General features: G+C 32.1%; 4 protein-coding genes across 6 annotated transcripts in view; 2 read left to right on the forward strand and 2 right to left on the reverse strand.

Moving 5' to 3' along the window:
- Positions 1 to 6,785: 6,785 nt before the first annotated feature.
- On the reverse strand, positions 6,786 to 21,698 carry LOC148301864 (E3 ubiquitin-protein ligase RNF126-B-like). The gene is made up of 6 exons (XM_088272584.1): positions 21,481 to 21,698; positions 19,017 to 19,181; positions 13,289 to 13,341; positions 11,471 to 11,793; positions 10,709 to 10,861; positions 6,786 to 10,084 (listed from the first exon to the last, which is right to left on the reverse strand). The coding sequence occupies exons 1-6, from the start codon at positions 21,565 to 21,567 to the stop codon at positions 9,756 to 9,758; spliced, it is 1,110 nt and encodes a 369-aa protein (XP_088128710.1). The 5' UTR covers positions 21,568 to 21,698; the 3' UTR covers positions 6,786 to 9,755.
- A 209-nt stretch (positions 21,699 to 21,907) lies between these two features.
- Positions 21,908 to 27,038, forward strand: LOC148301865 (uncharacterized). 2 transcript variants are annotated; one of them, XM_088272586.1, is made up of 4 exons: positions 21,908 to 22,203; positions 22,376 to 22,607; positions 25,230 to 25,448; positions 26,253 to 27,038. In XM_088272586.1, exons 2-4 carry the CDS (start codon positions 22,383 to 22,385, stop codon positions 26,985 to 26,987), a joined length of 1,179 nt encoding a protein of 392 aa, XP_088128712.1. In that variant the 5' UTR covers positions 21,908 to 22,203; positions 22,376 to 22,382; the 3' UTR covers positions 26,988 to 27,038. The 2 variants fall into 2 exon arrangements, with proteins under 2 accessions (XP_088128712.1, XP_088128711.1); XM_088272585.1 differs by having other exon boundaries at positions 21,908 to 22,079.
- Positions 27,039 to 28,266: 1,228 nt separating this feature from the next.
- Positions 28,267 to 36,305, forward strand: RpS6 (ribosomal protein S6). Its single transcript, XM_088272587.1, has 6 exons — positions 28,267 to 28,313; positions 28,596 to 28,800; positions 32,162 to 32,307; positions 33,813 to 33,974; positions 35,257 to 35,403; positions 36,151 to 36,305. Exons 1-6 carry the CDS (start codon positions 28,308 to 28,310, stop codon positions 36,241 to 36,243), a joined length of 759 nt encoding a protein of 252 aa, XP_088128713.1. The 5' UTR covers positions 28,267 to 28,307; the 3' UTR covers positions 36,244 to 36,305.
- Positions 36,306 to 69,154: 32,849 nt separating this feature from the next.
- The window catches only part of LOC148301867 (protein amalgam-like), a 100,092-nt gene continuing 97,157 nt past the window's right edge, over positions 69,155 to 72,089 (reverse strand). For both annotated transcript variants that reach the window (XM_088272583.1, XM_088272582.1), the window contains 2 exons: positions 70,205 to 70,362; positions 69,155 to 69,333 (listed from right to left, as the gene is read on the reverse strand). In XM_088272583.1, coding sequence (XP_088128709.1) covers positions 69,197 to 69,333; positions 70,205 to 70,362 — 295 coding nt within the window. In that variant the 3' untranslated portion in view covers positions 69,155 to 69,196. The remainder of the gene's footprint in view (positions 69,334 to 70,204; positions 70,363 to 72,089) is intronic.

Here is a 72,089-nt window from a genome sequence, read left to right on the forward strand (position 1 = left end):
CAAAACGTAAAATGTTCAGGAGGGCCATTTAAGTCACCTTTGCTTGGCAAGAAAATAAACATCAATGCAGTTAGTCATTTTTAACAAGTCAATATATTATACTTACAAGTTTAAAATCCTTTGGGGTTTTTTCAGGGCAATATTAAGATATCAAATAGTCAATGATCACGTTTTTGTAAAAATATGCACTTGGTTATTTCTCCTGTATGACTACGATATTATTATATTATTTGCATTTCAGCCTTTATTAAAATATGAAGGATACAAGGAAAAAGGTTTGTTCATATTATAGTTGGTACCTTCACATATACTCGTATGTTACATATTTGTAAAAATGCCGGAAACATGTTTTTAAAAAAATATGAAAAAATTATGGGGAAATGTTTAAAAAAAAAATTTTTATGGGACCTTTATTTTTCCATTTTTCAATTAATAACTTGCAGTCCTTTATTTTTTGATTTTCTGGAAACTTCTCTAAATTTAGACACCTTACGCTGGGAGGGAATCTTCTTTGCTTTATTTTTAGATTTTCAAAAACTTTCAATACTTTAATTTTCTTTCGTCGACAGGGGAAGATTTCACCTTACATTAAAAAAAAGGAAAATAAACAACGTCGGGTAGAAAACTACAGATTAATATCCAGAACCAAAAATTATTTTTAAAAAAATGGGTAGGTCGACTAAGCATTGATAGATTTCGATTGGAACAAAAAAAAATTTAATGTTTTTTGCAGATACTTTGTGGCACATTTTATAAACTTTATAAAATAAAACAACTTTGTTTTAACCACTTTTTAAAACATTGAAATACTCATAGTTAGGTTATAACTGTTTATTAACACTGTTTTTGTAGAAAAACTTTTTCTACCAAACCAGTGTTGCCTTGGTCGTTAACCATTTAAGTAAACCATAGTGTTTTTTTAAATAAAAATGTTTTCACTTGTCGACGCAACCAATGAAATAAATTGCAATAATTAAGTACTCTGTGACACAATCTCCTAAGACAACCACGAAAAACACACTGATGCCTAAGTTGAAAATTCGATTCTCAGCGCTATAGCGGTTAAATACAGCGTTTCAGGTAACAGTCAAGGGTGATATTAGATAAAAATTAGAGTGAAAGATCACTTTCAATTACAATTTTCCTCCTACGAATGTCAGTCAAGAAATTTTGACTATTTTTTTCTTGCCTAGTAACGAATTTGCAGTAAGGTAGATGGACCATTGTATGAGTATGGGTACACTACCTTATATTGGACCATTGTTAAGTATGGGTACACTACATTGTATGAGTTTGGGTATACTGCCTTTTCTGTTTCCGGGAATTTCCAATTTTTTTAAATAAATATTATAGTAGTATAGTACCTGGGAAGGTACTACATATACGACACACTTCATCATATATGTGATCACTTAAACTAGCCTAAGCCTTAATTTATTAAATAAAAATGTTGTGCCTATCCAAACGAAAGGGATTTACACTGAATATTGTAGTTAGGAAATAATACAATTCATATTTTCATGTATAATTGAATTTTTTTATATTGTCTATTTTTTGATACCCATTAAGAGGCTATTGAAATATTTGATTCGCAAATATTAACAATTTTAAATTTAGGATTTTTTACGGAGTGTGTGGAAGTTTTTGGTAAGGGAATGTAATTAATTATGAGTATTTTAATGTTTTAGAATTTAATAAACCCTGATGATCTTGTCGAAACCGGTAGGTTAAAGTGTACTAATAATAATTAAGTGGTTAAAACAAAGTTGTTTAATTTTATAAAGTTTATAAAATGTGCCACATAGTATCTGCGAAAAACATTCAAGAAATTAATAATTTTGTTGACATTGTTTGGCTTTGCATTTTGTAATTTTAAAATCATTTTGGAATCTTAAGGAAGTTTTATTTTTTATTTTATATACATGGGAATGTAATCCTTTCCTACTTTTAGCTCCTTCACTTATAATTTTTAGCAACCTATCAAAAATAGCTGTATCCCATTTTCAAAGGTCCAAGAATATGAAGAGCGGGATTGATCACCTCCCCTTCATATAATTGATGATAAAGTCAACGCATTGTTGATTACATTGATTCCTAGGTGCAGATAGGGGTCAGAAAAAGATTAAATATAACACACAGGTCATTTTAAATATTATATTTTATAACATAAAAATATTTTACAGGTCAGTTTCCATACATATACATATTTTAAAATTTCAAAAGGGGATAATTAAAAAAAAATACAGTAGTAAAGTTGAAAGATATATAAAACAATTAGTTGACTGGAATGATTTTTGAAGATTTCAAGTAAATGAATGTACAATGAAGGTCAAAAAACATTGATAAACATAAGCATGTATCTATGTAAATGATTTGTTTGCCATCCATTGATGCTACATATGTTACAATAGGCCTATACGTATGTGGTATTACAACCTATATTTTTTAACTTTTAAGGTGTTCTGTAGATAAGCGATTCTCAACCTTTTTAGTGTCGTTACCCTCTGAAAAGCCAAAAAAATAAGTAATAAAAAAAACCTTGCATCTCCCTTAATATATTTTATTACAAGGTTATATATGCAGCGTTTTATTTTTTACATTAATAAAATGATTTTTTGTATACGGGTCTAATTTTTGAACAGATTGCGACCTTCCAGGGCCGTGACCCTTAAATCGAGAAATGATATAACGACATTAGGTTGAAAATGACATAGAATAGAATATTTGAATCAAATTAAATATCTTATAAATGGCATTAAAATTTTTGTTCTTATATTTTTTAATTACAAAAAAAAACACTACCGCACAATCAACGTGCGTAATTTGAACGAATGAGCATTTGAACTTGTAAAATAAGGAAAGGTAATTAAAATAGTGAAAAGAAAAAAAAACTTGTGATGAATTTAGTGTAGAAAAAATTCAGAGAATTTTTTTCCTAGGAAACTGATCCAAAAGGAAACTTTGCCAAAAAAATCATTAAATATGTATCATATGCAATATATTTAATGAAATAATTTTGTAGAAAAATCTACATATTTTTTTTTAAATATTGTATTATAATGTTAAATAATAAATATACGTATCACATATTATTCATGATGATTTTTAAAATACAAAATAATATCCTTTATATTATGCATGCTAAAGATAATAGAAAGAAAATAATAATGAAAATAATACATTTTGTCCACTGTCGAGTACACCCCTGGCCCGGGATTCCACATGGAAGTTATTGCTTTAACTATGTAGTGTAGATAAGTTAAACTTTACATGTACTTGGTAAAAAAAACATACAATTGATAACTTTTACTCTCTAACAATACCCATTAAAAACAGAAACAGTTTAAAAAAATGCCAAAAACATAGAAATAAAAAATGTAAAGTAAATAATAATGATAATAATTTATATAGTACTATTTTTGTAAAATACTACATCAAGGGCGCTTCACTGTGATTGGATTGGGGAAAAGGAAATAGTAAAAATGATTTACTAAACAAATGCATTATTATTTTTTATTTTTTAAGTTAAAGTTATCCACACAGCGAAGTTAAAACGCCAACTTCCATATGTAATCAATGCCTGGCGTCTAGCGTTATTGGTGTTAAGTCTATGTTTTCAGAATGAGATGTTAAATTTGACATGTAATGAAAGCATGAAAGAAAAAAATATTAAAAACTATAAATTGTTTCATTTAAAAAAACATTTTAATAAAAAAACTTATTTTATATACCGGTGTTGTGATCAAGAGAGTTGATTTTAAGTTACGATAAATTGTGTTCATAGAAAATAAAATGTATACTTACAAATATATCAACCCCTTTCCAAAATACGGCTGACGAATATTACTTATTTTTACGATGAAAACAAGTACTTACGATTCTTGGCAGGTTTAAGGCGTTTGTCCACTACACGGAATTACACAGAATTTTACCGTCCGGCACTTCAGTTATCATTTTTAAATGACGATTTGCTTGGATTGGCTTGTGCTTTTGTCCATCTTTCTTCGGATCGGTGCGTGAACACGTTACGCGTAAATTCGATCACGCTAAACGGTTGTAGTCACTTTCATTTTTCAAAACCGGACTGCCGGACGGTCAAATTCCGGGTAGTGGACAATCGCCCTTAGACTAGAGCACACATAGGGTCACTGTCATCGTCATTACTTGTAAATAGGAAAACCACAGGAAATTAATTCCAGTTTACTAGTAATTTACCGACCATTACGAATGTCTCAAAAAGTATGTATTTTGGAAGTATATTACGATATCAACATAAAAGTAACAATAACAATATTCAAGTATCTGTTGAACTACACATGTTTTCTCGCAAATGACACATAATGTGAACCGAAACTCTCTGGTTTAAAAGGATTCTGATACACGGAAGTTCAAACTAATATGTTTCCTATCAGTTGAGAATAACATACTCGATAGTTAAGTTTTGACTCCGGACTTTTGTCTCAAATCGAAGCGCGGGGTTTGTAATTACAACAAATTTTAAGTAACTGAACTATACCGCAAAACACTCAACGATTCTGCTAACACCATTAAACAATTTACTTGAAAACATGATAATATAATATATAAAAAGTGGCAAAACAGTTGGCTAAAATTATCCAAAATTACAAATTTGTTTATAGGAAATTCAGTAATGGATTTAGCCATATTTACTACATACTTGTAAAAATACTAGTAACGCATGCCTTAGTATAAACAGCTAAATTTTATTCAGGTTTTGCGGATAAATTAACCTCATGGTTAGCAAGTTCTTGCAAACTAAACTGTATGAATCTACAAGCATTTTACACAATTTTTTTAGATAAATAAACAATTTATATAAAAATGTAAACTAAACCAATTACATAATGCGATTGAATATAATAAAACTGATGGCAGATTTTAGTAATCTTCAAGCAATAGTTATATCAAAAGAAATAAGGATTTTATTGATATTTCAATTGTCATGTCGGTATTACAGAAATTTTATAAAAACTTTTTTTTTTAGAAGTCTACAGATGTCACTACTAGTCCTATTTCAATAAATTTGACAGCGCATGAATTGTAAGCGCGAAAAAAACATCCGTATTCTTTTGGGATTGATATAGTTTGGAAAATAAAGATGTCCATACTTTCTGGGAGGTTTGCTGAAATATGTTTTTTCAACTGTTTTTTATTGAAAATTTTCCAAAATTCAACAAAATCGACCACAACACCTTGTATACCAAATCCATTAGCATCAGTATCAAATCCTACGTTACACAACTCAAAGCAATAACCAAAAATATTTTAAATAACATTTCTTTATTACTAAAAAAAGAATAACAAATTATGTATATTTTATGAATTAAAAAAAAAAAACAAAATTTGATTACATGAATGGAAGTAACAAGAAATGGAGGGTATAATTGTTTCTTCATATAAATTGATGAAGTCTACACGTGGAACTATGCAATCAACTTTACTCTAAAATTCCTAACAAATCCTGAATAATTATATTATATACATACATTTTTAGAACTATAGCAGCGAAATGAGATAACAATATATTCAAAGAATTTTTAAAATTGTAATAAAGGTATGAATATCACATTGTTTCCAAATAAGCAATAGACTATTTGGGTATGGAAACATAGGATGTGTTAGCTAAACCACTAACAATATTTGCTGAGAAATCCAGTACGGTACATACAATACAATTGGTTGCAGTGCCTCACATTGCACCGACCCCAACTAGAATGAAAATTTGAAGAAATTTGAAATACTAATTCAAAATGAAACATCAAACTTCAAATTGGTGTTATCCTCTTTTTGAAAATGCAAAATCTATCCATTTGTTCGCCGTGTACATATTTTTTTTAGCATGTATTACAATCAATAAGATTTTCAATGTTTCCATGAACGTTGCTCATTAATACGAGAAATTGTAGTTATTGGTGTTTGCGATTTTTAAATGATGTTAAACATTGTGGCGGTGAATATTTGGCCAGTTCAATCAATACGTAGACTGATGTACTTAAATGAAATGAACTTTACTTGGAAGTTCAAGTCTGGGTCCCCTTCAAAGCCCATTTCGCATGTTCATCTCCTTAAGGGAATCCATTAGACCATCCATAAGACCATTCCTGAGATTAAGGCAAATGCGACGAAAGAGCTGAAAAACATTACAAAGGAAGCGTTCCAGGACTGTTTCCAAAAGTGGAAGCACCGTTGGGATGTGTGTTAGTCCGGGAGGTAAATACATTGAAAAGGACCCAGACATATCGTAGTCATACAGGAGAAAGTGACCAAGTGCATTGTTTTACAAAAACGTGATCATTGACTATTTGATATTTTACTAGCTAATATTGCCCTGAAAAACATCCCAAAGGTTTTTAAACTTGTAAGTATAATATATTGACTTGGTAAAAATGACTAACTGCATTGATGTTTATTTTCTTGCCAAAGCAAAAGTGACTTAAATGGCCCTCCTGAACATTTTACGTTTTGGTAGTTGGTCACATTCTCCTGTACGACTACGATATAGCTTCTAAATAAAGTACATTTTGTTTTATGACGTCAGTCTACGCATTAATTGGTGAATTGGCCACGTATTTAGCGCCATTTTTACAAATATATTTGCTATGGTACACAATTGTTTATTTTGTTTCAAATTCGCATTTTCCAGACTTCCTACATTTTGGTCTTTATGTATTTAACTATTCACACAATGACACTTGATTTTTGTGTTCCTCTTTTTTTAAGATTTCCTGCAATTTCCACAATGGCGGTCATAATGAGAGCAGTGATTTTTTTTCTTTGGTGACCTGACAAAAGAGTACAATATCTCGTAATCAATCTTAGGATAGAATATGGCATTTATTTTCATATCCACATATATTATTTCAATTACACACACACGTCACGGAAATTTTATACATTTCTTATTTCTCTTTCTCTTGAAAAACAAAAAAAAAATGAAGTTTTACTGTTATGAATCATAAATTTTATGGCATTTACAGCTTTTGAACTAATGTTCCAAAAATAGGAGACTTTGATTGCATCATGTGCTATTTTCATCTGAAAAAGAAATGCAAGACCTCAAAATATGTAATTAAACAATTTAAGAAACATAATCTAAATAAAAATAATTTACAATCTGTATACATACATTGATAATAAATAATTTACGAAAGGATACGGGATATTTCCATGTTATGAAAAAGAAGACTCTCAAAAAAGGTCTCAACATTTTTTTTTCAAACGAAGGTGTTACAACTCACAAAGTGTTTTTTACTGAAACAACAAATTTCCATGGGCAAAATAATAATATGAAATATGTTTGCCTTTTTCTTAATGTTTATATTATTTCTGTTATTCATTGTTTCAGCATTCACTTTGTGGTAGGACATGATTATATTATAAATAAAACACTTGTTTTTTACCACTTCCGTATTATATTCAAACATGCAGTTATTTTTGTTTATATTCCGAAGCTAGTTGTAACAATATAATACTCAAGTAGTAAAAAAACACTAAAGCTGGTCTCTGAAGCGTAGGAGTGATCACCTTGCCTTCATATAAGTAACAATCAAGATAACACTGCATCAATACGATACAGTGCCCTATGCACCATTGGGTGCGGATAAGGTTAGAGAGAGAGTAAAAAAACAAGTGTTTTATTTATAATTTGGTTTCGTTTCTGTTTAAATTTACCGATACTAGTTCACCTGTTAACCTTCACAGTTGACCTTTATTGCTAGTGGAAAAGCTTTAGTATATTAACAAAGAAGTAATATTAAACGACTTAACTGAAACTTACGATAACATTACATAATCCAATTTAACACTATTCAGTAGCAGTTAGCGGCTTTATTATGATTAGAAGAGTATATCGGCCAATAACATAGAAGAAACAGCGTCCAACCTCTCAATTTGGCTATAGACCCTCACCGCGCTAATATACATGCATATCGATAATATAAATCTGATTTTATATTAAACCTAGAATAGACCACCGGGAATATACGCACTCGCCTTCAGTATTATACAAATTTCAACATACCCGGAACAAAACCTAATTCCGTAATAGTTTGAGTTCTCAACACATTCCCATTTATACAGCGACTAAATTTACTCTGTCACATAATTTACATCCGGTTTAAGACTCCAAATTATAAATTGCGAGCTCTTAATTTATACCTGTCCTCGCTTTATGCCGTTTCTAGAAATTTTGTCTTTTTGAGCCCTTCAAAGAGTCACTTGTTTGGATAAAGCGCAAATTCATTCCGACCGAATATGTGACAAATCATCATAATCCACGTCAGTTGAGATGTTGTTACGTATTTATATATCGTATAATAAATATAATATATCGCTCACTCCTTTCAAGAACGTCATAAATCAAAAAACTTGATTTTTCAGGAGAACGTTTTTAAAGTTTAAAAATACAATACAATGTATTAAAAATAAATATCAAGCCACTTACTGAACTTTTTACTGTGCAACAGATCTTTTTAGGTAAAACTTGAAGGGTTTTTCTCCATTTGAAAAATATTTAGTATATTTAAAAAAATGATTAAACAATACCTTTTCTTCAAAATGCAAAAACAACACTTTCTGCCCTGTAGCGGGTAAATATTAAGTTAAAAATATGCCGCTTTTGCTGGGATATAGTACATTTTCTGGGCATTCCGAAAACACGCACAACTGAAAATTGACGAATTTTGGTTTATGACGTTCTTGAACGGAGTGAGCGATATGTAGTAAGTATTTTACATTAAAAAAAATTGGGTTGTGATGATGAAATCAAAAAGTAAGGGCGTCGTGCACTACACGGAATTTTACCGTCTGGCACTTCAGTTAGCGTGATAAAACGATGATTGGCTTGCGCTTTTGTCCATTTTTCTTCGGATCGGTGGTCTTGACCGGTGCGTGAACGCGTTGCGCGTAAATTTGATCACGCTAAACTGTGGTAGTCGCTTTTATTTTTCAAAACCAGACTGCTGGATGGTAAAATTCCGTGTAGTACACAAGACCCCTAACCATCATTTTGAATTTAGTCACAGTCTTAAGTTCTCGCATTTTAATTGATTAACAATAATTGAACAAGATATTAAATATGAACTGTCCAGTTCTCACATACCGTTGCCATTAATTTAAATTGTGATTTAAAAAAAACAGTTGTAATTTAAAATACTTTTAAGTAAAATAAACTTTTGACTTTGCTGTTAAGGTGAGCAACAAGCGAAACATGAGAACTGGGCACAAAACACATCATTTTCAAGAATTGCTCATTAAAATTTAATGACTGTATAACCGTATTGAAGGTTACCCATTCAATTGCATCACTCGGCAGGAAATATTCCACCTCCCCACAAACTAAACATCCCGGAAATAATGGAATTTGATTTCAAAAGCCGCAAAAGTTTGTCAACAAACGAGCGCGCGCCGAACAAAAATTGGCCTCTGCGCACAATTAGCCAAGAGAATATAAAAGATATAATATTTTACAATGTTCCTGCAGAGACAAGCAGAGGATAAGTTTGTCAACAAACTAGCGCGCTTCTCAACAAAAATTGACCTCCGCGCACAGTTAGATTAATATATAATAGATATATTATTTTACAATGTTCCTGCAGAGACAAGCAAAGGGTAAGTTTGTCAACAAACTAGCGCGCTTCTCAACAAAAATTGACCTCCGCGCACAATTAGATTAGAATATAACAGATATAATATTTTACAATGTTCCCGCAGAGACGAGCATAGGGTGGATGAGATTAGTCGAATTCTAGGTCCAGGTCGTAGTTGGAAGGGGGGGGAGGTCTCGGGCGCTGCTCCTGCGGGTTTGTGGAGGTCGCGGGCGGCGAAGAGATGGAGCGCAGCAGCGACAGGACCCCGGCCATGGGCCGGATCCTCGCGCCGGGCTCCACGCTGGTGGACCAGGAGATGGAGGGGCCCGACGGGGACGCAGAGGTCACGGGGGCCGCGGCGGGGGTCGGGGGGGCGGCGGGGCCCGCGGGACCGGGGGCCGCCGTCGTGGCCGTCGAAGATTGGGGGAATGGAACGCCGCACGCTCGGAATAAGAAAGACAGGCCGGGTAATGCAGCTGGAAATAACGAAAAGAAAGAAAGATTCATTAGTAATGTTAGTATATAAACATTGACCGAGATTTTAGTCAACTGGTTTGAGATGTACCACCGCTTAAAAATATTTCAAATAAAAATGACAATGCAAATGTAAAAGAAACTAAAAAGTTTTCTTTTCAAGATATCTTTTTTTTTTGGACATCTTTTTACTGTTAATATATAATTATAAATACATTAAATATTTATAGCTATAACTTTGTGTCGTGTCATTTTTAGTATTTAACTTTTTTCAAAAACAATACATTACTATTCATACACTTACAACTACAAAAAATGTAGTAACTACACAAAATGTGATGTAATTTTATGGACCTGGGGAGGGCTTTTAGTACATTTTGTTCTGCGATCCTTAGTGCATGTTAGTCTTCGGGTCAACTAAAAACACATGCGATTAATATGTGTGAATAGTGCTATGGTAGTGACGTGTAGTATTCTTTGCATGCTGGAATAGTGATTGTTCTGACGAAGAGAACGAAAAAATGTCTCAAAACCGGTAGACTAAAATCTCATTGAGTGGAAAATTAAATGTTGTGAGTGGAAATTTTGAAGCTAGCTAATATTGTACATGTAAAATTGAAGTATACCGAGGTCTGCTGTGGGAGTGGCGGCTGGAGGGCGCGTGCTCGGGGGCGCCAAGCTCTTCCTGCATATGGGGCACGTGGCGTGCAGGGCCAGCCAGGGGGCGATGCAGCCCTGGTGGTAAAGGTGCCCGCAAGACAGCTCGCGGACTTTCTCATCTGAAATTATTCAAATTTTCTCCATTCAGGCAAATGTCACTCACTGACAATTGTTGAATCCCAGGTGTGGGACCATTTTTATTTTAATCTATCGGGAACAGGAAGGATAAATTAGTGTGGGCCAATCAGGAACTTCTTAATTTGAAAGCTCATCTTTTCTCCGCTCCAGACTCAGTCCACTCGAGATCCCGATTCATGACGTTTTATTATATTTATTTTTTAATATCATTATCATCCTATTTTTATTATTAGTATCCATGTCTTTATAAGCGCCCTTAAGGTAGTATTTTAAGAAAATGGCGGTATACAAATTATGCATATTGTCATCATTATTTGCTCATTGCTGGGAGAAAACCACGTAAAACTCCTCAGGAGAAGCCGGACTGTTGACTGTCATTAACAGGCCTTCCGCTCCACTAGAATGCGGTTTACATTTGGTGTCTAAGTTTGGTTTGTGATACAAATGTCCTTTACTATTTTTATCATGTATGATATCACATTATGAACTAACACGGATCTGATGTCGGATAGGTCCTCAGCCAGGCTTCAGTTGTTGCCTTTGAAAGCTGAAATGGTGGCAGAGTATCAGTATCAACAGGTGGGGAGTACCTTTGATGAAGGCCTCCCAGCAGACGGAACACTGCATGCACTGCTGCTCCTGCTGCAGCGTTACGGCCACCTCGGGTAGGCCGGCGATGGCCTCGGCCGGCAGTGGCGGCGGCCCCTCGGACTCCACCTGCCACAGCAGCTGGGAGACCACCCCGTCCAGGCCCTCGCCCGTGAGCAGCAGGTCCACGGGCGCGCCGCCCAGCAGCAGCAGCGGGGATGCGCCGCCGCCCGCCGCCGCGCTGCCGCTCGCCACCACGCCCGTCAGCTGCTGCATCAGCTGCAGGAAGCGCGACTCGGGCGCGCCGTCCGCCATGCTCAGCGGGCTGCAACCAGACGTGCCATTTTAAATTCCAATTCATCTTAACCAGTCAACTGCCAAGAGCGTCTTAAGACGCATAATTTTCTGTGATCGGAGTACCGCTCATACAAAAATTACGTCTTAAGACGCGCCGATTTAAATGGGCTTTTAGTAAAGAAAATCAATTATTTAACCGGTTAACTGCCAAGAGCGTCTTAAGACGCATAATTTTCTGTGATCGGAGCGCCGCTCATACAAAAATTACGTCTTAAGACGCGCAATTTTAAATGGGCTTTTAGTAAAGAAAATCAATTATTTAAAATGTACAAATATATTGAACGCATAGTGACATCCATTGAGAATATCTTTGCATACTTAGAATTGAAACAGAATTTGTTTTTACCACTTTAAACGTAAATTAAAGAGAGCTTTGTCATCGGAACAACTAATGGCGCCAGGGTTGTCCAATAATCCTGAGTCACCTGCCGTCACTGCCGAATCTGATGACAGTGATTTTAGTGTCGATTCTGATGATTTTTAATTTTTTTAAATCAAAGTGTGTGTGTGTGTATACTTTTAATATTAAACTAACATAAACAATTACTTTTGACATATAATTTAGTTTTCATATTTTCTATGACAAATTTTGTGACAACCCTGCACCATGAACAATTAATTTTATGATTATGGATAAATGACTGAACGACTGGCGCGCTCTTCATTTATTTGGCAAGTTTTATAAATAAATGTTAATACACTTTTAATAACAATTTGTTTAGAAGGTTTTATTTTTGTTGTAAAATTCGCGGCGTGCTGGGTACCAACGAACATGTACCTGCCGGCAGTTAACCGGTTAAAACTCGGGAGCAATACTTGACATCAGTATCATTATTGTCAAAGGTTGGGATTGACCGGAGAATTTCGTTGTAACGTAATGTCGTTCGCGGCGAGCATCCTACTTCGGATGGAGCACTCGGAATGCTGTACTGACTAGACGAATGCTCGCATCGTAACATTTTACGTTATGATGAAATAACTCCGGTCAGTCCCCACATTAAGGGTTTAAAAACGTATGATGCTCGGCAGGCTGTAAGGAGACATTTCGATTCATCTAAAAATTCAGGTTAAAAGTTAGGAACAAAACTCATGAAGGTGATGTGAGTATCATTATCGTCAATTATTTTTCATAATGTTATGTATTTTTCAAAATGCAGCAAAGAATAATTCTTCTTCTAACCTTTATCTGGACCCAATAGTGCTCAGGTCATTGCATCGTATTGACAGTGTTATCTAGATCGTTACATACATGAAGGCAAGGCGATCACTACTCCGCTTCAGGTACCAGTCCAGGGTAATATTGAATAAATATTACAGTGGAAAATCACTTATATTTATTTGAACTCCCCTGGGAATCGAACCCGGGACATCTAGCACGGTAGCCAAGCATACTGATCATTACAATAAGGAGGTGGACAATATATAAATATATAAAATATGTAATATATACATAAATAGTTTACCTTATTTCATTATTATACATAACGAAACTTAAATCCTGTCCAGTTGGATTTTCCTGGAAGAAAAAAAAAACATGATTTATCAATGTGAATAAACATTTGATTTATTGATTGGTATTAAAAAAAAAATGTATACACACTAACTGCATTTAGGATATGCATGGCAGTGGATGTATACATGTGTGGAGATAAATAATGCAGATTTTCATAAAAAAAAAAAGATTTAACCACCGCATTTGAACGAGCAGTGTTTGCATATGACGTATGTGTCGTATCGTACCACTGCTCGCGTGTTTCCACTTGTTTGCGTTATACAAGATAAACAACCCAACTGAGTTCGCCAGTTGCCACTTGACGCTCGTAGAGGTTTACGCAAATCTTTTCTTCTGTTTTAAATTATATTGTTTGCGGGAAACGCTTAAAAGTGCCTTTTACATGCTGTTGGTAGAGAGTGGGAAACGCTTATAAGCGTTCTATTTGCTTACATTTTGGTAGAGCGCGAGCGACGCCATAAAACATAGTAAAGATCAGAATTGTGTTAGCGGTTACACGTGATAAGTATAGACTGTCGGAGTATTTTCAGGGTCAAGGTTGATGAAAAAACTGCCCGATAACAATGTGTTAAAAATTTTTTTTTTTTTTAATTAAATTTATTTTACTTGATAATTTTTTATTCATGGAAACTCTTTGAATATAAAATAGAAATACCTGATATTTCTTGGTTCAATTTTTGTGAAAAAAAACACAAGCTAGAAGTGGTTAGAAACTTTAATTTATGATTAATAAGATTTTTTGAAAGACAAATGTAATTTGAAATTTCTCTCAACTAATAAAAAAAAAATCAATCACTAATTTGTTTCATTGCAACAAAAATACAGGTAAACTGATTTCGATCTCGATGTTCAGTTGATATAGGGTCAGAATAAATAGAGTGTAAAAGGCTAATTTAATTTTGGTATTTGAAATGTCAAAATCAAGGCAAATTATCAATTCAAAGTTATCAAATTAATAGGCAAATTATCAATTCAAAGTTATCAAATCGTTGGTAGGCTGTTAACAATACGACACATGTTAGAATAAGATACAATAACTAACTACGTATAGCACTGTTAATTGAAGTTGCAAAATATAACCTTTTGTCTTATTGGGACATTTTTATTTTATTAACAAGGTCAAGGGATCTTGCATCCCTTATATCACTGCGACCATATTAGGTCTAGTGTGACCTCCCTCTGTTACATAGCTCACTCTCAAGACCTACGTGAGTCATGTAGCTCACGACCTGTCTTGGTGGTAAGAGCTTCACCTTCTCGGAGTCCAGTAGTGGTCCTCCGAGGATGTGACTTCGTTTGCGAGAGAGTGCGTCACAGTTATAGAGAATGCGGATTGGTATTGGGACATTAGCAACACAATTAATGATGGATAATTAATTAGTAAGGGCTATAAAGTTGCATCAAAAGTATTACGGATATTAACCTTTCCCTTACGGTGCTAAAAAAAACGCGTGTTCCGGTGTTGGGTAGTCACAACACAATAAAAAATTTGCGATTTTAAACCGGAAAAATACGGACATTCATAGCTAATCCCCTTAATTAATTATAAATGAAGTCAAAAATTATAACAACAAGCATAGATCTACTTTAGTTGCAAGCCCAAGAGCTACTGCCGACTGCCGCTAGCCAGAGGAAAAAAACACGACTGAGAACATTGAGCTTTGAGCTCCTCGCACTTGCACAGTGCAAGTATGCAAGAGTGAGATGCGAATATAGTGTCGCGCTTCCCGCACACTCTTCCCGCCCTTTTTATACGCAAATTTGTTTCTGATATTCACAAAATACCTCCGATGTACCTGATACATTCTGATTATTTTTCAAATCAATGCGTAACTATGTTATGGAGGAATGCCTAAAATCTTAGCTTTATATTTATTATATTTATAGAGATATTGACGGTTATTAGAAGCAATGTGTACAAGGTACACAACACCGGGAAGGGAGGGTTAAGAGAGGGTGAGATGGAGCAACAAACACAATAACGCTGAGATATGAATAGGAAACTGACTCTAGGTGTATTTGCATCTCTATAGTTCCAAGGCGGTTGCCAGCGAGTCCAATCAATATTTCTCCTCTGCAAAAAATGAAAATCTTCAGAAACGCGATAATAATACCTCTTTTGGTCAATAGAACTTTGAATATTATGCAAAAAAAGCTGTACAACCCGCTTCCACTATCCATAAATCATTCAATCATTAAAAAACTAATCTAAATGAAACTAAAATGAAACTATAAAAGAGCTATTCATAAATGGATAATGGAAGTGGGTAGAGCTGAAATAGATTGAATCATTCAGCCTTGTCGTATTTGATTGCATGTCATAAACAAATTTCTCTAATACATAGTTTTATAAATAATTACTGCAAAATATGCCCTGGGCAAAAGGAAAACTCAGTAAGGGCACATTATTGTAATTTATAACTATACACTAATGAAAAAATTAAATACAGAAATTACACATACATTTTTCAAATACCACACTGGCTGGTAGATGCGTGATATATATGTATTTATTCACAAGCATTAATGGCAGCGAAAGATCAAAGATCACACTGATAATAGATCAATTGTGCTTTTTTTCACTCAACTAACAAATTCAATATTATTCCACAATATTCAAGATTGCACAATAACATTGAACGTGTGTAGTTTATGCTGAAAATTTGTGCTATATTATTAGTGAAATAAATAAAAAATACAAATATGCAAAAATTTTATGCAGTATTGGGCAATATGGGACCTATAATACAAGTAGAGGGCACCAATATTTCAACAGTAACATTTCGCAATATGTAATATGTATTGTTTATGGACTTGCTTAGTATAACAATATTGATTCAGTGTTGACCTACCTAGCGGAAAGATCAATATTACTCTACCATTTCAATAATATTGATTGTCTAGCGGCCGCTTAAAATTGCGTTTTCATAAATTATAACTACTATGTACTACTAATATCACGCCGTTTACCATCGTAGGCAGAGGAGGATGGAACACCATACTCTTCTGTCCTGTCTCCTCGCTTTCTTCACATCCATACATCTAGTCATACATGTCCACGCAGACTTTTCACGCCACCAGATTTTAGATTCTGTTTGATCTGATCGTGCCTCTTCTTCTCTTTTGTCTTTTTTGGCCGTCCTCGTTCTGTTCTCCCGCTCGCATTCCCCACATATACTTTCTTAGTCATTCTCTCATTATCCATTCGCTCCACATGTAATACCACCTTAAAGAACTCTTCTTAATATTTTCAATTATCCCTTGTTCAGCCTTTTTTTATAAATGCTATACAATTCACCATTTAGGAAAGTAAAAATATTTACATGAAAAATTAACAGAAGAGCAGATGCAATTTTTAAGTCTCAACACAGGCGAATACAAATCAATTAAAAATACAAATTAAACCTCTGTATTAGTCTACTAAATTATTTTGTTTATAAGCACATTAATTTTGTTTACATTTTGCTCCTATACATCAATGAACAAATATAGATAATACAAAAATATATAACCACAGTTATTAACTTTTATCTATATTTAAAAAGACTATCTCTACGTAAAAACCGAGACAGATAAGATTTCTTTAAAAAATAATGGTATCATAAACAGATATTACATATCTATAATTCTATATAAGTGTCTGCTCAAAGGTATTTCACATTTAAAAAATAATTGACAAGTCTCATTGTAATTCTTCAACACTTAAACTGCATTAAAATTTTCATTTAGTAATTTATCACAATCTATAAAAATCTTTTGCGACACATATTTCGATGCGTTCCGCATCATTTTCAAACACCGTATGATGCAGAATGCATCGAAACATGTGTCACAATAGATTTTTAAGAAATAGTGGAATTTACGGAGTGAAATTTAACAACAAAAAAATACTCATATTTGGCATTTTTTTGTTTGTTCTGCTACTTCCTCTTTTTCCCACATGCACACAGATCTCCAAAATAGAGACCTTGTGGGTTGTTCCTTTAATGATAAAAAAAGAAATTTTATTTACAATATCATTGTTCATTCCAAATTTGTGTATTTTTTATAAGAATTTAAGTATTCAAATTATATTCATAAATGTATGCGAGAAGAACAAAGAGATGCAGTTCATCGACTTTATTTGTTTATAATATTGTCCCCACCACATGTAACTCTTTTAAAATCGTATATATAAAGGGTGGAGGGCAAGTTTTTGTGTGCTCAGATAAGATTAAAATTCAAACGTATATACGTCGCGCTAGCTCTTCGTCTATTGGCGTCGCTTTGTTCTTCTCGCCCTTATAACTTTTGTAATTTTCGATAAATAAATACAGTGAAACCTCTATCTATCGTTTTTCAAGGGACCTATCGAAATAAACTATGAATGCGGAAAAACAATAAATGCGGAAAAACAATAAATGCGGGAAAACAATTTGTATGACATACCAGTAACTCGAGTGTACTTTTTTGCAAATTTGCACAAAAATAGTTGATTTTAGAAAAAAAAACAGAAATGGGTGTCATGCAAATCAATAAAACCAATTGATAAGTATTCAAAATGGTTTGTTTAAGAAAAACAAAGACAATTGATTACTATTTAAAAATTTTAGTCAAAAATATCAAATTAGGAGCGTAATTCAAACGATGAATGCGATAAAATGATGATAGAGAAACGGTCAATGCGATCTATTTTTGTATGAAATGAATCCGGGGTAGAAGAAATAAACGACACATCCGAGAAAACGATTATTCGAGGAACGATAGATAGAGGTTTCACAGTAATTGTCTTCATGTGCGCATTTCCGTCTTCCTAATCATAAGTGTTCCAGTACTGTTAGTCGTAACAATTATTAAAAATAGGTGTATGGAAGTGAACTTTCATGTTTCTGGTCGGTTTGTCCAGATATTTTTAACCGGTCTGGACAAGCCAACTAGGAAAAAATAAAGTTCACTTTCATACACCTGTACACTGTAATTTAAAATTTAATTTTTTATCATTAAAGAAAAAAAAACCAAAGGCTCTATTTTGGAGACCTGTTTGCATGTGGGAAAAATAGGAAGTAGCAGGAATATATAAAAATATATATATATATCAGACCAATTGAACAAGATCATTCTTGAAATCATTTTGCTATTGGAGCAAATTGAATCCACTCATTTGGGAATCATTTTCTTTGAATATTAAAAATAAAATTTAGAATAAGTATTTCTAAATCGCAGTGACTGAGTCAGATATCAATTTATTATGATGAATACGATTTTTAAAACGTATTATTTTTGTTGTTAATAAAATTAAAGAGGGAATGCATTATACACAGGAGTAAAAAACAAATTATGCAGGTGATTGCAATAGATAAAGTTATACGACATAAAACTAAACATTGTTTTTAACCACAGGTTTAGATAAGCACCTTGTTATCTTCAGGGGTGGATATGTACCTCCCAGATCATTTCTTCACCGTAACCAATGTGTTAATGAAAAATTAACACTGTGTGAATTCGATGTGGTGCCAAATAGGTATCAAATTGTGGTAGAGTGGGTTCGAACCGAGAAACTCTGACTTAAGAGTCCGCGACACTAACCACGGGACCACAACCCAACACTATGATATTTAGTAAGCATCAAATGTAAAATCACAAAGTTGGTGCTTCAAATATTTATTACATTACTAATATTTTTCACAGATATATCCTACCTGTTCTGAAAATTCATCCTCAGGTAGAAGCAATGTATCTTCTTCGAATCTTTGTCCGGTATTAGAGGGAGCATTATTAGTTCTTGTGGCTGGCGTCTCGCGACTAGCTTCCGTATCTTCTAACTGTTCTATAAATCCACCAAAGCAAATAGGACACGTGTAATCCTGAAATAAGTGGAAACAAAAGTCAATGTCAAAATCAGACTAAACATCAGGATCACCCGCCAAAACTTACAAAATCATTTTTGATTGCTTAGCTATGTTTAACCCATAGCACTGAAGTGCCGCCATAGAGGCAGTATGCATGGTTTGCCATATTACTCGAGTGCCGCCGAATGGAGCCAAGAAAATAAGGTTTTAACACATTGTTTGTGGGTAGCGCTTAAAAGCATATTTTACATACTGTTAGTAGAGAGCGGAAGACGCTTGTAAGCGTTCTATTTGCTTACTATTAGTAAAGCACGAGAGATGCCAAAAAAAACAATGTACAGTTCAGAATTGGATTTGCGGTTATTTGTGATTAGTATAGAACCCTAATTAGTACATTAATTAGGGTCGGGATTGATGAAAAAAACCACCAGACAACAATGTGTTAATATCAAATTATGAAATAGATATGAAGCTCAAAATACTCAATACGCACTTACACCTGTTATGATTAGCGTAAACAACGTTGAATGATCCAGTGAATCCAGAAACCAAATTAACACACTAAGGACGGGAAAGGTATTTCTACCCATTCGGTCAATTGACGCTTAAGGACGGGAAGGGTATTTTTACCTTCTGCTCCAACCTCAATTCAAAGTCCGAAATGAAGGAGATATTTAATGTTTTTAAATTAATATTATGGACCAATATTTTAAGGTCTAAACTATATGTACGCAATTATCAAACGTCTTTGCCAGCGGTCTGTAGATGTAAAAAACACCCGTCCGAAATGTGTTAAGTAACAACTTCTTGAGAAGTTGTTCCATGATTTGGTTTTTGGATTGCCCATCATGGGCTGGTGATAATTGGAAAAATAATGTGTTAAAAATAATTTTTTAGAAAAACGGTTTGTTTTAAAAGCCAATGACAGGTCATAAGCCCTGTTAATACCCGGACTTCTATATTCTTCTTCACGTATGTTGAGATCTCTAAAAGTAAAAATAATTCCTAATTGAAGAAAGCCAGATTTGTTAATGTGGACCCGCCCAAAAATAATAAGAAAAATAGTATTTTTTAAGTACATGAATCTCGTTAAAGCAAAGGAATATATGCATAAACAGAATTACACTTATTTATAAATGTATGTATGTATTTATGTATTGTTAGTTCCCATAAAATTATTAGTTCCGGATAATGCAGTAATCAATGAAAACAATTACTGTTTTCCCTAATTACCACAAAATCTGCAATTTTTAGGAACTATATTTAAATGAACATTTTTTTATATTAACATATGTTATCTTTTTTAATAACATTCACAGGGTTTGTGTTGTTGAGGCGACACCATATTTTTTTTATTGCAAAATACAATTTTGAATGATAAAATAACCACAGAGAAACGCTATGTATTTCAAATTAAAATTGCATGTAATTAAAAATATGAAAAAATTTAAAAAATGTGAAAAATTTAAAATATATTCAACTCTGCAGTTCTGACACCACCATGTTTCAGCCGAAATGTAACAACAGATGTTTCATTTTAACCCGTCTTATGTTTCAGCAATCTGTTCAGCTGAATTCTCCTGAGGAACATTCTAATGAATATTATATTTTAAGCGCATTCATACACTAAACAATGTATAAAGAACATTCCAAATAGGCTCACAAATGTGCAAACATGAAATAGTTCAAAAACAGTTACAGAGAAGTCAATTAATGCATGATGATTTCACCTTTAGAATGAGGTTTTCACTAACTTCGAGTAAGCCGAAAGCAAAGACCATTTTGCCTGTACTTAACAAGATATCAACTCTAATACAACTAACGAAAATGTAAGAGCCAAAATATGAACAATTTTTGATAAATTTTCAAATGTCAAAGAGCCAAATGCGGAATTATTATGCCAAAAAACAGGCACCGAAACGAAAACGTAATACGTATAATCACAACTCTAATAGGATTCTAAAAATACACCCAGCATTATTTTTATTTGTTTTCTGGTGCTGATAAAACAGGTGACTGCCAAATAATGCGTTAATCAAAGTCGAACCACTGTCGAGATTAGGAAAAAAAGGAAAAACAAATCAGAATTGATTAAGATACCGCAATAAGTAAGATATATTTCACAAGGTTACGTCAATTGAAGTCGTCATGTTTTGATGAAATTGCGTAGCCTGGTTTATTTGTATAAGGGGAGTACGGTATATTATGATGCGAACAATATATATGAAATGACACGTCTATTAACCGCATAGTCGTTTATCCCAATTTTAAAGTAAAATATAAAAAAATATTGAATATTGATTTTATTTAATACCTGTGAAACATATTCTAATTCAATGCTGCATTTGTGACAAAAGAACCGGACCGGTAGAGTTCTGTTTTCAACTACAGCCTCCGCCATTTTATTGAGAAAATATTGAATCTAAATTTAATATTTGTATGTTGATAACAATCACTAATATCAGCTTGAACCAAGAAGCAACAACGAACAATTTACACATCCGCCATGTTTCTTTCTACGTTTAATTCCATAGACAAAGCAAATGAATTCCGTTCTACTTTTTGTGACATTTTGTGAGTGATAACTGGCAACTATAAATCGCGGCCAAAAAATTTTTTAGTACTTACCAGCCTACAACGGCAAAATATTTTCCGTGGCTAGTGATTATGAGTCAAACTTCTTTTGCGAACAGGCATGACAGAAAACTGAGAACTAAGTTTTTACGTGCTAAAAGTTTTATGACATTTCGTCCATAGTTAGTCTGTGATTTCGTCGGTATTTTGAGGTTATAAATCGTTGAGTCGAATTCAAATATCCTGTTTTAAATAAAATAACGTTCTGACTTATTATTCAAACTCACTGAAAATTCTTCATTAATGTAAAAAATTGTATTAATTAAAAAAAATAAAAAGGTAACTCCATTGTCCCTCTGAAATTATTTAATACAAAAATAATATTGCTGTATTTTTCTTTAAATGAATAACCCGCAAAGTCTATATTTTTATAGACTTGTCTATGTATTGTGTTTTTAAATATGTAGGTATAGTGTTGATTCGTGGCGCTTAACTACAAATCAACATTCTTAACTTATATTAAATCTGCTTCATAAATCAGAGTTTTTTTTAATGATTTCTCATAAGAAAAAAAATATTACCTCGGAATGATTGACTTCACAAATTCATCCCTTCATTGTGTCTTATTATTTCAGTATCACCATGATTTCATCATTTCGTCGTAGTATCAGCACCTGTATTTCACTATACAAGGCACAGAGAGTTTCTCAGGGAAGAGGAGCGCCGAATCGTATGCGTAGAAAAGTCACTTCATCAATTAATCCAGGAATCCAACACAGGCTAAAGGCCATGAAGGACGACGGAGTTACTATGGACACCACTCCTGATATGGACCTGTTTGAAAATTCTGAAGCAAATTTCTTCAACGTAAGATTATATAAATTTACATTTATGCGTTGGCTATAGTGCATATTTTTCCATTTGATGGTTTAATAAGTATTAGTTTGTCGAAAAATGGTTGGCATTTTTCAATATTATACTTAAGAATGAATGTCTCTCATAAAAAAATTAATACAAATTTGCATTGTAAGGTGTGCTAGGTACGGTACCATTGAAAAAATGTTTAGCTTTGATACTATTTTTATTTTTGCATAAAATTTTTATTTTATTGTAAAAAAACCTTAACATTAAGTGGTTTGTTTTGATTTTGTACAGTTTTTTTATTTATTGAACGGTTGAAGCCTTTAAGATAATACTAATAATACATATATACAGTATCTAATATTAAAAAAAATACACTAATGAATACACTAAAAGAGAAACAAAAAGTCTTACAACAAATAGTCTTATAACATAAAATCATAATAAAATAACAAGTAGTAAGCACTGGTAAATACACGTCTCCTTCAAACACTATCGGTGAGCAGTAAGAGAGAGTGAAACACAACGTTTAAATTTATCCATTATAACATGGAGAAGAAATGCTGAGAAAGTACAGATTTCAAGGAGGATAACAATTTATTAAATAAATCTATACTTTCAAAAGCATTGGCTAACATGTGAAGCCGCGTAATCGGAGAGAACATGGCATAGTTTGCATTATGTACAAATACTGCGAATACAGATTTTTGCCTAGTACCTCTTTGGCGCACGCTAAGCTTTATTTGATTTAGGAGATCAGGGCTGTCCAAAAAATTGTTAAAAATTTTATATAACAGAACCAGATCAGTAATTACCCTTCTATCACTAAGATTTATCAATTTAAGCCGCTTCATATGATCAGTACAATTCTTATTCAAATCCAACAAGATTTAAATTCAAACATTCCGCAATTTGAACCATTCAAACATTCCATATTAACCCTAGATCATGGGACTTGTTTCAATTTAATTTAATATGGGACTATCGTAAAATATATAACGATAAGAAAAATTCACATTTTACCAAAAGCATTCACCAAAATACATAAAAAAATAAGTGCAACATATTTTTAGAAAACTTATGCAAATATAAAATATTGATAACAAAACTAAGATACATGCTAGTTGGTACTTGCTAGTTGTCACTTCATTCTTTACATGTGTTGCTCGATGCTCCCCACAGATTGGATGTCTCGTAAATTTTACGAATGTCCTGTAATCCAGGGTTAACCCGATGGTTGCCAGAGACGAGATATCTCGGCAAATGGCGGAGTGCCCGTATGGCCAGAGACGAGATATCTCGTCAGTACTTTTGATGACGTATTACTCCGTAGTTTTAACTCATATTGACAATCTGTCAAAAACGGAACATACATTGCCATCAGTTGAAGTTGTCACAAAATATTTTATAAAGTTTTTAAATACTTTTAAGTGATTTATCGGTATCACTTTCAGCTGACAGTTGACAGATGTCATTAGGGCTACCACTCAAACCACTTGAAATATTGATTATTTTAATCGATTGTTTTGAACGCCAGGGGTTTTTATTTTGCTCAATTTTTTGTGTTTTTCTTATTATTTTAAAATATTCCATTGATAAATAATAGTTGTGTGTTAATATTAAATTTAATAAAAACTTGCGTGTGCGACTTAGTGTGACAACCCTGAAAATTTGAAACTGGTTTAACTTCAAGAATAAAACTCTAACAATCGATGCGGGATATAATATTTGGTAAGTAAATTATAATTCAATAAAAACAACAAAAAAAAATCTTTAGACAACTTTTTTTTTTCAAAAAAATACTTGGCCTGTTGAGCACTGCGGCGTAATTTATTTGCGGCTATGAAAAGGTTAAAAACCCTGTGAGATTATAATAACATCAGGTGTGGCATCAATATGAATTCAGAGAATTAGAATTTTTTAGGTGTACACATTTTAAGCTTACAGTCTATAAAGGTTAGCAATAATTTTACCCTGTAGTCTAGAATTTTCATTAGAAGTATGCAGTATAGGTTGACCAGAATGAATTATTATGGTAGGGACTGACCGGAGCGATTTCGTCGTAACGTAACACGTTACGATGCAAGCATTCGTATGGTCAGTACAGTGAGCCGAGTACTCCATCCATAGTAGGAGCGAAAAAAATATTGGATCGAATTCCACTTTTATCGAGACATTATCAAACTGCTATTGATAAGACGAAATGCGTCACATTGTATAAATTAAAATAAAAGTGGAATTTGATCCAATAATTTTGTTTTATTTTGGATACATTACCAAACGATTAAAAATGGAATTCTACGATCTGCATTTAATAATAATAAAACCCTTATTCGCACCCCAATGGTGCATAGAGCACTGCGTCATATAAACACAGTGTTATCTTGATCGTTTACACATGAAGGAAAGGTGATCAGCCCTCCGCTTCAGGTACCAGTCCAGGGTAACATTGAATAAATATGACAGTGAAACAATCACTTATATTTATTTTACCCCCCTTGAGAATCGAACCCGGGACCTCCAGAACGGTAGCCGAGCGTGCTGACCATTACACTACGGAGGCGGAAAAAAACTGCATTTACAATAAATAAATAATTATTTATTCCTTCTTTTCTAAATCTGTTGTAGGTACATGAACAATACGATCAAGCTGAAAAGGAACTAGCTGCTCATGATGAATTAGTGCAGTTGCGTATGATTAAACAGAAATACTTCGATGAAAATGTACCAAATTTTTTGACATGGAGTGAAAAAGAACACATCCGTTACTTACATAGAACAAATCCGGAAGAATGGACTCCGGAAACTATTGCTGAAAGTTTCCCCACCACGCCGGAAGGAGCTAAGGTGACATTTAAAAAAAACTTATTGACATGCAAAAGTAAAGCTCAGAAATACAAAATCTAAAAATTTACAAAATATATTTCTTCCTTCTCTTTCATTTTCAATACAAGAGTTTAATAATACAAAAAACAAGCTTATTTATTCCTATAATGATATTCTATTTTATCTTTTTATAAAAATAAATCATAAAGTGAAATACCCTTGTGAAAATTACATTTTATTGAAATTGAAAACCGTGTTTGAAGTGTGAAGTGTTTTCAAATATCAACTGCCAATTACATAATTTTTTATATAGATATCTTAACGTAGATGAAGAACACTATGGAAGTCTGGGTATTTTTTATACAGGGTTTACAATCTGTCATAGGGTAGTTCAAGTGGTCACTTTATGCATGTGTAACATTCACCATTCTACCCACGATTGACAACCATACAACTCAAATTTTGGAAGATGTGTTTATCCCTAAATTGAAAACTTTCAAGTGCTTGTTTTCAGCACCATCTATGGTTTAGTTGAGTAGTTTTTTTAAAATATATATTTAGTAGAGACCTTCATGAAATATATGTAAGATTCTTTCAGTGAATGTTACACGTGTGAAAAGTAATCACTGTTGAGATATCAATATAAAAAATAGAACTATTAAGTGGACAAAACCCAGATTTGTGAACAAAGATTTGGACACATTCGAAATATTGTAAATTAACTACATACAAATTTTATTATCAATTTTTTATGATTGGTATTCTCAAATTAATTTAATATGTTGGGAATGAAACAATTTATTAAAAAAACTTTTTATATTACAGAAAATACTCAAAGTTATTTGGAAACCGGCTTCTCAACAACGCATTGATAGGCACGATTCATCAGCATTAAGAAATTGGAAAGAGTTAAATGAAGGTACACTCGAGGAAGTCACTCCAGAATTAAAAGCCCACATCTTAAAATTCTCTAAAAGAGTCATTCCTCCAAGACTCAAATCAGATATTGCAGAAACTAAACTGCTATCACCTGATACCAAAGGTTTCAATGAATTTAGCAGCATAATAACAAGCTATGAGGAATCCAAGAGTGTGGATCAAGATTTGGAATCCGATACGAATACCAACAATCAATTACAGTTGGAAGGATGTGACGAAAGCGCCGATGTAATAAGAACGAGAACAAAGATTGATTCAAAACCAATAACATTGGATGAATTAAGATCTAATATTAATAAAAACGCCGAAAACAATATTCATATTTCTCTTCATGAGAAGCTGATTTTATCTCCATACCATAAAAAGGATAACTCTACTTCTAATGCTGTAATACCAGAGGTACCTAATACTGAAATAAGTAAATCAAAAAGATCGGATATATTGATAAAGGAATCTGCAGAAAATGCTCAATTACCAAAACCATATCCTGAAAGGATACGAATACCGAAGAAGGCTTATCGAAAAGGCGTAACGTACAAAGTAAATGATTGCTTTTATGATGACGATGGAAGGTTTTTATACAGAGTTCCTGGTTTGGAAGCAAGCAGAATTTCAAATTGATATTGTTAAAACTCTTTTTAAATAATAAATAGCTAGTCGATCCATTATATTGTTTTATTTAACCACCTTTTTTTTAAAACATGGATTTGGCAAAGGAAGGATGAAAGCAGAGTGAATGCCGTTGAAATGTGTTCCCTCAGACGAATGTGTGGAAAATCATTGTATGACAGAATTAAAAATGAAGATATAAGAAAGTAATGTAAGGCTGAATTAGGGATGATTGAAAAGATTAAGAAAAGTTCTTTAAGGTGGTATAAACATGTGGAGCGAATGGATGGTGAGAGAATGACTAATAAAGTATATTTGGCATATATGAACGGGAGAACAGAATGAGGACGGCCAAAAAAGACTCGGTTCAACCAGATCAATCAAAACCTAAAATCTGGTGATGTCAAAAGCCTACGTGACCGCAGGGCATGTATGACTAGATGTGTGGATGCAAAGGAAGCTAGGAGTGTATGTCAGGACAGAAGAGTGTAGCATTTCATTCTCTCTGTCTACCCCTAAATGGAGTAGTAGTAGTTTTACCTTGCAATTATAAACCCGGCTAAAAAGCATTTTTCTGATCGCTAATTTGCACAGGTAAATGCGAAGCAATGTATACATGTCATCAGACTGATGACGGAATGAAGAAATCTGATCACTAATCATATAACATAAAAGTGGAAATAGGTTCGAAGTTATTGTTTTTTTATACGTATAAAATACACTTCCAGGAAGAAATGTCAGTACAAAACTTATATTGAATACCAACCTATATAGAGGTTTGTAAAATATGTGTTTTGAAATTTTAACAGGTGATCATAGTTTATTACAATGTACAGAGGTATTTTTTGATTTTATAGACATATAGGCACAAATTATGGTTGGTTCAATGATATCATTTTTTGGTTATTCGTCGTCAAGCGTACACCCTCTTCTATTTTCCCAGAAATTGAATAAATCCTCTAGTTTTACCATAAATTCCATAACGATAGGAAACTAATTTTAATTTTCATACTTTGATTTCATCTTACCTCTTTTACATAACAATGTAAAATATAAAAAAGGATTATGTATACGTTTTTCATTGCGTATAATGAATACAGTAAAGATTTCCTCAAAGTTTGGAATAAAATAATGTTGCAGTTCCGTCTCTGATTCTGTTCTTAATTTTATCGAAATATTTTGTGAAACCAGTTTAAAATAATTTTTAAAGTAGGTACTATTTTGTAAAATGAATGTGATACAATTACGAACGTTTTCTATAAACACTTTTTCCGTAACCGGCGCGAACACACTCTTTTACATGTCTGACCATCTGAATCGGCCGTCGCAGACATGAAGGTATTTTGAATTTGGGATTATTTCAAAGAAATACAGCAGTTATAGTTTAAATAATTCATCGAGTATTTCCCGAGAATCATCGACGGCCTAAATTGAGTGATAAGTTTTTTTTTCGTGTTCCGATGGCTTTTGTATACGTCGATGAAGTTGTGGAGTGTTCTCCTATATTGTGGTTAGAAGTGACATGAGGCCGATGTCACTGTTATTTTTGTGATATTAAGTTGTAAGTCGGTACATGTTGATGCGGATATGTTCTAATTGTTACTCTATTATTCATTTTAGCTCAACGTTTCATACCCGGCAACGGGTTGTCAAAAACTTTTTGAAGTGGTCGATGAACACAAGCTTCGTATCTTCTATGAGAAGCGTCTTGGAGCTGAAATCCAGGCCGATGCTCTTGGTGATGAATGGAAGAACTATGTTCTCCGTATTTCTGGTGGAAATGACAAGCAAGGATTTCCCATGAAGCAGGGAGTCCTCTCGACCGGTCAGTAAAACTTAAGAAATATTCAATATGTGCAATAGTTTTAAATTATTCCACTCTTCTTAGTGTTTGTCAATTTTAAAACAGTGAAACGTTTTAGTATGCCTACTGAAGATAGTACCACGATTATGTTGGTTACGTCCAAGCTTTCACTTACACTTTAGCTGGTGTTGACCACAAGTAATTAAAATATATATTTTTGTTAATCTTATCATTGTAGTGCTAAAAAAATGTGACAATAGCAATAATTCTTATTCAGATAGTGACCTGGTATATAATTAAAAAAATCTTATGCAGGCAAAATTGTTTTTATAAAATACACGATTGAAACATTAAGTACCTATGTATTTTTTCTGTGGCACGGTAATCATTATTATTATCAAATTACGATGATCTAGTGCAGTGATTCCCAAAGTGGTCTATATCGACCCCCAGGGGTCTATGACAACTTGCAAGGGATCTATGTTTTAATTTGAATTTAAAATATAAATGTATAAAACCTAACATGTCGCTCACTCCTTTCAAGAACGTCATAAATCAAAAATCGACAATTTTGAGTTGTGCATGTTTTCGGAATGCCCAGAAAATGTACTATATCCCAGCAAAAGAGGCATATTTTTTACTTAATATTTACCCGCTACAGGGCAGAAAGTGTTGTTTTTGTATTTTGAAGAAAAGCTATTGTTAAATTATTATTTTAAATAAACTAAATATTTTTCAAATGGAGAAAAAACCTTCAGGTTTTACCTAAAAAGATCTGTTGCACAGTAGTAAGCTCAATCAGTGGCTTGATATTTGTTTTTAATACATTGTGTTATATTTTTAAACTTTAAAAACGTTCTCCTGAAAAATCTAGTTTTTTGATTTATGACGTTCTTGAAAGGAGTGAGCGATGTGTGGTTCAAAGTGAGTAACACTACATATACCGGCTGTCAAAAATACATTTGAAGTTAATGAATTTGATAAAAATCAATATCAGGTAAGGCAAGGGGTCTACGAGATAAAGAGTTTGGGAACCTCTGATCTAGTGATCAGTATTAAAGTTCCTATATAAGTATGAACACATTATTTATATTAAATATTGGAACGTTATAAAATTGGGCTGTACCATGATAAGCGGGAGAAGAAGGTAGATTTTTTCTTCAATAAGTATACTATGTTTTTTGAAGATAAAATTAACGATAAATTATTAGGTTTATATTCTTCTTCAAACCCTTATCCGCACCCCAATGGTGCATAGGGCACTGCATCATATAAACGCAATGTTGCCTTTACCACATGGTTTATATACGATACTTATTACAATAGACTAATTTATATAGCACCATTTTCACAAAATATACTTTTAAGGGCTTCTTTACTTTTTTTCTTATTTATGATATATTATGCCATGCACTTTTATACAAATTCAATTATAATAAATATATAAACTTTCAAATCTAAATTAAAATAACAGATTACACTGCGCATAACTAAAAAAGAAAAATATATTGCTTGAAGGAATAAGGCTTTGAATTTATAATTAATTTAAATTTTTTATATTTTTATCGTGAACTATGAATTCCTAATCTGATTTTTTGTGGTTTTTATTGATATAACAGAAAGTACTATAGTTTTGAAAATATTCATTACAATTTTTTTTTACATAGGTTTATGCAATTCATTTCCGTGTATTGTCAATATTACTGTGTAGTGTCTCATTCAAGTAGTGTCATCGTTGATTGTTACCTATTGTGGATTTTTTCGATATATTAGTTTATTGTATTATTATCAACTCCTAATATGGCCACGTTTTGTGTCCAAAATTATCGGAATATTCCTACGGAGCGCAGTGAATTATTATTAGATCCATGAGATTTGGCTTATGGTAGGGACTGACCGAAGCATCTTGTCTTAACTTAACGTCGTAACATCGTTCGCAGCGAGCATCCGAAACTATGGATGGAGCGCTCGGCTCCCTGTACTGACTATACGAATGCTCGCATCGTAACGTGTTGCGTTTCAACAAAATGGCTCCGGTCAGTTCCCACCGTTAGATATATGACTGCTGTTAAATAACCTATTTCAATACACACCGCTGAATTGACAGCCGCCGTGGCGTATTTGGTTAGACGCTCGACTGCGAAACTGGTGTTGCGGGTTCGATTCCCGCCAATTGCAAAATGAATTCAAGAAACATTTCTTTTCAATTGGTCTGGGTGTTAATGTATTTTTCACATTTACCTTCCCTATCCTTACTATCCTACCTGCATACAAGCATCTAAAATAGAAGTTTTGCAAAAAAAATCCTTTTAAAAAAAAAGTACAGTCGATGTATTGACTTATTGATGATACCGGACTAAGCAGGATAGAACTATCACCGTATTTTACGAAGTATAAGATGCAATTTTTTTCTTAAAAAAATTCAGGTGTGTCATATACCCAAAATTAATATGAAAAAATCCAGTGTTAAATTTCCGCCAGTCTTAAAAATTGTCATATTTTCGATGCCGCTTGAAAAGTATATCTGGCAACATTTTAGTGATTGGAATCATATCATAAAAAAATGTAGTTCGCCACACATCACATGTGCATTTGTATTACACAAAAACACACTGCAATTGTGTAATGCAATGTTTTCCGAGGTGAACTCCGATAGGGATTCCTCGAAAGCTCCAATTTAAAAAAAAAATATCAGGCTGGCTTTGGAATCTAATATAAAAAAATCTAAAATTGTTTTTTTTAATTGCCAAAAAAATTAGGTGTGTCTTATAGTCCATAAAATACGGTATAGAGTACTCAAGAGATTCAAGACCCAGGTGTATTTTCCTGTTATTGACGAATGTATTTGCTGTAATAATATATTTCTCGAAATATATTGTCACTTCACTACTAATGAGAGACTAGCTCTCTGTTTTTTTTTTGTGGTTGTAATAACGCATATCGCTCACTCCTTTCAAGAATGTCATAAATCGAAAATCATCAATTTTCAGTTGGGCATATTTTCGGAATGCCCAGAAAATTTACTATATCCCAGCAAAAGCCGCATATTTTTAACTTTATATTCACCTACAGGGCAGAAAGTGTAGTTTTTGCATTTTGAAAAAAAGGTATTATTTAATTATTTTTTTAAACATACTAAATATTTTTCAAATGGAGAAAAAACCTTCAGGTTTTACGTAGAAAGATCTATTGCACAGTAAAAAGTTCAATAAGTGGCTTGATATTTATTTTTAATACATTGTATTATATTTTTAAACTTTAAAAACGTTCTCCTGAAAAATCAAGTTTTTTGATTTATGACGTTCTTGAAAGGAGTGAGCGATATCTCTGAATGATGAAGCGCACAATGTGTCTATAACGAGCGATGATATTGTCCTTGCAGTGCGCGTGCGCCTGCTGCTGGCCAAAGGGCACTCGTGCTACAGGCCCCGCCGCACCGGAGAGCGCAAGCGCAAGTCCGTGAGGGGATGTATAGTGGACGCCAATCTGTCTGTGTTGGCCCTCGTCGTTGTACGCAAGGGTGACCAGGTAACATTTCTATTTTCATATTATTCGTACAGAAAATATATTAGATGATACAGAAAAATCAAAGCCAACAGAGATAATGAGACAAAGACTGGAGTGATCGTTTATAGTTGGAAATTTTTATACTCCATTTTAAATACAGAGTGTCCCATAATCCAACGTATTCCTTCCAAGGGGTGTTAGGCCAGCTTATGACTCATCAAAAAATGAAAATATGACTCAGTAAAAGTGCCTTAGTTTTCCAGTTATTTCAACTTTTATGAATTTTCAGAACATCTACGCCTTAGATTAGTTTTTGAGTGCCACTTTTTAATTTTTTCATATTTTAGGATTCTAATTTATGTTTCACAATAAAACTGAAAAATAATTTAATTCAACATAAACACTTTTCACTTTACTAAAACAAAGCAATTCTTCACATCGGAATTCCTAATAATTTCATTTTTTGGTAAGTCATAAGCTGACCTAACACCCCTTGAAAGGAATACGTTGGATTATGAGACACCTGTATATACTACAATAATTAACATTTTGTAAAAAATGACTGACCACAACGTAAATGCTATAAGTATGAAAGATATTAATTGAAAACATTACTTGTTGGATATGATGCGGTCATTATTTAATACAAGAGTGAATTAAAAACTATCCCCTCACGTAGTGTAGTGGTTAGCACGTTTAGCTACCACGCCATGGTCCTGGGTTCGATTGCCAGGGGGAACAAAGTGGCTTTTCACTCAATATTTATTTAATGTTGCAATGGCCTGGTATCATTACAATTTAGTGCCCTTTCCATCATTGGGTGCAGTTAGGAGACGAATTCTAAAAAGTTATCCTGTACTGTTTTATTATTATTTTATATATTTTTTTGAAATGTAGGTTGTTTATTAAAATATTGCTGTCATATTTATTGCAATTTTTTTATATTCTAATTTCATATTTTCCTAAATTGGTGAATGAGATCTGTTTCAAAATAGTCAAACTGTAAAATTAGGCAAAAATATGTGAAGAATATCCTTCAATTTCTATGTAAGTTGAAATATTAGTTATTGAATGAACTTGACTAAATAAAGTTCACCCGTATGGTTAGAAATATTGGACTCCGAGAATGTGAAAGTCCTAACACCAAGACAGGTCATGAGTTACACAACTCACGTAGGTCTTAAGAGTGAGGTATGACATAGAGTGAGGTCGCAATAGACCTAACATGGTCGCAGTGACACAAGGGATGCAAGATCCCTTGACCTCTTAATAATAAAAAAGTACTATTTCTTAAAATCTACTGTGACACGTGTTTCGATGCATTCCGCATCATTTTCAAACACCGTATGTGATGCAAAATGATACGGAATGCATCGAAACACGTGTCACAGTAGATTTTAAGAAATAGTGGTATTTACCAAGTAAAACATTAATTAAAAATGGATAGATTTTAGCACAAAGTGACTGCCGAATCAATTAATGAAATAAAAAAAGGTTAGAAATACAAGTTGTTAATGCAATTGCAGGAGATTCCCGGTCTCACGGACAGCACTGTACCTCGCCGCCTCGGGCCCAAGAGGGCCTCGCGCATCCGCAAGCTCTTCAACCTGTCCAAGGAGGACGACGTCCGGCGGTACGTCATCAAGAGGGCACTGCCCGTCAAGGAGGGCAAGCCCAAGAGGTTTAAGGTAAATCCACCCTTTTGTTCTCTGCGCCCATGTTTATTGGGGTGTTGCGATAGGTGCATTCACATCTGACTGTTGCATCATATTAGTAGTAATTTTAGCACTTTTTATTAGTATTAACAAATTGTTTGCTGGTAACGCTTAAAAGCGTCTTCAACATACTGTTGATAAAGAGCGGTAGACGCTTATAAGCTTTCTATTTGCTCACTTTTGGTACAGCGCGAGATACCAAAAAACATTGTTTAGATCGGAGTTGGGTTTGCGGTTACTTGTGGTTAGTATATGACCAAAATTAGTATAATATTTAGGATTGGGGTTTATGAAAAAACCCTCCGCAAACATTTTGTAAAAATAAAATCTATTAAATAGTTACACAATGCCAAAGAAAAAATAAATATTGCAGCCCTTTACAATGGCTGGTAATATGGTGGCCATATTTTTTTTTACTGTTAGTGCATTACCTGTGTAAGAATAAAAATTTAGAGAGGAATATTTATTACTATCCTGCTTGAATTATTTGTTATGAAATATGCTAGATTTTTTTTTTACCATTTCAGAAAATTACTTAAATTTTCTGCACCTTTGAGAAGCAATGCTTTCCATACCTCTTGCATTCTAGATGATAAATTAGGATATCTTGATCAATTTAAAAAAAAATGTTGCAGTTAATATTAGTAAAGGATTAAGGTATATTTGCCTTAATATCTAAACATCAGCTGCTAGATTAAATGGCTCTCGCTTACCCCACACTTTCAAATACATTGATAGTGTGATATTTTTTGAGGCCTATAAATTTTTATTTACAATAAGTTTGCATAAAATATATTTTTTTAATTGCTAAACAAAATTTTATTTGAACATTGAAACCATTTTCCGCGGGAAAAGCTTAAAAGTATATTGTACATACTGTAGGTAGAAAGCGGGAGACACTTATAAGAGCTCTATGTGCTTACTTTTATTAAAGCGAGAGTGATGACAATTTTTTTGTACAGATTTGAATTGGGTTTGTGGTTACTTGTGATGAGTATTTGGAGGGTCGGGCAGCAAATTGATGTCAGGATTGATGAAAAAACTGCCCGACAACAATGTGTTAATAATATAATATTTATTTTAACCCAATAAATATAGAGTTTGAGTTTTTGGTGATTCTTGAAGAAATCCTATATTATTTTAGTTCAATCAGTGGTTGATATTGAATAGTTATTTGTCTGTATAATGACCATGGATATGAGTTGGATGAAAAGGAGTTGAATCGGTAGATAACGGGTGTTATTCTGATTGGCAGGCTCCCAAGATCCAGCGCCTGGTGACCCCCGTGGTGCTCCAGCGCAAGCGTCACCGTCTCGCCCTGAAGAAGAAGCGCGCCCAGCACCGCAAGGAGTCTCACGCTGAATACGTCAAACTGATCGCCAAGAGGACCAAGGAAGCTAAGGTAACTTATTTATTTACTTGCTTAAAGGGCGTGTACATTCTCCAATGCTCCCAATTGCCCCTCCGACTGAATGTGTACTGTCTTATGCGCTGGATTAGCCGACAGAGTACTGGTATAGATTTAACATGATTACACGACTGCAAAGTAGGATAGGCAGGGTGTTCTTCTAATCCTTATCCAAATACAAATTTAATAAACACATATTGGCGGCCACATTTTTTATGCTTCTCGAGGCAGATTAGGCATAGTCTAATTGTCTAACCGTCGCCCCAGTCTGACGATGTAACTATATGAGCTCACAAACAAATCATAGTAACTGCTGATTCAGTCATTTGGACACACAGCTTTTGTTAGCCACTATGTATCCCACCTTTGGTACAGCCTGTCAAAAAATAGTAGAAATTGGAAAAAAACACAACTTTCGCCAATTTTTACGACGGCATCATCAAATTAAGTTGTTTTATGAGAGTTGGTTTTGTAATAGAGAATGTGATAAAAAAAATCTGTAATTTTGGATAAAAAATTACATTAAATTTGGTCGGCTAATTAACGATGTTACAGTTTAACCACGCATTTGCACTAAATCAAGTGCAATGTATGAATTAAACTGTTAGATTAATGGCACATTCTTACCCCACACGATTCTCCAGTGAACTTGTGATATTGTTTGTCGCTACAAAATAATTTAACATGTCGTCAATTCCTACGATGGCTTGAAATGGAACTAATATGTTGATTTTGTTACAGGCCAAGCGTCAACAGCAACTGAAACAGCGACGTCGCTCTGCGTCTCTCCGCGAGTCGAAGAGCTCTGTCGCCAGTGCCCCCTCCGTCAAGTGATAGGCACACTTTACACTAATGTTTACAGAAAAATAAAACAAAAAAATTAACAAAAACATCATGCCTGATCTTTTATTTTTACACCTAAACTACGTTCTGTGCTATATTGTGATGTAATGTCTGTTTGTAAAACAAATTGCTTTGATTTTGGGCGCTAATTTTACAGCCAGAATCAAACTGGAATAACCATAATTCAATTGTTTTTGCAAAGAAAACACGTATTTTGCTGCATGAACCAAATTTAAACAGTGTCCCAATCTTGTTTTTAATAATTACAGGAAATTTGTTATCAATTCCGATATTAAAGAAAAACAAATATTGATACAAAATTCTCAGATACAGCATAGTTATCCATTTCATCTTGAGTTATTACTTATGGATACCATGATCGGTGGACGATGATCTAAAGTTTGTTTCTGAAATTGCAAAGTAACATTGTACAGTAAGTCCTCTACTTACTTGATTTCGACTAACGTGAATTTCTACTTACACAATATTTAAAAATGCTTTTTTTTCTCAAGTCATTTTTTTACGTAAACTATTGTGTTGATGGGATAGTGAGAGAGAGGAGAGAAAGGGATTAACCTACAGACTCTACTTTTCAAAACTTTTGTAAACAGGGAGGATACTTAGAATAGGGAAGGTAAATGTGAAAAACACATCACAAACACCCAGATCAATTAAAATAATTATTTAATAATTATTTCTTTTTATTATTTCTACAAAATAGTTATTTCTTGAATTTATTTTTCAATTGGTGAGAAGATGGGTGACATTGCACTTGCTCAAAAAATGTTTTGTTCTACGGTTAGAACATTTATTAAGTCAAAATTATTAAGTAAAGTCCTCTAAAGGTGGAGACTAACCGGAGCATTACGTCGTAACGTAACACGTAACGATGCGAGCATTCAGGCAGTTAGTACACAGTAGTTGCTCGCCGCGAGCGATGTAACGACGGTATGCTCCGGTCAGTCTCCACCTTAAAGGCTTGCAATCTTTTCAAGTTAAATATTTTCCTTCATCTCGCTTGTCACACGATAGATAATAAATGTTACAAAGTGTTCAGTTAATGTACAGTATAATATGTATGAACATAATATACACGGTGAATGCAGGTAAACTGTCGATGTATACGATGAAGATACTAGAAATGACTCTCCCACTCTTTCCATTCAACTGCCGGTTGAATTCAGAGGAAGGGGAGTATTTTACTTTTTCGTCTGATCCATTAATTTCATATGCATATTGTTACATCATGGTTATCTAGTAATACAAAATGTATAGCAGTAAACCCCCTTATAATGTTGAGATAGGTACTGCATTATCGGAGGGAACTTTACGTGAGTTATTAATGTTTTTAAAGTGTATTTTAATTTAATGAGTCATTTCAGCTGGTTAAAATGTAAAAAAAAATCAATTTAAAACATTAAACCCATATAAAGTTCCCTCCAATAACGCGGTGCCTATCTCAACGTTATAGGGGGGTTTACTGTATATACATGTAACTTGTAATAACTCTATAAAAGATTACCAATTTATAATACTTAAATTTATTATGTCATATATTTTTATAGTTTTTGATCTCCATCGAAATTTTTTCTTCACTGAATTATTTATTTATTTATTTAAACTTAATGTACGGAAAAAAGTACATTGGCGGGCTTATTGCTAAAAAGCAACATCTTCCAACCAACCAAAATTATATACATATTTCCATATTTTTATTTAATATATATAATTCTTGGACCCCTCAATTTAATTTGTCTTTACAAAATTCCGTGATTAATTTCACTAAAAAAATACCATAAATTTGAAGAATTCGTATGCTGTGACTATGGAGGCAACAGGAAGAGGATGTGAGGATATATTATCCTAAAAGTAATGTATTTAATAATAAGAAGACTCGTGGAAACTTATGGATGAATAATTAAATGAAAAGCATTTCACTAATGGTTCTGCATTAATTTTGCAACACTTACATATTTGCGATAGCATTAAGGAGGCACTGTAAAAGTACCTACCCTTTTTCTTCAGCAGGTAATGTAATTTTCTGGGTAAGTTAGTAGAAAATTCCTTAGGTTAGGGTTGGGGAATCACTACACTAAACCAGGATAAGTGTTAACGTTTTACCTAAACCAAATCCAATCCAAATGTTGCCTGTTTTTACTTATTTTAAGTATAAGCAAAAATAAGTATAAGCGAATGTTCGTGGTAGAATTTGCAACCGGCTAATTTTGTTTTTATAATAAATGTTAAAAAAATATAATGGTTAAACTTTTTGCAGATTGAAGTTACGTACAGTCCAAACATTGTATTTGGTTCTATTTCTATCTGCATTTTATTTCTTCCATTTTTAGTGGTTTTAAAATATATTTTTTTCCCATTATTGTTTATTACAAAATTACTATTTATTACAACAAAACATGCACTGAAAAAACATTCTTTGCGGTACTAAAATTGATCGGTTGGCAGCTATTTAATGGTTTCATGCGTCTGGTCTATTCCAGCCGCCCGCACACAGACACTATTTAATCATAAGATAGTTAAGTGTAATATTAAGTTAAGCGTGTTGCCTTCCTAGGCGCAATGTAAGTATTTTATAGATATGTAAGTATGTACATACATAGATATAAGAATAAACAAGTAAATTCACTACCTGAGTAAAATCAAGAATCAAAATCATACACCTACGTAACTTCACTGCTAACTTAGAATCAATGAAATGTATAAACTCATGCCTCTAGCGAGATGGCGAGTGTTTTTGCCTAGAATTTTCACTCATGAATTACATGAAATTATAGTAACTTTAAACTTAAAGAGTAAATCCACTCACAAGCAGGCATAGGCTATGAAACTTATAAAGTTGAAGCCTGAGTAGGGACATGATAAACGGTGTTGCATAAGCCGTAGTTAGATTTCAGAGTCACTTGGACGTTAGGAAATTCAAAAAAAAAATAATGATAATCGTTTCCGCAAGGGTATTACCCTCAGTAATGAGGAACAAGACGGAAAAGAATTGTGTGTATATATTTATGTAAAATATAAAATCAAACAATATTGTTTAATTTAAATTATAACGCCGTGAGTCCCTCTCCAAACTTCTTATTCTATAACTCAAACCCAAGATCTTCGGATGCCACGTCTCTACCGGGACAAGGAGTCTGTTACCTTACTGGTGAATTAATCATTCACTATCGTATGCAATAATTTCGCGACCTCTATTCTATTTTTGACAAAAATACACCAGCCATCTTGTTTTAATTGGATCCACGAATCTTTCTATGTGTATAAATGTATTGGATGATCATAAATGGCGTAAAAATATATAAAAATATGTGACAATACTATCTGTCACGCTGTGACCAAGCTGGTCCTCTATCAGTTTGGCGGTACAGCTATACTTATTTGACTACTTAGGGGTAAATCTACAATATATGAAATTACGTTCAAAATGCCGCGTAATTCATTTATAATCGAGAGCGTCCGCCGTTCTCCACTTCCGTCGCCAAGAAAGTGAACCCTAGCGATCTTTGGACGAATTTCTATGACCTTCGCTTTGTCGGTTAAAGAGATCATGCTCGCGATCCTAAGTACCTAAGTAGGTACATTAAACACTGGTCTACTGGGTTTTAAAGACTCCCCACGAAGGCAGTTGATTTGTGTAGCAGTTCCTGTGACCGGAAGTGAGCTGCCCGCGTGGAAAACTATCGTTCGATTTATGAACCCACTTTCCCGCGAATTTGTACTTTTTTACAGTAATTTATCGAACAGGCAACGGTTGTGGAGCGCTGTCATGTCGGTATAAGTAGGTACCTACTTATCTAAGGTAATGATGCCGGTAATGATTACTAATTTATTAACATTCTATTTATAATGCAAAGTTTTGTGTATTTGAAAAAAATACGCACAAATCTACAAAACAAAAAATACAAGCAGCTCCACTGTGAATGATGTTATTACGTCAGAACACGTAGTCATAATATCCCAAAATAGGTGTAATTTGATTAAAATAATTTGAAAACTTTTCTGAAATGAAGCAATTTATGGAGGGAAAAAATTGCAAACCATCGAAATACATGCTTCAGTACTGGCGGGATCGAGGATGGTATCATAGCGGAAAAGGGTGCTATGAAGGAAATTACCAGTTATTAGAAAACAAAAAAACCCTATTTCATTATACGCAAGAACGAAATAAATCACCAAGTTCGTGTTAATTTGAATATTCGAGCATAGGTAAGAAGTCGGGTTAGAAGTTTTGATGAAGTTTTCATTTATTTATTTTCATTTAATTTTAATTTTAAATTTATCATTTATTATTTTAGTTCTGGAGGTCCCGGGTTTGATTCCCAGGAAGGGGGGTCAAATAATTATAAGTGATATTTTCACTCTAATATTTATTCAATACTACCCTGGACTGGTACCTGAAGCGGAAGTCTGATCACCTTTCCTTCTTTTGTTAACGATCAAGATAACACTGCGTTCATATGATGCAGTGTCCTATGTACCACGGGGTGCGGATAAGGGTTTAAAGAAAATAAATAAAAAAATTATTATAGATACAAATCAATCATTCCAGTCTCATAAACTAAAATTATTACACTTCGTACCATATAAAGGCCAAATTATGAATTATTTACAAAATTTATAAATAAAACAACGTAAATTCTAAAAATAATTTAATAAATAATATATTCTTTCAAAATTCTTCACCTTTGCTTTCTATTTTTCCTTTATTTTTAAACTCCGCCCCCTTCACTAACCCCTCCTTCCCCTAACTTACCCCTCTCCTTATTTATCGAACAGTTTATTATTAATTATGTTTTAGTTTAGACCTGAGTTCGCCTCCATAGTGTAATGGTCAGCACGCTCGGCTACCGTTCTGGAGGTCCCGGGTTCGATTCCCAAGGGGGGTAAAATAAATATAAGTGATTTTTTCACTGTAATATTTATTCAATATTACCATAGACTGGTACCTGAAGCGGAGGGCTGATCACTTTTCCTTCATGTGTAAAAGCGATCAAGATAACACTGCGTTTATATGACGCAGTGCTCTATGCACCATTGGGAAGGGTTTGAAGAAAAGAAAGAATTAATTAATTTGAGAATTAATTTTATTATACAGCAAAAACGTAATATGATTGATATTTCAACTTTTTTTACCATGCGGTAAATGTGCGAGACTTTTACATTGACACAAAAATATGGGGAACGTTTGGATATGTTTATGATGTGGTGTCGAGGGAGAATGGAAAAGATAAGCTGGGCAGAAATACTGTATGATGAATAAGTGTATTAAAGAAGAGTAAAGATGGCGGTCATTTAATATTACAATACTTTATTGAGATCATTATATAGTGAAAGATTTAAGCTATGATAATGTCGGATCGTATTTTAATCAATCGGCACTAGGGTTGACTCAATTGATCAGTTTTGTGTAAGTTTTATGTTTGTTAACCTATATTTTAAAAATTAAATAAAACGATTGATGATTTATTGAAAATTTAGTATGTACTAAATAAATAAGAAATTATTAATTGTTGATATTATTTTTTGACATCTCATCAAGATGAAGAAGAATATGGAAGTCTGGGCATTTACGGGGCTGACGACCGTTATCGGCTGGTTTAAGTGATCACTTTACACACGTGTAACATTTACCAATTCTACCCATTATTGACAACCACACTACTCAAATTCTTGTAAGTTCTATATATAGTATATGAATCAAATTTTAAACATTATTCTTGAATCACTAGAACTTCACTAGAGACATCTATTGGTGAGATGAAAAGAAGCTTTTTATTAAGCAGAAACTCTTTTATTAGTATGTAAGGTCTGAATCCTGGATTATAATCACACACATGAGAAACGCCAGAAAATATCATTTTGGAGATAATCCAGATTTTGTGAACATGTATTTGGACATACTCAAAATGTTGTAAATAATAAAACCTAGACAAATATTCTACGAGTTCGTCCGAATAAAATCCTCATCGAGCAAAGGTATTTTTAATTAGCTGATTGGAATTAAAAATGGTGAATTTACCCAGTGCATCTTTTAAAAAGTGAAAGTGAATTTAATTTTTTGTTTGTTTTGTTTTATAAAATTCTATTTTCTCTTTGAATCCACTGTAAAAACAACATAGCTTCAGGTTTTGGTTACAACATGTATAGTATGTACATTGAATTGGATTCGTTTTCCCGAAATGTCAATGGAAAGGCTTCTTAGGTAAATACCTTCCAATCAATCAGAGTGCTTTCGCTTCGCAAATCATGCTTAAAAATAAAAATCAATCAACAAAAGTACCCACCCAAAGCTCTTCATACAATACAACAAAAATTTTCAACGAGAGATTGATTTTGGGTTATATATTGGGTAGTTATACTTTTGTATTTATTTTAACGATTTTACATACTTATTTATTTTTTTACAAAAATGTTAATAAAATTAGTATATAACCACTCACCGTTTTTAGTTTGGAAAATATTTAAATTATTTGATGTATTTGTAATAAATGACGCTAATTTAAAAGCTGGGGAATTACATGAGGACACTACCGGTCTAATGGGATTATTATCCTTATGAATTTTTATTAAGCTATATAATTTGGGAATTTGAGGATTTGATTGAACTAACTGTGATTTTATTTTATCATTTGGAAACAGATCGCTTTTACATGATTTTATCGCATTTTTTATATTATCTTGGAATTTATTTGTTGGGTTATTTGGAAGGATTTAAAAAATATCAGATTTTATACAATTTAAAAACATAAAATCTAAAAACAAAACGTTTTTTCATTTATTTATAATTTTTCTATTTAAATAAGTATTCATATTTGAAACATAAACAAAAATCCTTCACTGGTATAGCCTGTGCATGAGTATACAATATAAAATATACAATATTCTTTTAAATTAAATGTAACTGTCTTACAATAGAAAATAACCTGAAAAAACAAGAAAAACATAAAATCTGTAATATGCAGAAAAACAAATAAACAGTAAAACTGTAAAAAATAAGAAAATCTAAAAATAGATGTGTAATAAAAATGAATTGAAATATTTTATTCATTCTCATTTTAACGCTTATCCGCACCTAATGGTGCATAGGGCACTGCATCGTATTGACGCAGTGTTATCTTGATCGTTATTTTACATGAAGGTGATCACTCCTGCTCTTCAGGGACCAGTTCAGGGTAATGTTAAATAAATATTAGAGTGTAAATTCACTAACATTTATTTTCAACCCCCGCCTGGGAATCGAACCGGGGACCTCCAGCACGGTAGCTAAACACGCTAACCATTACACCGCGGAGGAGGATAGTAGGCGGATTGTTGAAATATATTCAGGAATATTAGTGTAAGAGTAGGAAATTCACAACTTTTTTAGTGTGTCCAAATACTTGTTCACAAAATCTGGATATCTCCAATTACAGGAGTTATTTTCATATTATTTTTTGACATTTCATCAAAGGTGAAGAAGAATATGGAAGTCTGGGCATTTACGGGGCTGACGACCGTCATAGGCTGGTTTAAGTGATCACTTTACACACGTGTAACATTCACCAATTCTACCGGAACCCTGTAGAATTGGTGAATGTTACACGTGTGTAAAGTGGTCACTTAAACCAGCCTATGACGGTCGTCAACCCCGTAAATGCCCAGACTTCCATATTCATCTTTGATGAAATGTCAAAAAATAATACTAGGGAATTCATTGGTATCAATTTCTTCAAGAAATTCATCCATACACCGGACTTATTGGTCAAATGTCTATGACAAGTTCATCCTGATCAATTGGTAGTTTTATTTCTGCGAATATTACTGTATTAATAATACACACTTGACATTCAAGTATTCATATTTATTATTAACAATTCATTAAATAAAAATCATTACTATCAAATAAACCAAGAAAAAAAATGAAAAACAATAGAAACAGAGTAAAAAATAATCCTTAGCCATAATTTTAGGATACTTCTCACTCGTGTAGAGGCATATGATTCTCATAGGATTTGGTAATATTTATATATTAATTTAAATTATTGTGTATTTTATGAGGTTCGTCCATATAATCCAACAAGGGACAAGTAATATTACTAAAAATTCGTATCTTTTAACTATTATACAACTATTATATAGTGTATTTTAATTTATGCATTAATTTTAAATCAAACACAGATTTTTTGAGTCTACTAAGTTGTATTTTATTAACAAAAACACATAAAAAATTATATTGTGACAATTGTTTCGCCTTGTTAGGACATTATCAAACGACTGTCCCATAATGCCCTAACAAGGCAACATTCGTTTGATAACAAACAATTGTCACAATATAATTTTTTATGTGTTTTTGTTAATAAAATACAACTTAGTAGACTCAAAAAATCTGTGTTTGATTTAAAATTAATACATAAATTAAAATGGAGTTCTACAAATTAAACGCCAAATCAATAAATAAATTATATAGTGTTCCTGTAAAATTATTGATTAATAGAAATAACTTATATTTTTGATCAAAGAGATCAGAGTTAGGATCGAAATGGTGAGAATTGATTCTTCGAAATGCGTTACTCTTAGTGACAGAAACTTCAATCCCGCATGAGAGTTGTACGAGGCTACATCTTTTCAGTACTTTTCTATGGCGTCGGAAACTAGACTCTTACCGAAGCTATTGTACCACATAGAGGATTGTAGTCTTCGACATGTGGTGCTTTATATGTAGAAGAATACTCAAAGTATCATGGCTTGAGAGAATTCAAAACGAAGATGTTTTAAAACGCATGGGAAAAGAGAGGGCATACACTATGTATAATGAAACTTGACATAGTTATGAAAAATATATACAAAAATTCAATGTTAATGTTGTCTTCTTCTTCATGTTTTTAACATAGGCCTTGTGGTCTGTTTTCAAGAAGAGATTAGCCTCGATTGCCAGTTGTCAATCCTTCTCTTTTGTGGTCAGCCCGGGAGTCTCTACCATGCGGTTGGCCGTGCAGTGCAATGTCTGGGAGTCTGAATGGTTCCATTCTCCTGACATGCGTATATCATTGTCTTCGTTGCCTTCACCATCTAACGACATATTCAATATCGCATATTTCTCTTATCCTGGTGCTCCTTATTCTATCTCGTAGACTCTTGCCAGATATGCTCCTTAAAGTCCTCATTTCTGACACTCTTAGCGCGGTTTTTTGTTATTCTGCATTCGAAACCATATAGCTCACTCCTTTCAAGAACGTCATAAATCAAAAAACTTGATACAATGTATTAAAAATAAATATCAAGCCACTTATTAAACTTTTTACTGTGCAACAGATCTTTTAGGAAAAACCTGAAGGTTTTTTCTCCATTTGAAAAATATTTAGCACATTAAAAAAAAAATTAAACAATACCTTTTCTTCAAAATGGAAAAATAACACTTTCTGCCCTGTAGCGGGTAAATATCAAGTTAAAAATATGCCTCTTTTGCTGGGATATAGTACATTTTCTGGGCATTCCGAAAACATGCAAAAATGAAAATTGACGATTTTTGATTTATGACGTTCTTGGAAGGAGTGATGGGTCACACACAACTTTTTATTTTGATTTTGCTGCCGATCTGCATATCAGGGTTTTTCCATGCATAATTTTGTTAAAATAAAACATTAAAACTTAAACTTCATAAGATCTTGGCTACCGTCTCGGACATACCATACATATTCAGAATTCAGTGATATTTGTTTAATTGTGAGGAGAAATTATGACAGCCATTATAATGTTTTGATTCATGGCGCCTTAAGAACTTCTCGATTGTCTTTAATCTAAATGTTGGAACTCGACAACAAATGCCGTCGCCAACTTTTGAAGCTGTATTTGTGGAAGGGAAATATATATATTTTCATTAGCGTAGCATCAAATTTCTATCTTCCTAAGGAGAGAGCAGCGTCCTTCCGCGCAAGTGGAAACTTTCAACAATGCCCGCATTCTAACAACTGATTCTAACCCATTTGCCAGAAGCGGCTCGGGGCTTTTTTACGCGCCTTGTCCCGTGCTTAGACACGGCCGTAACACTGAATACATTTACATAGCATTTGCGTTAACATAATAACACTTTTGAAGAATAGGACTGTAATTTTGCTTAAAAAACTGTTCCTGGCTATAATATTTCGCGAAAATAATCCTGAATAATGCATATTACGTTTTCAGCGCTGCATAAGATGCTTATTACATTATATATACCTACTTTATTTCAATTATTAAGAAGATTATTGTCTCGAAGACGCAATTTTAGGAAAAGGTAAGTAAAACAAAAAATATTTATTGTTATTTAAAAAAAAAGAGAATTATTTGTGTTTTTATTATTTACACAAATATTTCAATTTCATTCTATTTCTGTGAGTCTAAGCGGCTCATTACTAGAAATAGGTATTAAATTCTGGTAGAGTAGTTTCGAACTGAGAAACTCTGACTTAACTTCAGAGTCCGCGACATTAACAACACATATAAAAGTTGAAAATCAACTCCTTACTATTTACAAATATATTTGTTCACTAATAACACCTTAACCTTTATGTATTACAAAAAATATTAATTGAATGCAATGAATGAAGTTATCTAATAACACCTTAACCTTTATGTATTACTAAAAAAAACATTTATTAAATGATTATTAAATTTTCTCGTAATTTTATTATTTCCAGATGACGAAAGATGATGTCATATTATTGCCAATGTCATTTTATATATTTTTAAAATTATTATTCACGTATTTTCATTGCCATGTATATTTATATATATATATATATATATATATATATATATATATATATATATATATATATATATATATATTTATAAATATATATAAATAAATATATATATATATATATAAATATATATATATATATATATATATATATATATATATATATATATATATATATATATATATATATATATATATATATATATATATATATATATATATATATATATATATATATATATATATATATATATATATATATATATGTATGTCTAATACGCATATTTTTAATGGTAGGGATAAATAAAACTGATTGCGATTTCACAGTAGACGCTTGAATTAATGAAGTTTCCCCTCCGCCGGCCCTGTTCCGCTGACGTCAGCTAAGAGTATTTGAAACCCCAAGGTGGAAAAAATTCTCCACTCAGGTGTCGAAGTAAAAGCTTTTAGGACTAAGGGTTTTTTGTTTTCAATTTAACTTTTAACAAGATTTGTTTCGGCGACTGTACAAGTTTCGCATTTGGAAAACAATATATTTAGGTTACCGTGTCCTTAGCATGACACGGGTGCGTATCATCCAGGATTATTGGAAGCCGCCCCCACCTTTAGGGGTGGTCAAAGCCTTATTTAAAATGTATACACTTTTACAAGGGCAGCTAAATTAGGAACGTGATTCTTTCTCCTTGCCGACAAAGTAAACATCGGGGATTACATGATTTGTAACTACAAAACGATCCGCAGAAGTGTAATCTATAACACAGAACAGCCTCTTAGGGAGACGTGATTGCATTTTCTAATGATTCAATTTAAAAAGTCTGTATTACATCTTTAAGGCTGGATAATCAACTTAATTTTCGTAAGATATTTGATGTTATTGCATTTTTTTAAAATTTCATTCATTGATTTGGCAGTTGCTTTGTAATAAAATCTATCAATGTTTAGTTTACGCGTTACTTGATTGATACTACTTTTTTTAAAAGTTCTATCATGAAACTAATATCTTAATATATTTTAATCTATTATGTTTTGATAAATTTCAAACACGGTGTTTGAAAATGACGCGGAATGCATCAAAACACGTGTCACAATAGATTTTAAGAAATTTGTTTGCATAAAACAACATTTTTGTATTGAGAAAATAGGTTTTTTTCGAAATAAATATATGGTTTTAAACATAAATTTGAAAGGGATAGGTAAGGAGTCAAATAAATATTTTTTTCATCAAATTCCAATAAACTCTTGTGAGCTTATAATTTCATCTGTTATATTTTAACAGTTATTGACATGGGTATGTCTAAACCGAGATTTGTGAACAAGGATTTAGATGCATCCAAAACATTGTATTAAAAATGATTATTTAACGTATATCAGCTCATTAATCTTCTTTGATCTAAAAAGTCGAGTTTTTCAAAGGTACGCAGATAACTTTAGATTTGAGATAAGAGGTTGAATTTGTCGCGAGAATGAAATTTCCAAATGAAAACAGCAGGAAGTTAGAGCGTGGCCTGAATGAGGGTCGTGTTTCAGAATGACCTGAATATACAGTCGTATGACAATTTATTATGGCCACCTTATGAAATACTTTGACAATATTAAAATATATATATTTTTTTCTTACTCTGAAGTGATAATTATTGTCTCGTATGGAGGTGTAAAATACATTTTGGTCAGGTAATTATCGGTGCATTTTTTATACTGTTGGCAACACTGCCTTTCCTGAAAGCCAATTTGTACGACACCATCATGTTACCCCGTTTTTTCTCAGTGCATATGTGGATTTTACTCAAGAGTTTTTGAACTTTGTTTGTAGTAATTACTCAAATCAGTTATATTTTTAATGAACTTTTTCTATATTTGATCATAAAATAAAATATTTACGTTTTATACAATATTTCATTAAATATGTAATTTTTAACAAACACCTAAATATTGTAGAAAATCTGTTCTTAATTTTTAGACATAGAAGAAAGATAGCAAGAAAAAAGATTTATCACACCAAAAAATTTGGTAAATCAAGTTCAGACGCTTCCTTTATGTGTAAGAATAATTTTTAAAATTACTACCGATGTACGTTTGTATGGTCTTATTTACTTGTTAGCCGAATTCGCATTTGGCAATAAAACACCCTTAATATGACATTAAGACCCCCTGAGGGAATACTTTTAAAGAAACACTTTGCCACAATCGGCTTCTGGTTGTAGTATAAATATTTTCAGGGTCCTCCGCAATATAAAAGGTTACATTTCCCGCCTTTTCTGAAAACCTTTTCAGCTGTGTATTTTTAATTTCAGAAATGTTATTTCAACGTTGTGTCAAAATATGCGAGTTTTTTCAAGTGTGGACCTTTGAAAATATTGGAAAATAGATAATAGAATACAATAAAATTCGTATGATGTGTTTAGATATGGTAGTTTTAAAACAGGTTTCTTAAAACAAATAAATCAAAATGTCACGAAAACTGTTATTATTAATACAGAAGTTATTATTTTAAAACATAATAATAATAATTGGCCACAACGTAACGCCTAAGGGCATATATATATATATATTTATATATATATATATATATATATATATATATATATATATATATATATATATATATATATATATATATATATATATATATATATATATATATATATATATATATATATATATATATATATATAAATATATATATACAGTGGGTGGCCATATTATTAGGGACACTTCGAATTTCCTGTAATTTTCATTATTAAATGAATATAATGAGCAAATAATTTGGTTTTTTTAATATTTTTTTATTGATTGGGTAGCTTTATTTAGAATTTAGAAACTTTGTTATCATGGATTTAATAATACCAATTTATTTTTATCATAATAAGTGATTATTCAACAATTTCGAAAAAATCTTAATTTTTAGTAATAACACCCTTTGCTGCGATTACAACCTCCAAACGTCAGGGCATACTTTTTAATGCAGATTTTTGCATTGTGCCAGAGATTAGGGTTATTATGCCATACTCTGATAAGAGTTTCTATCATTTGCCGCTTAGTAGTGATGACTTCTTTAGCAATCTCACGTTTCGTTAGTTCCCAAAGGTTCTCAATGGGGTTCATATCCAGCTAATTCCCCGGGTAAGGCAAAACACAGAGGTTTTTTTCAGCCAGGAATGTGAAAACACTCCTGGCTTTATGACACAATACCGAGTCATGCATTAACACATACTTTTCATCGCCAGGGAACCATTCTTGAGCCTCGGCTGGAGTCAACTTTTCAGTACTCGCTGGTACTATTCTTGCCTCATGGTCCCTTCCATGATAAAGAGGCATCCCATACCCTTCAATGAGATTACGGACCACAACATTATGCTAACAGGGTATTTTTAACCATCTCCACAAGGCAGTCTGGGTGGAATTTTTCTCCTGGGCCACGTCGGAAAAATGAAGTTTTTCCCACCAAAATTTTTAATGTTGACTCGTCCAAGAAGCAGACCTGTAATGTATTACCATAATTGCAAAAATACATATATTTTTTTATCTTCTTAATTTATTATACGAATACAAGCCATAAATATTCGAATCTAGTCCGAAACAGTTACCTTCCGGTGTTCTTTGGCCCATAGGAGTCGTTTTTTCTTCATGCCTCAGTCAGGCGTAGTTTTTTGGTTGGACGTCGACCCATTAGATTTACTTCAACTAACCGTCTCTGAACTGTCCTTTTGGATACGTTGATTCCTTCATCGTTTATCAACAGAAATCAACAACAATTAGACAATCAACAGACTTTTTACGATTTTGGAAATAGATGTCCCTGATTTTAGGCACCACGCGGAGTTGTGATGCTTTTTCTGCCTTTTTTTCCGACGCGGGCTGATTCTAGACGCAGGTTTTTATCAATTTTTCTTTAAATCCGATGGACTCCTGACTTCGAAACATCAGTAAGTGCTGCTATTTCTCTCTGGAAATATGTGAAATGAAGTAGTAAGGTTATAACTTCCCTATATTTTCTCGGAGATATGTTTGAAGACTTGCCCATACTTAAATTGAGAATATTATGGTTCAGTTCAAACTAAATTGAATTTTATTTAAAAATTCATTGAAATTAACTTATTGAATTAGCAAAACTAATAAATTATTAAACAACACTTACGTTTTTATAGTCTTGAACTCAAAAAACTTACAGAAAAATGGTTTAAAAAAATATTAACTGAGCTCACACCAATATCATTTTTCACTAATCAACATCCAAATGAAAAAAAACTTACTTTTTTGATATTTCACAGTATTGATACATCTTCAAAACAATAATTATGATACCAGCAACAAAAATACATAAGAAAAAATAATTAAAACTTATTAATTTGACCAAAAAATTCATTTAAACTTGAAAATTACAAAAAAGTACAAGTGTCCCTAATAATTTGGCCACCCACTGTATATATAAATTTATATATATATATAAATATATATATATATATATATATATATATATATATATATATATATATATATATATATATATATATATATATATTTATATATATATATATACATATATATATATATACATATATATATATATATATATATATATATATATATATATATATATATATATATATATATATATATATATATATATATATATATATATATATATATATATATATATATATATATATATATATATATATATATATATATATATATATATATATATATATATATATATATATATATATATATATATATATATATATATATATATATATATATATATATATATATATATATAATATCCTTCTTTAAATAAAAAAAATATAAAATAACATTGGCAATAATATGACATCATCTCTCGTCATCTGGAAATAAAAAAAAATACGAGAAAATTTAATAATCAAATCTAAAAAAATAAAAATGATCGTTTGTTCAAAATCCTAAATCAAAGTTATTCGCCAATTACTTCGAAACTTTAACGCGAGTGTGTTTGCTAAACGCTTTTTATTTATATTTCCATACGCTTAAGTTAAGAGAAAAAGTTTTATGACCGGACCGGATCAGTCAAATTTAACAGCGATATAAGCAATACTTATATTTGTTCATGGCGGACAGCATGTTTCTTGACAGATACTAAAATATTGTATACCAAAACATTGTGAAATTATATATATGAGAATATTTCTTTTTCTCCTATGTATGAAAAGTTTCCTTTTTCTTTTCCATTTAACTACACTTGAGAGTCACACCAAGTACAAAAAAAATCATTTTTAAGAAAGGATTTTTCATTTCCTTTTTAAAAAAGCGTGTTTTTAAGGCCTAGATCTCGGACGTCCACAACTCGACGCGCTGAGGGCTTGACGTTTGTTCACGATATTTTTTTTAGAATATATATTGGAATTTAAATGTTTAAAAAAAAAAAAAAAAAAGTTTTTTAAACTCTTAACATTTCAATAACTATTTTCTTTTTTCAAGTTTTTAAATACAAAAACTGTATTTTTCAAATATTTATTTCTTTAATTAGCTTATATTATACTAAAATAAACTATTATTTACACTTAATTTATATCATACATATATATAAATATATATTTACATCTTCTTACAGTAAACAAAACGTTTATTTTTAAATTCTTTCAGACTCTTTTCATTCTTCATACATTCAGGCATCTCATCATACATTTTTAAACCCTTATACATTAGACAATTTTGTGACTCGGTTTTTTTTCAACAATGGCAGTCTTATTTTATCCTTATTTCTAGTAATATGTTCATGAAAATTTTTGTTTAACACTATTCTTAAAAAATCAATTGAAAATCATTATCTTATTTTAAGAAAAAAAAAATAATTGCGGCAAATGTTACCTGGGTTTAGAGAAAATTGAGTTGCAATTTAACGTATCTTGGACTTTAACATTTCCGGCAAATTAACAGGTACTTAAATAGTTACAAAATGGAATCATGAACTAAATAAACCAGTTTCAATATTCAATATTGATTTGACGGAAATCATTCTCCCCGGAAGTGCCTTGGACACATTGCACACTGAATAATTCATCACTTCCGGTCATCCAGTCAATTGAGTACCCGGAAACGGAACTTGTAACTCTTGAAACAATCTAGCTACTATCTGATTGTTCTGAAACGGAGAACAATTTATTACTCGTACTTAAGAAGGGGTTTTAGCAAATTTATCGAAAAGGAAGGTATGTTTTGGGAAATTTATCTATTGAACCATTTATGATTCATCTTTTTTTTTATTTTAAATGGAAATTTTGAGCATTTACGCTGCATATATTTTTTTAACAAGAAGTGAAAATATGGACCAGTTACGAAGTTATGATGTTTAAATGATTGGATTTTGTCCGTTTTTTTTTTAAAGATAATTTGTAAAAATCAGTTTTATCTACAATTTACAAAGTATTTTTTTTAAATTTTCAATGAAAACTTGGCATTATCAATTATTTCAAATACTTTAAAGTGGTCAAGTCAGGAGTCAGAATAATCGGCGGGTATGTATGAGTGTGGAAGAAGCGTAGATTGTTTGAAAAAACCGATTGGTTAAGTGTTTTATTCTCTCTGCCTACCCCTGCGGAGAAGCCTAGTAATTAGTTAGTTAGTTACTAAGTGAGTAAGTTTAAATAAATAAATAAATTGATCAAAATGTGATAATTTCTAACGAAGAACCACTGGTCTATCGACATTTTTATTTTAAAATATTCTCGACAAATATACATCAATATCAGTAAAATAGTATCCGGAAAACATAACCAGGCATGAATATCAGAAATTCTCTTATCTACGTATGAATGTTTGAAACTTAATTATATAAATTTACTACTGAATATTTTCATATCGTGCACTTCGTTTTCGTTTATATCGTTATTCAATACAAATATATTGTTTTAACATGAACTGCAAATATCAACCCAATTACAAGTTATGATGTTTAAATGAAGGAATGAAAAATACAACATAAAAAGCCCATGGATTATGTCCATTTAAAAAAAAACAAATAACCAAGTAACTAACCATCACTATATATAAAACGGATAAAATTAAATATTGGAAAAATACAACGCATCACTACGCTATCTTTGCAAACATTCTTCACCTCTTCCACATTCATACACCTCCTCACACACACCCGCCAAGTATTCCGATTCCTGACTTGACCACTTTCAAGTATTTGACATACGGGTACGTATGAGGAGATGCATGAATATGGTATAGGCGAAGATGGTGTGGCGTTCTATTCTCTCTGACTACCCCTGCAGCGCCTCCCTGCCTGATGGTTAATAAGTAAGTTTAAGTTAGTAAATACATTGAAGAATATATGATAATTTCCAAAGAAGAACCACTGGTCTATCAGCATTATTATTTTAAAATATTCTCGACAAATATCACTCACTCCTTTCAAGAACGTTATAAATCAAAAATCGTCAATTTTCAGCTGTGCATGTTTTTGGAATGCCCAAAAAATGTACTATATCCCAGCAAAAGAGGCATATTTTTAACTCAATATTTACCCGCTACAGGACAGAAAATGTTGTTTTTGCATTTTGAAGAAAATGTATTGTTTAATTATTTTTATAAATAAATTAAATATTTTTCAAATGCAGAAAAAACCTTCAAGTTTTACCTTAAAAGATTTGTTGCATAGTAAAAAGTTCTATAAGTGGCTTAGTATTTATTTTTAATACATTGTGTTATATTTTTAAACTTTAAAAACGTTCCCCTGAAAAATCAAGTTTTTTGATTTATGACGTTCTTGAAAGGAGTGAGCGATACATATCAATATTAGTAAAAAAGTATCCGAAGAACATAACCAGGCATGAATATCAGATATTCTCTTATCTACCTATGAATGTTTGAAACTTGATCAAAGAAAATTTCTACTTAATATCTTTATATCATGTATGTGTATTCAATACCAGTTATTCTTTGAGTGCCTGTTCGGAATTCGTTCAAAGCTATTCACAGTTCATCAGTTTTCTGGGACAAATAAATTGTGTATCGCCGGTAATGATACTGGACGATTAGGCATATTCTGAATGGGTGAACGACTCTCAAATGAAAAGAAAATCTGTCCCAATCAATGGCTAATATTACCTACATTAACGCAATGAACCGAGTCCGATTGCTTATTTCAAGAGAGTCGATGATAGTGGAATGACCCTTATTAAATAATATTCTGAGTGAATGATTATTTTCATACAAATTTATGCTATTTCGTTGATAAGGTTACCGATATCGATTACAAGGTTTCCATGTTTTAATGACACTTATTTAATAATATTCCGAGTGAATTATTATTTTCATACAAATTTATGCAATTTCGTTGATAAGGTCACCGATATCGATTACAAGGTTTCCATGTTTTAATGACACTTATTTAATAATATTCTGAGTGAATTATTATTTTCATACAAATTTATGCTATTTCGTTGATAAGGTTACCGATATCGATTACAAGGTTTCCATGTTTTAATGACACTTATTAAATAATATTCTGAGTGAATGATTATTTTCATACAAATTTATGCTATTTCGTTGATAAGGTTACCGATATCGATTACAAGGTTTCCATGTTTTAATGACACTTATTAAATAATATTCTGAGTGAATGATTATTTTCATACAAATTCATGGTATTTTGTTGATAAGGTTACCGATGTCGATTACAAGGTTTTCCTATTTTGATAACCCTTATTAAATAATATTCTGAGTGAATGATTATTTCCATACAAAATTATGCTATTTCGTCTATAAGGTTAGCGATGTTAAGTACAAGGTTTTCATAAAATAACTGGCTAAATTATCAGCTTAATAAAAATTGACATATATATTATATTCTAGTATGTACAATTATCTAGTAGTACAGGCATATTCTAGTATGTACAATTATTCGGGAAGAATCTTACATGTATGTAAAATGTATTTTATGAAGGTCTCTACTTAATTAAAAATATTTAATTTATGTTTGAAGCGTTAACTTTGTGATTTCCCATTTCATAATTAAATTGTAGCTTTGTTTTAAAATCACTTTAAATTAAGTTAATGTTTTTAGTTTTAATTTGTACCAGAAGATGAAAACAACTGTCGTTTTCGAAACTAGTCGTAAATAAAAATTAAACTCGATAAACTGGTAAATTCAAGTGTTTAATTTTAATAAAATAATCATGTCATTCCACAAAGTTAATGCCGAATCAATAAATAATACACTTTAAATATTTTTATAACTTAATTATAATGTCTACCGGTTTCAAAGTTAACCGCTTCTTTATCAAAACTGATTAGTACTACTATTAACCAGTCTGGATAAAGGAGCCGGTAGCTTCGAAACCGGTCGACATTATAATCAACTTATAAAAAAATATATAAAGTGATTTTTAAACAATACAATTCAATTATTAAAAAAACTTGTCGAGAACTAGCTATTGTCTATCATGGGTAGAATAGTGAATGTTACATGTGTATAAAGTGATCACGAAAACTAGCATATAAAAACCTTTTAAATACACAGACTTCCATATTCTTCTTCTTCTACCATATGTTGAGATACCTATATTTCACTCCTCTATCCAAGAATCTAGAGTGCAGAATTGATCACCTTGTCTTTATATATGCAATTCCTGACCAATTTATAACTGGTTTTAAAATTTCATTACCCTATGACCATCTGAGTGCGGAAAGAAAAAAGTTTTTTTTTTGTAAAAGTTTTTTCCAGATTTTAGTAAAAACAACTTCATCCCTAACTTGATTATCCACCCTTTGTCACAAGTATTCAACAAACTGTTTTCTTTTTTTTTACTTTATAAATCTTTACTCGGAATCTACGTATAACCAAAAAGACGATGTGTTTTTAAAATCCGATTATGTAAATAAAAATATTACTCGTTTGAAACGAGGTTTGTGCTTTATTTGTCATAAAAGTGAGAAAAATCATTATTCTTCTTGTTCAAGCCCTTATCTGCATTCAATAGTGCATAGGGGAGGCATAGCTTTGAAGTACTATACATATCTTGATCGTTACGTACATGACGGCAAGGTCATCATTTCTGCGCTTCAGGGTTGTATCAAATTAATATAAAGATGAAATATCATTAATCTTTTCTCAATGTTATACATATTTAAAGCATTTACTTTTTTATTTGATTTTTATTTAATTAATTTATTTAAGGCATGTGGTTAGTCATTTTTACTTTTATATTTTTTTAAATTTTTTTTGGAATATCGAAGAATGCTTCTATACTAATATTACTGACATTTTTGAAAATAAAAATTACAGCATTCATATTTATTTTGATCCACCCTGAGTATCGAACACGGTGCTTTCAGCACAGAAGTTAAACGTGCTAACCATTACACCACGGAGACGGACCATAAATTAATAAGTAAGTACATTTTTCATAAATCCTAAAAAAGGTAACACTCTCCTATTCATTCATCGCCCACTTTGCGTAATACCACTTAAAAACTCTACTTCACGACTACCGGTTTCGTAACAATTATTACATCATCAAGTCATCTCTACTGTTGAACTGATGATGAAATGTTTTTTAATGGTATTACACAAAGTTGACGATTATTGATAAAGAGAGTTCTGTATTACCATATCACAAAATTAACAATGCTTTTAGAATACAAAAATTATACCATACTTAATAATAGGTATTCATTTAGCTTTAAAAATATCCTTTTACTTGTATTATACAATAAATTACAAATTTATAGTTTCTTCCACATTTATATTAGAGACTGGATTAGTCTGATGGTGTCAAGATAATGAACGAACCCGGTTACTGGTTAAATAAAATAAATTAACTGGTCAAATTATAAGCTTAAGTAATAATAATGAAAATGATATTTTCTGTAATTTTTTATGTGTGTGATTATCATCCAGGATTCGGACCTCACATACTAATAAAAGTGTTTCTGCTTTCTAAAAAGCTTCTTTTCATCTAATCAATAAATGTCTTCAGTGAAGTTCTAGTCATCCAAGAATAATGCTTCAAAATTGGTTCATATATCGTTCACTCCTTTCAAGAACGTCATAAATCAAAAAACTAGATTTTTCAGGAAAACGTTTTTAAAGTTTAAAAATATAACACAATGTATTAAAAATAAATATCAAGCCACTTATTGAACTTTTTACTGTGCAACAGATCTTTCTAGGTAAAACCTGAAGGTATTTTCTCCATTCAAAAATATTTAGTATATTTAAAAAAATAATTAAACAATACCTTTTCTTCAAAATGCAAAAATAACACTTTCTGCCCTGTAGCGGGTAAATATTAAGTTAAAAATATGGCTCTTTTCTGGGATATAGTACATTTTCATGCACAACTGAAAATTGACGATTTTTGATTTATGACGTTCTTGAAAGGAGTGAGCGATATATAGAACTTCCAAGAATTTCAGTAGTGTGGTTGTCAATAATGGGTAGAATTGGTGAATGTTACACGTGTGTAAAGTGATCACTTAAACCAGCCTATGACGGTCGTCAGCCCCGTAAACGCTCAGACTTCCATATTCTTCTTCATCTTTGATGAGATGTAAAAAAAATAATAAAAAATATTGATTAAAATCTATTGTGACACGTGTCAATGCATATTGCATAATTTTCAAAAAAAAATTATATGAAAAGAAATGTGTGAAAAAACCTAACTGTTGTTATTTTATTATATTAATTGCAGTTCCACCAAGAAATATCAGTAAAAAACTTAAATCCAACTATTAGAAAAAGGAAGTTTTTTTTCATTTCTGAAATACAGTATCATTAAGAAAGAAGACTGATACCGCAATCTCTCGTGTCTTATTCCGGTCACGTTTATATCATCAGGTATACTATGAAAACTTAACCATTTTCTTGGATTTCATATTACGTGGGCTTCGTTTATAAAACGGATGTTCTATTAACGAAATGTCAGAATAAGGCCCCCAGCATCCCCGGTTGTCGCTCCGGAAGTATGACGTGAACTAATTAATCATCTCACTTAGTCTGGAAACCTTCGTCCAGAAAGGATTCAGCGAATCTTACAAGCAATTTGAGGCAGCATTGTCAAAAGCGATGACCGTTTTCTCATGCTCTTCAAAAAAATATTCAAATTACAAAGCACTTTCTGCTAAGTGCCAGTAGAAAAGCTACAGCAAAAAAATATGCGGAATAAATAACCATAATGAAAAAATATCGCTTCGCCCTCTTTGAAGTACTTCTTTAAAAGGGTTGGGTAATAAATTTTATCGTTTGTTAAAAAGGGTGTGTTATTTATAATGATGTATCACATCAATGGTAGAAGAACTCAAAATATTAATTTACAACATTTTGTGTGTGTCCAAATACTTTACTAGTTCACAAATCTGGATTATCTCGAATTATTTTTCATATTATTTTTTGACATCTCGTCAAAGATGGAGAAGAATATGGAAGTCTGGGCATTTACGGGGTTGACGACCGTCATAGGCTGGTTTAAGTAATTACTTTACATGCGTGTAACATTCACCAATTCTACCCATTATTGACAGCCACACTACTCAAATTCTATATATCTAATTTCCAAGAATTTGAGTAGTGTGGTTGTCAATAATGGGTAGAATTGGTGAATGTTACATGTGTGTAAAGTGATCACATGAAGTGAAAATATCGACCCAGATACAAAGTTATGATGTTTAAATGATTGGGTTTTTTAAAATGATAATTTGTAAAAATCAAACTTATCTACAATTTATTAAGTATTATTTTTTTGATGAATGTTAATTATAATAATCCACACTTTTGATGAAGTGTCCTCTTGCTGAAATTTCCTCGTTATGAATTAGGTTAGGTGTACAAGGAGCTCCTTGACATTCTGGCGTCGTTCGTGACGTCAAGTGCGACGCCCTCAACGGGTGGCCAAAAATGTGCCAGCATGAAAAAAAAACATAATTAAAATTGCGTTTTTCTCTCTAGCTTGGGGTGGTGTAATTAGTTCAACAGTGTTTCACATAAAATATCAAAGGACATGACTAAATTTCGGAGGGAAAAAATGTTTTTGTTATCCTGGATATTTTCCAGGGTATTCCCTTGCTGTATCTGGGGTTTCACAACAAAGATTTTTTTGAATTACCTAACGTCCAAGTGCCTCGGCTTATGCGACACCGCTTATCATGACCCTACTCAGGCTTCAACTTTTCAAGTTTTTTAACCTATGTTTACTCATGAGTGTATTTACTCTTTATGTTTAAAGTTAATATAATTTCATGTAATTCCTGAGTGAAAATTCTAGGCAAAAACACTATCACACAACAAAGAATAGAATTTACGAAATAAAAGTAAAACAAAATTGAGCTATAAGAAATATATTTTGTTAACAGTAGACCACTCATGTAAAAGACATTTACTTCAGCACTAACATAATACCTACAACATTTTGAGTGTGCAAATACTCTTGTTCATTAATCTGTATTATCTCCAATTTGGAGTTATTTTTCAACATTATCTTTTGACATCTCAACAAACATTAGAAGAATATGGAATTATGTGCATTTACAGGGGTAAAGACCGTCATAGGCTGGTTTAAGTGATCACTTTACACAGGTGTAACATTAGCCAATTTTATTCATGACTAATAACCATACTACTCAAATTCTTGAAACTTCCATACAAATATTCATCAAACTCGTAAAACAGTAAGCGCAAGATCACTATAACCATCTATGAGATGAGAAAAGCTTTAATTAAGCGGAGACTCTTCAAAAGTAAAAATATCTGTAAAAGTAATGTAAAAATAATAATCTTCACTCTAAAACATACTGTTCTACCATATCTTTGAATTAATTTTAAAATAAAGTTAAAGCTTAATAAATCAACAACTTGAAATAGAATTGGTTATTGTATGGTTTTTTTTTAATATCACAAAAACTCCTTTTATGGGGTACTCTAATTTTCCAATTAATCAGCATAAGAACAGAAATCAATTATTGACATGAAATGATTTTTGATTAAAACAATTTAAAAAAATAAGATATTTTTTAAACATCCTGTATATATAAAAATATAACATTTTGTCTCTTTCCGACAAAGCTCTTCTCTCGCATCCTTATGTGATCCTTTGTTCAATAAGTTTGGGAACCCTTGACAGAAAAATCTTCGAGATTCCTTATGATAATAGACCCTTAGACACCTCAATACATTTCATACCTCTAGAACTTAATTTACTGACCTAGGAATGGAGGGGGTTTGTAAATAAAAGAAAACATCAATGAATATATAATTTTAATGGTAAATTTATTTACAAAAGTCAACACTAGAACTTACGCTTATATGCAGTAAACTTTCCGATATTCTTATACTTAAAATAAAATAAAACATTCGCCTTTGAAAGACATGAAAAGTTTATAAATACTATTTACATTTTAAAACAGTATACTTAAACTAATATATTCGGAATTAAAAGTTTTTAAACATGATTTTTACGTTACTCTTGTAACGAAGTTGTAATATAAATTTAAGTATTTCATAAATAAAAATATCACTTTAATAAAAAATTATATCACGTATTAAAAGTATTTTTTTTATATTGTAGAGTACTTATAAAAGTAATAAAGAAAAAAATATCAATACTTTTAAAACTCCAAAATGAATTACTTCTTTTTGAAAATTTTTCAAATGTTACAAATGGCTCATTGAAAAAAGGTTAAATTTTATAAAACATGACCCCTTGGTTACGAAATATCGATTGAAGATATTTTTTTAGTAAATTTGTTCAAAATTAATACACGCATAATTTGGAAAAAAACATGCACTTTGAAACGATCCTTGGATTGATCTTAGATAAGTTTTCTTTCATTAATTGATTCGACAGTCACTTTGTGATAACATTTTCCTATTTTCCTATTATTTATCGAAACACACATTTTGGATTTTCTTAAACTTAAGTAAAACTTAAATTAAAGTACTTTTTTCATCAGATCATGCGTGCATTTAATTTTGTCAGTTTTACTGTATCTACATGATCATAATTTTACTGATGTCAACGGTATTTTGCTGAGAAAGCGTAGATATTTTCTTGGAGACAATTTTTTTAGTGCTTATTTAATTTTCAAAAAGCTATTGAAAATATCTTCAAAATCAGCAACTGGTTTTCTGTTAATAATATAATTTTACACGCAGTCAGACTGCAGATTAATTGGATTTGTTCAACCGGAATGTCAATTCACCCAGAGAGAGTTAAAAATTTACTCAAACATAATAAAATATCAGTTAGATTCACGAGAACAAAAAGATATGCAATACTTTCATATTTTTAGAAAGTAAAATGACTTCGTTATACCTAATATGTTTTTCTTAATATTAACACGTCGAAACCATATTAATTACAAATTTTGATTTTTTTATCCACACTTAGGTTCGTAGGTAATTGATGTAATCAAATAAGAAGATTCGAGATATTATTTCTTAGCGAAAATTAATTTAATATACATCAAATACATATTACATATCTTCCACGACACGTATACATAATCACACAGATTCACTGCTGTCCCTTTTAAAAATATATTATGTATCGAATTTTCCAGTTCTTATTTATTTTAAATATATACCACTCGAGATAACTGCTCACTTTTTCTAAGTTCATTCTTGAAAGCTCTTGTAATTACGGTGGAAAAGTGTTTAAAAATGGTGTAAGGGTGGGTCTCTAGGCCGTAGCTGGGGAGCTATGAAATTGTAAATGTAGGAATGAAGCCGCGTCACTTTGTAAATTTTCTTAGCGATGAAACAAGAATTTTCCCTTTTTTCAAATTCATCCGAGGCCTTGATGAAAAATGCTACATATTTCATGTATATATTTAGAAATAAGGAGTGAAGAAATGTTGCGAGATGAATTTATTACATCACTTTGGTGGGTTTTTACCGTAAGTATTTTAAATATCAAAATGTCTTTTCAATGTGCGAGTAGATTGATTGATTATGCAGAGTACTGGCTCACAATTTTATATATTATATAATAGTTTTTCAAAACATATTTCTTCCAGGAACGCATAGACTTTTTTTTATTAACTTTTTTTTCTTCCTAATAAAATATTTATATCCTTATAGTACTGTGTAATTCTTCAAGCTTAAAAGCTTCAGATCAGATGAGACCAGGTTTAAAATTAGGACCCCAAGGATTTTCAAACATTTTCCTTTTGATATTTATTTCTTTCGTTAAAAACAAAAGCATACTTATGACGAAAACGTATTTTCTAATTCTTCTCTTCTTCTAACCTTTACCTGCACCCAATGATGCATAGGGCACTGTATCATATTGGGGCAGGGTTATTTTGATCGTTACTTACACGAACGCGAGGTGATGAATCCCTCGTTTAGGGAAGAAATATTGGATTGAAAAAATCAATAATATTTTCGGAACCGGGCTCCATCAGTACGGTAACTAAAAAAGCTAACCATTACACTACGGAGTAATGGTTAGTGTGTTTAGAAAATATAAATAGTAATCTAGTAACATATCTAATCCTGAAGGTGACATGGTTCTTGTAGAAACCGGTTGTAGAAAAGTAAAAAAATAAATAAAAGTGGTTAAAAACAAAGTTCTAGCTTTATTTTATTATATAAAGTAAATATTTTAATTTACCAGATGTTTAATTTACTCGTATGTTTATATTGTATTTGATTTTGAGCGAGTAACAAGTATGTGTATATTTCAACAATTGTTTTGTTTTAAACGATGTTCGTCGACAAGTATATTAGACTGAAATTGAATAATCGCAACTACAACACACCACACATGCAGATTATTCTATTAGTTTGTAGTTATTCGTATCCATGATATCCCAGGAGCCAGTACTTCGCAAACCAACGTTGTGTTTAGGTCAACTATGTATTACTGCGCACATAGTTAACTTGCGGAGGACCACAGATGTTTAGTTTGGAATGCTGAATCGCATCGTATTGAATAAATGATGAACATTTTCAAAATCATAATTTAGATTTGATGTTTTTTTTGGGATGTAAATCACCTATATATTCCTCTCCTCTCCGTTTCCTTCCTGCATATTCCATTTTATGCTAAACCTCTACTCTTTTGCTCCCACTCCCACTCACACACATACACACACACACACACACACACACACACACACACACACACACACACACACACACACACACACACACACACACAGACAGACAGACACACACACACACACACCCTCATCTTCTCTTCTTTTCCTATCTTAATGTACAACAGTATTCATAACATATTTGTGGAATTATTTAACTGGCGTTAGTACAATAATTGTCAATCAAACTATTTTTAATAATTTTATAATATTTTTAATATGAATAAGCTGTATAATTCCCAAACAAAAAAAAACAAGTATGTAAATATTTCAATGAATTATAGAAATCATCATTATATAATTTTTGATCATATTGTATTATAATATTATTTTGTCCGCATCCGTAGTGTAATGTTAGCGTATTTATCTACCGTCCTGGAGGTCCCGGGTTCGATTCCTAGGGGCGTTGATAGTAAATATGAGTGATTTTACACTCTAATATTTATTCAATATCACCCTAGTGACTGGTTCCCGAAGGGTAGGAATGATCACCTTGCCTTCGTGTAAGTAACGACTAAAATAATACTGTGACAATACAATGCAGTGCCCTATGCACCATTGGGTGCGGATAAGGGTAAGAAGAATAAAAGTTAACCTTCGTAGTGTAGCGATTCATGTATTTGACTACCAAATTGTTCTTTGTCTATAAAATATAACATAAATTTACTCTCAAAAGAGAAAAAACCCATCATTTTGCCTTTTACTGGAGAGATATTAAGTTAATTTTAAGTGATCAAAAACATAACAGAAGGTAAATACTAAATTCTTTTTGTCTTTCACTTACTACGATTACCCCAATTCGGCAAATGCCTATAGTAAATGAATATAATAAAACCCTTATCCGCACCCCAATGGTGCATAGGGCACTGCTTCATATAAACGCAGTGTTATCTTGATTGTTCACACATGAAGGAAAGGTGATCAGCCCTCCGCTTCAGGTATCAGTCCAGGGTAATATTGAATAAATATTACAGTGAAAAAATCACTTATATTTATTTGACCCCCCCCCTGGGAATCGAACCCGGGACCTCCAGAACAGTAGCCGAGCGTGCTGACCATTACACTACGGAGGCGGACAAATAGTAAATGAAACAAAAAAAAATTGATAACACTTAAATGTGAAGCCAAAGTGGGAGTATTTTTTACTAAAAGAATTATTGCCAAATTTACACAAATTTATGTATATTATACGAGTACATTAGAATTCGTTAATGTGGTGTATAAATCAAACTTGAATTATTATCGGGTTTGAAATAACAGAGTAATAATATTAAACGAACCAGCGATATTTCTATATTACATAAAGAGTAGGTTTTGGAATTTCCATTACTATCTGTTAGGTTTGTAACCCTTGGTATTTTTACTTTATTTTAATTTAAAACTCCGCTAAACACACGATTTTTTTTGATATCTGAACTGAGTCGAAAAAGTTATTGAGATGGAAATAAGAACACAATATACAGAAGATCCAGATAGAATTGATCTAGCCATTAAGATCGGATCAATTGAATGAAGCATCATTCCGGATATTAGGTCATCCGATCAATATTTCTTTCAGGATCGTGTTGTAGCACAGTGATTCGCCCAGAACAAGCCAGGTGGACAAAAGTCATTTGAAAGAATTCACTTAATTGGCGATTCCATGACAATAACAACCCCTTATTAGTCACAGCTCGAGGTAATAATTAGGGTAAATATCACAGAGCGATGGGAAAGAGTTTAAATAAAGTGATAAGGTAATTCTTTTCATGAAAAAAAAAAATCAATTTCGCAGTGCTTTCAATACTTTAGTTTACTTTAGAGACATGTCGGTCACAAGAATTCGTAGAACGAAAATTGTGACGCATCAGCGAGATGAAAGAATTTGTCACAAATCTTATGGACCAATCGACGATCATAAAATCTCAATTTCGTCCAAATTTGATTGAAGCAATGAAATATTCTAGTTTTTTTTTTATTCATTTAATATATTTACATTTTTATTTATAACATAATAACATTTGAATCATTTATACATATGGAAAACATTTATATTTCGATTCGCTGTGCCTCTCCATAAAAGAGTCTGTGCTCTTGTGCTTGGAAAGGGACTTACACTCGTGGTTTAATGTTATATAATAAAAGATTTAATAGTTTTTTTTATATATTTTTTTAAAGATTTAAATGTATAGAGCTTTAATTTTTTTCTTAAGGATTTTTATATCATCTATTTTTTTTATTTCTTCAGGGAGTTTATTGAAATGTTTGATTGCCAAATATTTGAAGATTTGCTGAAATTGCTTGGTGTTGCATTTTGGAATAGAAAAATCGTTTGAGAATCTCCATGATAAATTCTTTGTTAAATTTAAATAGTTGTGAGCCTTTAGTATTTGAAAAACTGCGGTTTTTTATAAATGGATTCTATATTTGGGACTTGAAATTTTTTAAATAATAATTTTGTTGGAAATATGTTTTTTTTTTCAAGATTACTTTAATTATGTTCAGTGTGTTGTTGTATGAGCCTCCCCATGCAATAATGCCATACTGTAGAAGTGAGTGAACGATAGCATAGTAAACTCTTTTTAGGTTGTCGATGGTTAATGTGTTTCGGATTCTAATGAATTTTTTCAAAAGATCAACTGATAATATACTTCTTTTCCTAAACAAAGGTAGAGTAAATCACATTAATTGTTTCAGTAGTCACTTTGTGGTAATATCTTTCCATTCTTAATTTATATTTTATTTGGTAAAAACCACTATTTAAATTAATAATAGTGGTATTTACCGAATAAAACTTAAATTAAAAAAAAAGATTAAATCCGTTTCTTCTAGATTTACTCAAAATTGGGATCCGTATCTCTAGGTCAGTGTATTGAGTTACGAATAACCTCTCTCTTCTATGTATATTTCCATTACAATAACCTAATGTCTCTTTTGAGATGTTAAAAAATGATGAAAAAATCTTTTTTATGGTTGTATTAGTGACGAAACATTTAACACAATTAAAACGTTGTCATAATAATATTAATAATAAAACCCTTATCCGCACCCCAATGGTGCATAGGGCACTGCGTCATATAAACGCAGTGTTATCTTGATCGTTTACACATGAAGGAAAGGTGATCAGCCCTCCGCTTCAGGTACCAGTCCAGGGTAATATTGAATAAATATGACTTATATTTATTTTACCCCCCTTGGGAATCGAACCCGGGACCTCCAGAACGGTAGCCGAGCGTGCTGACCATTACACTACGGAGGCGGACAGATGGAAATAAGAAAACGTTTGAAAACGTTGTCAATAATATATTATTTATTGATTCGGCATTTACTTTGTGGAATGACATGATTATTTTTTGAAAATTAAACACTTGAATAATCCACTTAATCGAGTTTTATTTTATTTACGACTAGTTTCGAAAACGACAATTGTTTTCATCTTCTGGTACAAATTGAATTTTTGGTTTTAATTTGTACCAGAAGATGAAAACAATTGTCGTTTTCAAAACTAGTCGTAAATAAAATAAAACTCGATTAAGTGGATTATTCAAGTGTTTAATTTTCAAAAAATATTGTCAACAAAATGGTTTTCAAATCATTTTGCACAAGAACAAAAGGTTTTTACTGATAAAATCTTTACGTTTAGTGTTGTATATATGACTGAATAAAAACCATAAAGATGAAACCTGGTTTGTATATTAAAGGTACGTTATCCCAAGGTTATAACGCGGTTATAAAGTCTTTGCATCGCGTAATAATAATTATATCACTACCCGAATTCATAAAGCTGTTTCGGATATCAAATGAGTGCTGCTTTCAGTGCTAAAGTTATTCATTAAATGTAATTTATTAAAAGCAAAACTAGTTTCGCGTGAGAAACGTATGTACGTTATGATAAGAATACATTTCTAGGGGAGGTTTTATGAATATGATAATAATAAAAAGGACTCTAAGATCGTTTGATCACGCCTAGCACTAAACAGTGTGGAAAGTTTGAGGCATTTTTACTATTGAATTTGATGATGAAGAAAAGCTTTTTTATTCTAAATAGCTTTGCGACAACCTTCTTCTTCGAACCCTCATCTGTATCAAATGGTGCATAGGGCACTGCATCATATAAACGCACTATTATCTTGAATGTTTACACATGAAGGAAAGGTGATCAGCCTTCCGCTTCAGGTACCAGTTCAGGGTAGTATTGAATAAATGTAAGAGTGAAAAATCACTTATATTTATTTGACCTCTCCTGGGAATCGAACCCGGGACCTCCAGAACGGTAGCCGAGCATGCTTACCATTGCAGTACGGAGGCGGACTAAAATAAATGAAATAACAAAGTCAGTTAATCTCTGTTTCCAAATTAAGGTTTCTCCACTTAAGAGCAGTAATTATAATTATTGACATCTCAACGTACATGAAGAATAATATGGAAGTCAGGGTATTTATAGGGCTTTCGATGTGTTATAGGCTGGTAAATAATTGGTCAAATTATAACCTTTACAAAATTTTTTAATAATATTTTCAGGCGTTTTCCATTATGTAAAATTATTCCGGTAGGATCTTGCGTACATTAAAAAAACGGTCTCTGCTTAAAAAGCTTACTTTAAAGTGTCAGTTGAAGGATAAATATCGTTTGTTCTGACGAAGAGACGGGTACGTCTCGAAATCGGTAGACATTAAAATCTCGGTGAGTGGTTATGTACTAATATTATTAACATTTTTGTATAAAAATAAATAAGTTAAAATGACTAACCACAAAGTAAATTCTTTAAATATGAATAATATTGAGAATATGATAAATATCACTTCCCAAATTTGATTAGTGTGGTTGTCAATAATGGGTAAAATGGCGAAAGTTACACGTATATAAGTGATTACTTAAATTAGCTAATGTCAGGTCGCAAGCCCTGTAAGCCCCGTAAATCTACACATTTATATTCTTCTTCATCTATGTTGCGATGTCAAAAAGTCAGTAAAGTAAAATATGTATTTTTTTATGGACCGTAATCACGAGAGCTTTCAAGTCACGAAGAATTTTCTGTATTCACTTCACTTAGTCAATTTTTCAGGGGCCGATGCCCGATTCACTGTGACGTAGTTTTCAGACCAATCTTTCAGGCTAGTCGAGGAAGTCGTCCAAGATCTGTCAGGTGTGGTGGACGAGGATCTGGAGCATGAGGACCAGCAGGAGGGCCGTCTGCAGCCTGCTCAGGGCTGCGCCCCCTGTCTGCATGGCGGCCGGACGCTCGCCGCTCAGGACGTGTACCACGACTGACGCAGAGTCTGGAAAATGAAGGTCAGTCAAGCATTGACGTCTCATGAAGAGAACTTAATTGTAACGAAAGGTAACTGTAATTGTAAAACAAGGTGAATGTAACTGTAACACAAGGTTAATGTAACCGTAACACAAGGTTAACCCTTAATTAGTCGCATGTGGTCAAAGCAATTTTGCATAAAAAATGAAGTATTTTCTGCTTCGCATTTGATATTTAGTTCATGTTATTTCTTTTGAATATGATAAAATCAATAAAGCACTTTAATAATAGGCAAGTTTTATATATTTAATAAATTTCTTACATATATAAGGTTTCTTATATATTTAATAAATAATAAGCAGTTATGTATTTTCTTCGTGCGACTAATTAAGGGTTAATGTAACTCTAACATAAGGTAAGTGTAACACGAGGTTAATGAAACTGTAACACAAGATTAATGTAACTGTACTACAATATTACAAGGCTACAGATATCATAACACAGTTACACAGGTTATCATGACAGTAACGCAAGTTTATTATTACCGTAACGCGAGGTTACCATGGCCGTAACGCAACTTTACTGCAACTGTAACTCAAAGTTACTGTAGCCGTAAGGCAAGGTTAGTGTATCCGTAACACAAGGTTACTGTAGCTGTAACGAAAAGTTACAATATCTGTAACGCAAGGTTACTGTAGCTGCCAAGTGCGTTGAGATAGTTTGGGCATGTGAATCGGACAAGTGAAGTAAAAATAGTAAAACAAATAAAGGATGCGAATGTGGTTAATAAAATAGAAGCAGAAGAAGATCCAGGAAAACTTATACTTGAAAGTAGTCAGAAGTGATTGTTAAACGATAAGTCGTAAAACGAGGAGTGATTTTGTTATATTTCTATTTACCTGAAGTGCTAGGAGCACACGTATAGTTTCCAGAGTCCGCTGGACCAGCTCTGGAGACGAGCAGACGGGACGTCCTGGTACGTCTCTCTGTTTCCACGCTGACTCCTCCTCGGGCGGCGTAGTTCACCACCGCCCCGTCGTGGTACCAGTAGATGAAACTGCAAACAAGAAAGGTCAAAGTCTACTAAAGAGAACTTTAAGAAATGAGTGTAGTGATAGTATTTTTTTTACATTATTTTTTGACATCTCAATATACCACAGATAAAGAAGAATATGAGAGTCTACATTTACAGGGCTAACAATCATCATAGGCTGGTTTAAGTGATTACTTTACACACGTCTTACATTCACCAATTCCACCCATTATTGACAACCATACTACTCAAATTCTTGGTAGTTCTATATGTATGAACCAATTTTGATTTGATTGGAGATAATTCAGATTGAGAAGTATTTGGACACACTCAAAATATTGTAAATAAATAAAATTTTAAACTTTAATAATGTATGCAAGCGTGTGAATATAATCCAGGATTTGGAGCCCACATGCAAATGAATGAGTCTCTGCTCAATAAAAAGTTTTCCTCATCCCACTACAGATGTCTCTAGTGAACTCGCATATACTGTGTTAGAGTTTAATCAATATATCTAGAAATTTCAAGAATTTGCGTAGTGTGGTTGTCAATCATGGGTAGAATTGGTAAATGTTACACGTGTGTAAAGCGATCACTTAAACCAGCCTATGACGGTCGTAAGCCCTGTAAATGCCCAGACTTCCATAGTCTTCTTTATCTTTATTGAGATGTCAAAAAACGTAGAACTAAATATGTTTAGATGAATTAATTTTGTTTACAATATTTTTAGTGTCTCCAAATACAGGAGTTATTTTCTTATAATTTTTTGACATCTCATCAAAGATGAAGAATAATATGGAAGTCTGGGCATTTACAGGGCTGACGACCGACATAAGCTAGTTTAAGTCAGCCCCGCAAATGCTTAGACTTCCATATTTTTCTTCATCTTTGATGCGATGTCAAAAAAATGACAGGAATTAATTTTGATTCAAATTATTACATCGGTAAACACAATACCACGACTGGAGCGAATAATCGTACACAAAATTATTCACCGAGAAGTTGGTTCTTTTAAGTAAAATTTGGTACAAAACATTTCTCTCGCTACCAACTCCCGACATAAATATGTGATTGCCAAAAAAGGAAACAAATAAAAGTTAATTTTATTTTCACTTTCGCTTTGTCTCCATACGACTTTCGGGTACAAAAAAGATTTGCTTGTATGAAAAGTGTCTGAATAAATAAAAAATATTCGCGATATTACATTTCTTGCTCGTGGGGTTGTTCGAGAGAATTACGTTCGTTTGTGCGAAGAATTTCGTACAAACAGAACGTAAATAAGAAAATTTGGAAGTGTATTAGTTACGCAATTTAGTATAAACACACATACGCGTGATACACTTGATGATACCGACAAAAAGAAAGATATTTTGATCCAATTTATTTATAAATCCGAAATCCTGAATAAGAGATAGATTTTTCAAAATGGCTTCTTATTCTAACCCTTTTCCGCACATATCATATTGACGCTTGATTGTTAACATATCGCTCACTTCTTTCAACAACGTCATATCTCAAAAATCGTCAATTTTCAGTTGTGCATGTTTTCAGAACGCCCAGAAAACGTACTGTATCCCAGTAAAAGCGGTATATTTTTAACTTAATATTAACCCGCTACAGGGCAGAAAGTGTTTTTTTTTGCATTTTGAAGAAAAAGTATTGTTTTAATATTTTTCTAAATATACTTAATATTTTTCAAATGGAGAAAAAACATTCAGGTTTAATCTAAAAAGTTATATGGCACAGTAAAA

The sequence above is a fragment of the Brachycentrus maculatus genome, unplaced genomic scaffold (genome assembly GCF_059751285.1).
Source record: "Brachycentrus maculatus isolate JH-2025_06_01 unplaced genomic scaffold, ASM5975128v1 h1tg000511l, whole genome shotgun sequence".
Taxonomy (NCBI): Eukaryota; Metazoa; Arthropoda; class Insecta; order Trichoptera; family Brachycentridae; genus Brachycentrus; species Brachycentrus maculatus.

Excerpts from the sequence above, each read along its gene's own strand:
- LOC148301864 (XM_088272584.1), bottom strand. The coding sequence starts at position 21,567 with ATGGCGGAGGCTGTAGTTGAAAACAGAACTCTACCGGTCCGGTTCTTT. Across the intron at positions 10,862-11,470 it reads CTGGGAGGCCTTCATCAAAG|ATGAGAAAGTCCGCGAGCTG; the intron begins GTACTCCCCACC and ends GAATAATTTCAG. Across the intron at positions 10,085-10,708 it reads CACTCCCACAGCAGACCTCG|CTGCATTACCCGGCCTGTCT; the intron begins GTATACTTCAAT and ends CGTTATTTCCAG.
- LOC148301865 (XM_088272586.1), top strand. The coding sequence starts at position 22,383 with ATGATTTCATCATTTCGTCGTAGTATCAGCACCTGTATTTCACTATAC. Across the intron at positions 22,608-25,229 it reads CTGAAGCAAATTTCTTCAAC|GTACATGAACAATACGATCA; the intron begins GTAAGATTATAT and ends AATCTGTTGTAG. Across the intron at positions 25,449-26,252 it reads CCACGCCGGAAGGAGCTAAG|AAAATACTCAAAGTTATTTG; the intron begins GTGACATTTAAA and ends TTTATATTACAG.
- RpS6 (XM_088272587.1), top strand. Across the intron at positions 28,801-32,161 it reads GCAGGGAGTCCTCTCGACCG|TGCGCGTGCGCCTGCTGCTG; the intron begins GTCAGTAAAACT and ends TTGTCCTTGCAG. Across the intron at positions 35,404-36,150 it reads AGAGGACCAAGGAAGCTAAG|GCCAAGCGTCAACAGCAACT; the intron begins GTAACTTATTTA and ends ATTTTGTTACAG.